Source organism: Glandiceps talaboti, chromosome 15, assembly GCF_964340395.1.
Source record: "Glandiceps talaboti chromosome 15, keGlaTala1.1, whole genome shotgun sequence".
In the NCBI taxonomy this organism is placed as follows: domain Eukaryota; kingdom Metazoa; phylum Hemichordata; class Enteropneusta; family Spengelidae; genus Glandiceps; species Glandiceps talaboti.
This window is the reverse complement of record NC_135563.1, coordinates 1,929,178-2,001,266: the sequence shown is the minus strand read 5'-3', so window position 1 is coordinate 2,001,266 and position 72,089 is coordinate 1,929,178. Positions and strand designations below refer to the sequence as shown.

At 37.7% G+C, this 72,089-nt stretch overlaps 3 protein-coding genes across 3 annotated transcripts in view; 1 reads left to right on the top strand and 2 right to left on the bottom strand.

The window, feature by feature from the left end:
- LOC144446823 (protein-glucosylgalactosylhydroxylysine glucosidase-like) overlaps positions 1-6,323 on the bottom strand; it is an 8,621-nt gene extending 2,298 nt beyond the window's left edge. The window contains exons 1-4 of the mRNA XM_078136664.1: positions 6,157-6,323; positions 5,384-5,508; positions 3,492-3,599; positions 919-1,141 (exon numbers count right to left, since the gene is read on the bottom strand). Of these exons, the coding sequence (XP_077992790.1) occupies positions 919-1,141; positions 3,492-3,599; positions 5,384-5,508; positions 6,157-6,281 (581 nt within the window). The 5' untranslated portion in view covers positions 6,282-6,323. The remainder of the gene's footprint in view (positions 1-918; positions 1,142-3,491; positions 3,600-5,383; positions 5,509-6,156) is intronic.
- A 14,971-nt stretch (positions 6,324-21,294) lies between these two features.
- LOC144446574 (CDK2-associated and cullin domain-containing protein 1-like) lies at positions 21,295-59,762 on the bottom strand. The gene is made up of 9 exons (XM_078136371.1): positions 59,561-59,762; positions 48,175-48,301; positions 39,507-39,609; positions 38,392-38,487; positions 37,448-37,550; positions 33,117-33,206; positions 31,227-31,365; positions 26,898-26,947; positions 21,295-22,060 (listed from the first exon to the last, which is right to left on the bottom strand). Exons 1-9 carry the CDS (start codon positions 59,670-59,672, stop codon positions 22,017-22,019), a joined length of 864 nt encoding a protein of 287 aa, XP_077992497.1. The 5' UTR covers positions 59,673-59,762; the 3' UTR covers positions 21,295-22,016.
- Positions 59,763-70,704: 10,942 nt separating this feature from the next.
- On the top strand, positions 70,705-72,036 carry LOC144446822 (uncharacterized). The gene is made up of 3 exons (XM_078136663.1): positions 70,705-70,900; positions 71,179-71,357; positions 71,608-72,036. Exons 1-3 carry the CDS (start codon positions 70,705-70,707, stop codon positions 72,034-72,036), a joined length of 804 nt encoding a protein of 267 aa, XP_077992789.1.
- Positions 72,037-72,089: the final 53 nt, after the last annotated feature.

The window sequence follows — 72,089 nt, the reverse complement described above, 5'->3', positions numbered from 1 at the left end:
CGACGTCACGGTGTCAATCAATCACTGTGGTAAACGACGTCACGGTGTCAATCAATCACTGTGGTAAACGACGTCACGGTGTCAATCAATCACTGTGGTAAACGACGTCACGGTGTCAATCAATCACTGTGGTAAACGACGTCACGGTGTCAATCAATCACTGTGGTAAACGACGTCACGGTGTCAATCAATCACTGTGGTAAACGACGTCACGGTGTCATATTGTTGGTAAACTACAAATAACATCATCTTGGTTATCCAGACCCTTACAGGAAGGCTATCCTTCCAATCACTACATATTAGGTATTACCACAACTACAAATAATCTAGCATTGGTTACCCAGACCCTCACAGGAAGGCTATCCTTCCAATCACCCCAGATTAGGTATTACCATAACTACAAATAATATAGTCTTGGTTACCCAGACCCTTGCAGGAGAGCTATCCTTCCAATCACCCCAGATTAGGTATTACCACAACTACAAATAATATAGCATTGGTTACCCAGACCCTTACAGGAGAGATATCCTTCCAATCACCCCAGATTAGGTATTACCACAACTACAAATAATCTAGTCTTGGTTACCCAGACCCTTACAGGAAGGCTATCCTTCCAATAACCCCAGATTAGATATTACAACAACTACAAATAATGTAGCCTTGGCTACCCAGACCCTTGAAGGAGTGCCATCTTTCCAATCACCCCAGATTGGGTATAGAATGATTTTTGATAGGTGGTACCGCTCGCTTTCATATTCAGATTCATTGGTTCAGTGGTCAAATATTTACATAAACATGACTAATTCAGTTTCATTCACACCCACTGGAATGTACCTGAGTCTACGACTATCAAGAATGACGCGTCCAGATTTCTATGGAATCTCTAATGACACGTGTTCATCAGTCTTGCGTACTTACGTCAGAGATCCTAATCCTATGGTGTAGTCTTCTTCAGTACCAAAGTTAATATCATCAGTCTCCGAGCCTTCGTTGTTGGTCAATGTTACTGTTATATCATCAGTATTACTTCCAAGTCTTTCGAATTGCACTTGGGTAACTAGTAATCTATTGTAGTAACGGTGTGCAAAGATACGAACAGTAACTTTGAAATTTAAGTGTGCAGATTCTTCATGCCAAACACCTGGTAAGAAACATGATTGAATAAGTAATTTTGAATACAATAATACCATTTAGGAAGACAGAAGTTACAAATTGTAATTTGCATTCTTATGACTGTATACGTAATAATTTATACCGGTATCATACTAGAATCATTGTAATTGAGAGTCGTATATATCTTGTCATGGATTCCTTAAGTAATCTTTAGATATACCTTTTTATGAATTTTCTTAAATCGACTCTTTTGAATGGCACATTGTAAAACAAAGGTATATATGTGCATGTGTATGTATGTATGTATGTATGTATGTATGTATGTATGTATGTATGTATGTATGTATGTATGTATGTATAGATGGATGGATGGATGGATGGATGGAGGTAGGTAGGTAGGTAGGTAGGGAGGGAGGGATGTATGTATGTATGTATGTATGTATGTATGTATGTATGTATGTATGTATGTATGTATGGATGGATGGATGGATGGATGGATGGAGGTAGGTAGGTAGGTAGGGATGGATGGATGTATGCCCACACCAATATTCGAACGCAACCAGTCATACACGTATCTTGGATATGATATAAACATTGAAAACTCCGTTAACAACAAATAAGTTAACACGCTCAACGATTTTAAAGATACTATCTACAAAAGATACGAATCAATGTATACCAACCTCTGCGAAACTATCTGCAGTGAATGTGATGTAAATGTCAAAACTGAACTTTTACTACCCGAATCTACATTTTACAGGAAAGGACACAATCATAGGCTATGCCAGGCATTGGTTTGAGCTGAACTCATCGTCAACAAGATCGTTCTTTTTCACACCAAAGTCATTAGGAGGACTGTGGTTAATTAATCCACATATAATGTTCTATGCAAAACATCTGTCATTCTATTTATCACTTCTCAACAATGCTGACCCAAACGTGCGGCAAGCAGCCCGTCAATCACTATTACATATTCAAATAAAAACGGAAAGCTACCCTAGCAACAGACAACGACACCAATAACTTTGCAGGATTTGCCCTTGACGACAGAGGCAACCTTGTAAAACACTCCGGGGTAAATTGGCCAAAATCACAATGGATCAATTTCCTTGAAATGTGTAAACGGAAAAACATATCTTTGCTAAAAGTGGATGACATATACATATTAGAGTTTCATTAACATTCAAAACAACTAGATCTTTCTACTCTACATACAAACAGCATAGTTTACAACAACAAGCAGCAGATCTCAAGGGCACAAGGCAATGTCGTCACATGGGTGTGTACTTTGGGATGCGGGAAAGATCAACCACTCCTTATCAGCAGCCTATCTGTAATCACAAGATCGACGACAAACTAAGATCCTTTATAGAGAGAGGTCGATATACAATTACTCCAGTGTGAAAGCCTCCTGTCACTGTACTACACAACTACATATACAAAATATGTCGACATCCATCTGAAACAGCATCCCATACTCAATGAGTGTACACAATTCCAGAAACTGTATCAACAAAGACATAACCGGATAGTTAATATAATCTCAAACCTCTATTTAGTGGTCTGAGATATAATCTATAAGAAAATCATATCCAAGATAGTAATGCTGATAATGAGACATACACAGACATTCTGTTAAAACCTACACTGTTTGACTCTTAACGATGAAACACCAACATACACGTCCCGACATTGTTGTCATTGACAAACAGAACAAAGCGACTTGATTGATAGAAATCGCCATTCCATTCGATGCACGTTATCATTGGAAATAAATAACTATGGATTTCGTACTGAGGTTATACGGTATTAATATTAGGAAGCCATGGCAATATTCGCTACAGATTTGTAAGTGGTTTGAATATGATTAATGCTAAATACATTGCAAAATATTACAACATTATATAGTTTAATAATTGGTTCTAGTAATATCTGGAGAAAGAGATTCAGGCATTATAACGACTAACACACAATATTTTGCCTTGGTGATGTGGATAACATGTATAATTTTAAATATTTCCTGCTAGATGCTGTGTGAACTCAGTAATACTGTACCTGTACATGCTAATTTCATGTATTTCGGAAATAAAATAATTTGATATGTATGTATGTATGTATGTATGTATGTATGTATGTATGTATGTATGTATGTATGTGCCCGTCCGTCCGTCCGTCCGTCCGTCTGTCTGTCTGTCTGTCTGTCTGTCTGTCTGTCTGTCTGTCTGTCTGTCTGTCTGTCTGTCTGTCTGTCTGTCTGTCTGTCTGTCTGTCTGTCTGTCGGTATGTCTGTCTGTCTGTCTGTCTGTCTGTCCGTCCGTGTTATTTTGGGAGAACACGTCGTCGGACATGCACGTCCACAATATCACAATCCGTCCTACCTTGTTCCACGTCCAAGAAGTATCTCCTTGTAACGTCTTCTTCTATATCAGTGTCAAACGACACACGTATTGCATTTTTCGATGGTATTCTAGCTCGATGACTCACACCTGAAAAGCCCCCAGATATAAATCAGAATTGTATTTTAACTTCTGAAAGATACACATGCAATTCAAACCCTTTCATTATGGAAAGAGATTCGTAAGACTTCTTTAACTCTGGAGATCAAGATCAAGATTGCTCTACTGAGGGCGCCCTCTAGTGACGAAGTATTCTAGTTTGGACGTTCTGATATCTGCGTATATTCCATATTTATACTATACATATTTTTATTCCAAAATAAAAACAAATACTAATGTTATGGAAATGAGCTTATTAGCCGACTTCTACACCACATCAGCTACTGATTAATAAAATGTTGGATATTGAAAGAGCTAGGATCTTTTAGCGTTAGTGACAGTTCTCATCATAGCTACAGATGTATTGTTTTTTATTCCACACTTTATAAGTTCACGACAAAATATACACATCATTACGATATAGGAGGTATTGGACCAATTAGGATAATCCTATATAGTGTTTACTTTCAAACTAAGATTAGGTGATTCGCCAATCCAAGAAAACGGTGATTTCATTCATCTTGGAGGAGAGGTAGGTGAAGGCTCACAATTGTTTTGTACTAGTATTGATGCTGATTTAATAGGATATTGGTAAGAGAATAAAATGTTTGCTCTATAGTCTTTCATTGTTCACTCCACGATATTACTAGCTACTCCTCAGAACATATTTTTACATGTAAGTAAGTTGGTAATATTATATATAATAGTACCACCACATGTGGTTATTATAACAACTCTATGTAGAAGTTAGCCTATGTTTTGGTTAGCCTATTCAGACACACACATGTACGCTGACGCTGCACCTGCGTAAACTGAATTCTATCAACCTACGTACGTACCAAGTTTGCCTATCTTCTTCTGCTTTGTTAAAAGTGTGCATATATAGGGTGTCACGGGCAAACTTAGTAGCTTTTAAGAATTCAGTTGGAACTTTATACCGGTGCAGCACCAACATAACCGTGCGTGTCCGAACAGAGTACCCACACCGAGGGGCCCCGGTGCATAATCGGTTCAGGACGAATGTAAATTTATACTATCACGAGATGTGTTATGTTTATCAAATAAGGGTCGAGAATGTTATCAGTCAACATTCCAATAACGCGTGGTTTCATACGTTGAACATGCAGCTAGGAGCGTGATTGAATTGTTCATTTCAATAGGCATAACGTGATAATAAAATATTGGTAGTTTTAAAATCAATAACAGCCCAATGAGCAAACTGTCAAAAGAATAAGATATGTAGATCGTAAAATTGATATGTCAAACATCTGTTGTAGCTGCCGTTCTCATATCAAATAAACAATGCTATCTATAATTTCATGCAGGCAATCTAAGGTCTTTAGTAAGTCTCGTAAAGCGTCTGAAAATTGTACTAATGTAAAAGTCATTGTAACTACGACTACTGTACGACTGCACATGGGGTTCCAAGTGTTACCGATACATACCCTTGATTGTAACGAGTTTGTGCGTAGAAATCCTTGCCGACACATAGCCTTGATTGTAACGAGTTTGTGCGTGACGTGAGAGCGTTACATTACAGAAATCCTTGCCGACACATACCATTGATTGTAACGAGTTTGTGCGTGACGTGATAGCGTTACATTACAGAAATCCATGAAATATAACAAAGTCATTTAAAGACTTATCACTTGGAATTATAATAGTTCTCCTATTCTATCACTTCATGTAGCAATGCCTCAAAACGAAGTTGACTGAAATAATGACAGTAAAATGATAGTAGCTGAAATCTGAAACGTCATGGCAATTGAACTCACCAAGTTTGTCGTTATATAGTCCATTAACATATACCGTGTCACTATAAATAGTGGTACATAGATGTCCATTGCCAACAGACGCCATATAGTTCAGGTCAATGTCATTATCATCATTCATTGGTAATCTGCAAAGAATATTAATTACCGTGCTAATTTTGTAAATTGCAAGAAACGATAAAGCTTGTGTCAAATAAATTTTACATCTCAGGTTTGTGTGAAGTAAGTTTTTAAACATAATTTCAAAATTATGATCACAGCGATTTTGCACCCTGTGCAACCTTATTCCTGCTGACTGGAATCTGGCAATGTTCAACATATCAAAGATTGCAGCTATGATACTTACGTATTAGAAATAGATAGAATCTGGTTATCGACAAGCACATCTGGACATTTAGAAATGTTAGTTCACGGCTTGAATAACTATTAGTGAAAACGTCACGGTACATTTAGTCATCAAGTGCCATTTGCCAACAACATGGTAATATATGTGCGTACATGTGTATGTGTATGTGTATGTGTATGTGTATGTGTATGTGTATGTGTATGTGTATGTGTATGTGTATGTGTGTGTATGTATGTATGTATGTATGTATGTATGTATGTATGTGTGTGTGTGTGTGTGTGTCGGTGTGTGTGTGTGTCTGTCTGTGTCTGTGTACGCTTGTTTGTTGTATATTGTTTTTACGTGGTTCCGTTGCAGTGTCTTGGCACTAAGAGCCCTCACCAGATAGCTCATACATGACAATCTGTACTGGAAATTCATTAAAACTTACTCCGTAGATTCGAATATCGTTGGAGAATTACTAACGTCTTGAACATCTTGCACAGACTGTCTCCGTTCTCTGATCTTCGCTTCATCAGCCACTCTTTGATATTTTAGCATGGAAAGTTCAGGCATTTCGTGAAGACGATGGTTTGACAATGCCAAAGAGATGCAAGATACATATACCAACCCCACAATAACGACGTCAAACAATCGTGCCATGTTGTCAATGTTCTAGTTATGTTGATTGTGTCAGCAATTCGAACCGGTCGTCAGTACAAAACGCAGTACAGGCCAGGTACAGACCAGGTCAGGTCAGGTCAGGTATCGACTGAATATATTTTTGGATTCACATTTAGATCCAAAGATGTGAATCAGTCATTGTATTTGGTGTAGATTTAGATCCAAAGATGTGAATCCGTCATTGTATTTGGTGTAGATTTAGATCCATAGATGTGAATCAGTCATTGTATTTGGTGTAGATTTAGATCCATAGATGTGAATCAGTCATTGTATTTGGTGTAGATTTAGATCCAAAGATGTGAATCAGTCATTGTATTTGGTGTAGATTTAGATCCATAGATGTGAATCAGTCATTGTATTTGGTGTAGATTTAGATCCAAAGATGTGAATCAGTCATTGTATTTGGTGTAGATTTAGATCCATAGATGTGAATCAGTCATTGTATTTGGTGTAGATTTAGATCCATAGATGTGAATCAGTCATTGTATTTGGTGTAGATTTAGATCCAAAGATGTGAATCAGTCATTGTATTTGGTGTAGATTTGTTATTAGTTGTCAGGCTATTTTTTCTCTGCAATTCACCATGTTATCTTTTTTTTTCCAAAATCATTGCGCAATTAGTGTCTTCTGTTCTAGGAATTACATTTTTCACATAGATTTCATACCTGTTCTTGTACGTACTGGGTTCATTCAAGAGTAAACACTTTTTGTCAACTTCAGGCACTTTCAGAATGTTGGACATGAAACACAAGGGCAAATAGTCACATTTCATGCAGATTCAGTGTTTATTGATGACACAGGACAATTCGCACAACTAAAATATACCATTGAATTATGTTCAGGACAGGAATCTACAAGATAGTTTGGCTATTTGAAGTGCCAATTGCTCGTTCAAGAACACAATATCTTGGGATAGTAGTACGTGCAAGTGCATCATCCCCAAAGAAAAATGAGATCTACCTGGCGACTCAGAGGGTAAACCTTTGGTAGTTTGCAAACATTTATAATAAAAACCGCACAAATTAATGCCCTCTAGGATCTGTACCTCCTAATGTTTTGTTGAGATGTCATGTTTATGTAAATGCGTGCCAGATGAAAAGGTCAAAGGTATTCAGTGAGCGATCTAACATGCATAGTAATTGTCATTAGAATTTAACAAGTGAAACATTGTGTGTAATAATAAGAATATTTCAATGTTAGCCTTATATTCAATGTTTTATACCAACATTCAAAATTATGCTTTGATATATATAGATACATATACATAGTCTTGGTTACCCAGACTCTTGACACTGAGGGCTCCACCAGCAGACTAACATATACACAATTGCATCAAAGGACATCAAAAGTTGGCGTGAAAAATCAGGTCACATCCCTTGTTGGCTATGCATCAATTGTGGTCATTTTGTATACAGGAAAACATGTAGTAATTCTTAATGTTGTAATTACTCTCTTGTTCATGAATGTCAGTATTTACTTATTTATTAATTTATTCATTTACTGTTTGTTTGTTTGTTTGTTTTCGTAAACATAACTAACTAAGCCTGAGTGCCCTGTGGTCTAAAATACAGGTGAGTAATTTCTACATCAATAACGACTGTATTTTCATGGTTTTAGAAGACAAACGTGACGATCTTTGACCTAAACAACTAAATACCCATTTCCGGTTATTGTGTCATAGCATGAGATAGTTACTAGTATCTCATTTGGTATAGTTTCGTGACTATTCCCGCTCAGTAAAGCAATGGCTACAGGTATTTTGGTCAAAACTCGACGTAAGGAAATTGCAAGGAGTGAAATTTTGCTCAGCTGATTGCTCTAGTGTGCGTCTGGCTTTACCCTAAAGAACACATGCACCAAATTTTGTTTGAATTGAGCCAGTCGATTTTTAGAAAATACTGATAGACAGACAGACAGACAGACAGACAGACAGACAGACAGACAGACAGACAGACAGATATACACAGACAGACAGACAGACACACACACACAGACAGACAGAGACAGACAGACATACACACAGACAGACAGACAGACACACACACAGACAGACAGACAGACACACACACACAGAGACACACAGACACACACACACACACACACATAGACCGACAGACAGACAGAGAGGCAGACAGACATACATACATACATACATGTACATACATACATACATACATACATACATACAGACAGACAGACAGACAGACAGACAGACAGACAGACAGACAGACAGACAGACAGACAGACAGACAGACAGACAGACAGACAGACAGACAGACAGACAGACAAACAGACAGACAGACAGACAGACAGACAAACAGACAGACAGACAGATTTTTCATTCCCAATATAAAACCTTCCTTCTGGAAAGTACAAACTATTCTTTCAACCTGTAATGGCTGTACATGGCTGATGAGAAGAAACCAATGTCACAGAGACGATATGGAAAACAACGGAAAACATAACTACCTAAACTAAACACTCGCATATGAAAAAAACACACACACAAACCTAGTGGTACCCCACCTATTCTAAATTTGAGCGTAATTTGAACCGCACAATCGTTTTGTTAGGTCTTAGTGAGAAACATGTTTGCACTCCCGTGTTTCTGTTTTGAGATAAGAAGATCATCGTTCATGGTCAAATTTGAACCAGGTCAGTTTCAATTTCCGAGTCAAATCAAACACTTTCTACCAAAAATTCTTCAATACCCAAAGGCCTTGTCAATTTATTTTTTACAGTATAATAATTTAAAGTACATAAGAATTCATCTTTTTGTGAACTTGGTAAACTTTCAGGTCCGTATTAAGGAAGCTATGAGCGAAAAACCGGACCGGGGATCAGGTATGCTTCATAAAATCGCCGTAAAATCCAGGTAAAATCAGTATTCCTACAAGTAATTCATAAATTCATTCACTGGCATGAAAGAAGGGATGTCAGTTGAAGGTTACGCATTTACACCATTTAAAATAGTAGATTCTAGTGAAAATTACGCCAAACTCAACGGTGTATGTGTGGTGGTGGTGGTGGTGGTGGTGGTGGTGGTGGTGGTGGTGGTGGTGACGTGGGGGGGGGGTGGTGGCAACCAAATAGTTTAACAAGATGTTGAATAGTGTGGAGGGAGAGGGAGGAGCCACTCTCAATTAAAATGATAAAACTTTAGAATTTTTGATAAGGTTATGAAATACGTAATACAGCAAATGGCTCCACATGCTTTAATAAATAAATAATAGTGTTATTAAACGATGATAAAATACAACTTTTTAATATTCGCTAAGTTTTAATGTCACGCGAGGTCACCGTGAACTCTCAGCTGTCATGAATTAATACTTAGAACAAATGTTTGCATATTGCGAATAGTATTCTTCTAAGATGACAACATAATTAAGTTATTATAAGATCAAGTGTCAAATAATGACTGATTACAGACAGTTGGAAGAACAATGACGTGATCACATTGTTTGGCTAGTTTTCATATTTGTCAATATTATTTGCATTGAATTAAGGCGACGGCAATACTTCCGTTTTATTCATTTATGGTGCTGATTATTTTATCACCCAATCATTTGAGTATTGTATATGTTATGTTTAAAAGAATTTAATGGAATAATAAAGTTTGGAATTCTTTGGAAGTGAGCGAGCTGAAGGCAACAGCTAGGCCTAGACTAGGAGCTTCGATCTGCTCCGTGCCTACTTCTAAATGATACAGGTTAACCATGAACACCGTGTGTAGTCCAAGTCGATCCCGTGCATGGAGTGGAGAAAGCGAGAGAGAGATTAACATTGGAGGAGGGTTACGTTAACATTAGAGGTTCCCCTCTCACATTGTTACAATAGAACATAGAGAAAGCAGTATAGTATGCTATGTTTATCGAGGCCAAGAATTTCACTAATATTAATTCACTGCATTACATCTTGTGAAGTGTTCCCGATTATAGTGATTTTCTTCTTCATTTAAAGGCCCACATTGCATATAAATAGGGGTCAAATTAAGATGACACTCATTACGTTATATGACTCGACCATCTCACACACTCACAGAGCTCATACAGTGCCTGCTATGAAACTGTCGTTTTTATAGAGTATTACATATTTGTTATCTCCTAATGTTGGACTAATCTTTATTCGTCCACACAAATTCGAAAATTTGTTGAATGGTCGCCACAAGAGCAGCGTCCTAGTGTTGAAGAAGAAGGAGAAAACCAGAGTACCCGGGGAAAACCTGCGTTGTTCGAAAGGGTCAAACTGAGCATCACCCTTCTTACATACATGTACAGACCTGGTTAAATTTGAAATCAAACCCAGTCGACACCTGACAGGTTAGAACCCAGGCTACAGAGGTAAGAGGCGTACAAGCTAACCGCTCGACAACCTACAGTATTATGAATATACAGGAAAGAAATCTGTCACTGCATTTTGATATCACTTGCATTTGGGGACCGTTTTCTTAAAAGTGTTGGCTCGATACACATCGGAAGTGTCGACACACTGACCTGGGATTGAAAATTAGCCTTGAAGTGGCTTTATAAATGTGTTCATTGGTAATGAAACCCATGTCAAATGTTATGTATCACTGTGATCTTCAAATTTTGTTTACCACCACATTTTACCTTATTATTTAGTGTTCTAAATAAGAGAGATGACAATTCATGCCCCCACCCGCCACCATCTTTTGCTATCTTAAATAGTATGTTGTGACAAATGACATTTCATGCCCCCCCCCGTGTAACCATCTCTCCCCCCCAGCCGCCACCATCTTTTGCTATCTTAAACATTATGTTGTGACAAATGACATTTCATGCCCCCCTGTAACCATCTCTCCCCCCCCACCCGCCACCATCTTTTGCTATCTTAAACATTATGTTGTGACAAATGACATTTCATGCCCCCCCCCCCCACTGTGTAACCATCTCTTGCTATCTTGAACAGACAAATGACGTCCCCCCCCCCCATTGCTACAAATACATGTTTCACTTTATAACTGTAACAAATCTTATACACACATCTGAAGGACACTAGACACCAACCTCCATTGTGTTAATAATTTCACACTGGCTAAAGTCTTTCACACCATTTTTTTCTTCTCAACTTTATCATGGAATCTAACATCCATAACCCTAATATCACTATCTCCTTCATTTTACCTGACTTCTGGTACAAAATATGATACACAATATATATATATATATTGTACCAGTATTAGGGCATGTGCATTCTCGCAAACCTGAGCTGTTATTTCTTCCGTTACACTTCCAGTGGGGGGCGGCACGTTAAGAACGGTGTCATAAAACAGGCCATGGGTAGCGACGATGAGCATGTGTTCTTCAATCTGTACCGTATTACCCTGGTAGGACCTGTGTTATTCAGTCTGTACCGTATTACCCTGGTAGGACCTGTGTTATTCAGTCTGTACTGTATTACCCTGGTAGGACCTGTGTTATTCAGTCTGTACCGTATTACCCTGGTAGGACCCGTGTTATTCAGTCTGTACCATATTACCCTGGTAGGACCTGTGTTATTCAGTCTGTACCGTATTACCCTGGTAGGACCCGTGTTATTCAGTCTGTACCGTATTACCCTGGTAGGACCCGTGTTATTCAGTCTGTACTGTATTACCCTGGTAGGACCTGTGTTATTCAGTCTGTACCGTATTACCCTGGTAGGACCCGTGTTATTCAGTCTGTACTGTATTACCCTGGTAGGACCTGTGTTATTCAGTCTGTACCGTATTACCCTGGTAGGACCCGTGTTATTCAGTCTGTACCATATTACCCTGGTAGGACCTGCGTTATTCAGTCTGTACCGTATTACCCTGGTAGGACCCATGTTATTCAGTCTGTACCGTATTACCCCGGTAGGACCCGTGTTATTCAGTCTGTACCGTATTACCTCGGTAGGACCTGTGTTATTCAGTCTGTACTGTATTACCCTGGTAGAACCCATGTTATTCAGTCTGTACCGTATTACCCTGGTAGAACCGTGTTATTCAGTCTGTACCGTATTACCCTGATAGGACCCATGTTATTCAGTCTGTACCGTATTACCCTGGTAGGACCTGTGTTATTCAGTCTGTACCGTATTACCCTGGTAGGACCCGTGTTATTCAGTCTGTACCGTATTACCCTGGTAGGACCCGTGTTATTCAGTCTGTACTGTATTACCCTGGTAGGACCTGTGTTATTCAGTCTGTACCGTATTACCCTGGTAGGACCCATGTTATTCAGTCTGTACCGTATTACCCTGGTAGAACCGTGTTATTCAGTCTGTACCGTATTACCCTGGTAGGACCCGTGTTATTCAGTCTGTACCGTATTACCCTGGTAGGACCCGTGTTATTCAGTCTGTACCGTATTACCCTGGTAGGACCTGTGTTATTCAATCTGTACCGTATTACCCTGGTAGGACCCATGTTATTCAGTCTGTACCGTATTACCCCGGTAGGACCCGTGTTATTCAGTCTGTACCGTATTACCCTGGTAGGACCTGTGTTCTTCAGTCTGTACTGTATTACCCTGGTAGGACCCATGTTATTCAGTCTGTACCGTATTACCCTGGTAGAACCGTGTTATTCAGTCTGTACCGTATTACCCTGGTAGGACCTGTGTTATTCAGTCTGTACTGTATTACCCTGGTAGGACCTGTGTTATTCAGTCTGTACTGTATTACCTCGGTAGGACCAGTGTTCTTCAATCTGTACCGTATTACCCTGGTAGGACCTGTGTTATTCAGTCTGTACCGTATTACCCTGGTAGGACCTGTGTTATTCAGTCTGTACTGTATTACCCTGGTAGGACCTGTGTTATTCAGTCTGTACTGTATTACCTCGGTAGGACCTGTGTTATTCAGTCTGTACCGTATTACCCTGGTAGGACCAGTGTTCTTCAGTCTGTACTGTATTACCCTGGTAGAACCGTGTTATTCAGTCTGTACCGTATTACCCTGGTAGAACCGTGTTATTCAGTCTGTACGGTATTACCCTGGTAGGACCTGTGTTATTCAGTCTGTACTGTATTACCCTGGTAGGACCCATGTTATTCAGTCTGTACCGTATTACCCTGGTAGGACCTGTGTTACTCAGTCTGTACCGTATTACCCTGGTAGGACCCATGTTATTCAGTCTGTACTGTATTACCCTGGTAGGACCTGTGTTACTCAGTCTGTACCGTATTACCCTGGTAGGACCCATGTTATTCAGTCTGTACCGTATTACCCTGGTAGGACCTGTGTTATTCAGTCTGTACTGTATTACCCTGGTAGGACCAGTGTTATTCAGTCTGTACCATATTACCCTGGGAGGACCTGTGTTCTTCAATCTGTACCGTATTACCCTGGTAGGACCTGTGTTATTCAGTCTGTACTGTATTACCCTGGTAGGACCAGTGTTATTCAGTCTGTACCGTATTACCCTGGTAGGACCTGTGTTATTCAATCTGTACCGTATTACCCTGGTAGGACCTGTGCTATTCAATCTGTACCGTATTACCCTGGTAGGACCTGTGTTATTCAGTCTGTACCGTATTACCCTGGTAGGACCTGTGTTATTCAGTCTGTACTGTATTACCCTGGTAGGACCAGTGTTATTCAGTCTGTACTGTATTACCCTGGTAGGACCCGTGTTATTCAGTCTGTACTGTATTACCCTGGTAGGACCTGTGTTATTCAGTCTGTACCGTATTACCCTGGTAGGACCCATGTTATTCAGTCTGTACCGTATTACCCTGGTAGAACCGTGTTATTCAGTCTGTACCGTATTACCCTGGTAGGACCCGTGTTATTCAGTCTGTACCGTATTACCCTGGTAGGACCCGTGTTATTCAGTCTGTACCGTATTACCCTGGTAGGACCTGTGTTATTCAGTCTGTACCGTATTACCCTGGTAGGACCCATGTTATTCAGTCTGTACCGTATTACCCCGGTAGGACCCGTGTTATTCAGTCTGTACCGTATTACCCCGGTAGGACCCGTGTTATTCAGTCTGTACCGTATTACCCTGGTAGGACCTGTGTTCTTCAGTCTGTACTGTATTACCCTGGTAGGACCCATGTTATTCAGTCTGTACCGTATTACCCTGGTAGAACCGTGTTATTCAGTCTGTACCGTATTACCCTGGTAGGACCTGTGTTATTCAGTCTGTACTGTATTACCCTGGTAGGACCTGTGTTATTCAGTCTGTACTGTATTACCTCGGTAGGACCAGTGTTCTTCAATCTGTACCGTATTACCCTGGTAGGACCTGTGTTATTCAGTCTGTACCGTATTACCCTGGTAGGACCTGTGTTATTCAGTCTGTACTGTATTACCCTGGTAGGACCTGTGTTATTCAGTCTGTACTGTATTACCTCGGTAGGACCTGTGTTATTCAGTCTGTACCGTATTACCCTGGTAGGACCAGTGTTCTTCAGTCTGTACTGTATTACCCTGGTAGAACCGTGTTATTCAGTCTGTACCGTATTACCCTGGTAGAACCGTGTTATTCAGTCTGTACGGTATTACCCTGGTAGGACCTGTGTTACTCAGTCTGTACCGTATTACCCTGGTAGGACCCATGTTATTCAGTCTGTACCGTATTACCCTGGTAGGACCTGTGTTATTCAGTCTGTACCGTATTACCCTGGTAGGACCTGTGTTATTCAGTCTGTACCGTATTACCCTGGTAGGACCAGTGTTATTCAGTCTGTACCGTATTACTCTGGTAGGACCCGTGTTATTCAGTCTGTACTGTATTACCCTGGTAGGACCAGTGTTATTCAGTCTGTACCATATTACCCTGGGAGGACCTGTGTTCTTCAATCTGTACCGTATTACCCTGGTAGGACCTGTGTTATTCAGTCTGTACTGTATTACCCTGGTAGGACCAGTGTTATTCAGTCTGTACCGTATTACCCTGGTAGGACCTGTGTTATTCAATCTGTACCGTATTACCCTGGTAGGACCTGTGTTATTCAATCTGTACCGTATTACCCTGGTAGGACCTGTGTTATTCAGTCTGTACCGTATTACCCTGGTAGGACCTGTGTTATTCAGTCTGTACTGTATTACCCTGGTAGGACCAGTGTTATTCAGTCTGTACCGTATTACCCTGGTAGGACCCGTGTTATTCAGTCTGTACTGTATTACCCTGGTAGGACCTGTGTTATTCAGTCTGTACCGTATTACCCTGGTAGGACCCATGTTATTCAGTCTGTACCGTATTACCCTGGTAGAACCGTGTTATTCAGTCTGTACCGTATTACCCTGGTAGGACCCGTGTTATTCAGTCTGTACCGTATTACCCTGGTAGGACCCGTGTTATTCAGTCTGTACCGTATTACCCTGGTAGGACCTGTGTTATTCAGTCTGTACCGTATTACCCTGGTAGGACCCATGTTATTCAGTCTGTACCGTATTACCCCGGTAGGACCCGTGTTATTCAGTCTGTACCGTATTACCCTGGTAGGACCCGTGTTATTCAGTCTGTACCGTATTACCCTGGTAGGACCTGTGTTATTCAGTCTGTACCGTATTACCCTGGTAGGACCCATGTTATTCAGTCTGTACCGTATTACCCTGGTAGGACCTGTGTTATTCAGTCTGTACTGTATTACCCTGGTAGGACCTGTGTTATTCAGTCTGTACTGTATTACCTCGGTAGGACCAGTGTTCTTCAATCTGTACCGTATTACCCTGGTAGGACCTGTGTTATTCAGTCTGTACCGTATTACCCTGGTAGGACCTGTGTTATTCAGTCTGTACTGTATTACTCTGGTAGGACCTGTGTTATTCAGTCTGTACTGTATTACCTCGGTAGGACCTGTGTTATTCAGTCTGTACCGTATTACCCTGGTAGGACCAGTGTTCTTCAGTCTGTACTGTATTACCCTGGTAGAACCGTGTTATTCAGTCTGTACCGTATTACCCTGGTAGAACCGTGTTATTCAGTCTGTACGGTATTACCCTGGTAGGACCTGTGTTATTCAGTCTGTACTGTATTACCCTGGTAGGACCCATGTTATTCAGTCTGTACCGTATTACCCTGGTAGGACCTGTGTTACTCAGTCTGTACCGTATTACCCTGGTAGGACCCATGTTATTCAGTCTGTACTGTATTACCCTGGTAGGACCTGTGTTACTCAGTCTGTACCGTATTACCCTGGTAGGACCCATGTTATTCAGTCTGTACCGTATTACCCTGGTAGGACCTGTGTTATTCAGTCTGTACCGTATTACCCTGGTAGGACCTGTGTTATTCAGTCTGTACCGTATTACCCTGGTAGGACCAGTGTTATTCAGTCTGTACCGTATTACTCTGGTAGGACCCGTGTTATTCAGTCTGTACTGTATTACCCTGGTAGGACCAGTGTTATTCAGTCTGTACCATATTACCCTGGGAGGACCTGTGTTCTTCAATCTGTACCGTATTACCCTGGTAGGACCTGTGTTATTCAGTCTGTACTGTATTACCCTGGTAGGACCAGTGTTATTCAGTCTGTACCGTATTACCCTGGTAGGACCTGTGTTATTGAATCTGTACCGTATTACCCTGGTAGGACCTGTGTTATTCAATCTGTACCGTATTACCCTGGTAGGACCTGTGTTATTCAGTCTGTACCGTATTACCCTGGTAGGACCTGTGTTATTCAGTCTGTACTGTATTACCCTGGTAGGACCAGTGTTATTCAGTCTGTACCGTATTACTCTGGTAGGACCTGTGTTATTCAGTCTGTACCGTATTACCCTGGTAGGACCCGTGTTATTCAGTCTGTACCGTATTACCCTGGTAGGACCAGTGTTATTCAGTCTGTACCGTATTACCCTGGTAGGACCCATGTTATTCAGTCTGTACCGTATTACCCTGGTAGGACCAGTGTTATTCAGTCTGTACCGTATTACCCTGGTAGGACCCGTGTTATTCAGTCTGTACCGTATTACCCTGGTAGGACCCGTGTTATTCAGTCTGTACCGTATTACCCTGGTAGGACCTGTGTTATTCAGTCTGTATCGTATTACCCTGGTAGGACCTGTGTTATTCAGTCTGTACTGTATTACCCTGGTAGGACCTGTGTTATTCAGTCTGTACTGTATTACCTCGGTAGGACCTGTGTTATTCAGTCTGTACCGTATTACCCTGGTAGGACCAGTGTTCTTCAGTCTGTACTGTATTACCCTGGTAGAACCGTGTTATTCAGTCTGTACCGTATTACCCTGGTAGAACCGTGTTATTCAGTCTGTACGGTATTACCCTGGTAGGACCTGTGTTATTCAGTCTGTACTGTATTACCCTGGTAGGACCCATGTTATTCAGTCTGTACCGTATTACCCTGGTAGGACCTGTGTTACTCAGTCTGTACCGTATTACCCTGGTAGGACCCATGTTATTCAGTCTGTACTGTATTACCCTGGTAGGACCTGTGTTACTCAGTCTGTACCGTATTACCCTGGTAGGACCCATGTTATTCAGTCTGTACCGTATTACCCTGGTAGGACCTGTGTTATTCAGTCTGTACCGTATTACCCTGGTAGGACCTGTGTTATTCAGTCTGTACCGTATTACCCTGGTAGGACCAGTGTTATTCAGTCTGTACCGTATTACTCTGGTAGGACCCGTGTTATTCAGTCTGTACTGTATTACCCTGGTAGGACCAGTGTTATTCAGTCTGTACCATATTACCCTGGGAGGACCTGTGTTCTTCAATCTGTACCGTATTACCCTGGTAGGACCTGTGTTATTCAGTCTGTACTGTATTACCCTGGTAGGACCAGTGTTATTCAGTCTGTACCGTATTACCCTGGTAGGACCTGTGTTATTCAATCTGTACCGTATTACCCTGGTAGGACCTGTGTTATTCAATCTGTACCGTATTACCCTGGTAGGACCTGTGTTATTCAGTCTGTACCGTATTACCCTGGTAGGACCTGTGTTATTCAGTCTGTACTGTATTACCCTGGTAGGACCAGTGTTATTCAGTCTGTACCGTATTACCCTGGTAGGACCCGTGTTATTCAGTCTGTACTGTATTACCCTGGTAGGACCTGTGTTATTCAGTCTGTACCGTATTACCCTGGTAGGACCCATGTTATTCAGTCTGTACCGTATTACCCTGGTAGAACCGTGTTATTCAGTCTGTACCGTATTACCCTGGTAGGACCCGTGTTATTCAGTCTGTACCGTATTACCCTGGTAGGACCCATGTTATTCAGTCTGTACCGTATTACCCTGGTAGGACCTGTGTTATTCAGTCTGTACCGTATTACCCTGGTAGGACCCATGTTATTCAGTCTGTACCGTATTACCCCGGTAGGACCCGTGTTATTCAGTCTGTACCGTATTACCCTGGTAGGACCTGTGTTCTTCAGTCTGTACTGTATTACCCTGGTAGGACCCATGTTATTCAGTCTGTACCGTATTACCCTGGTAGAACCGTGTTATTCAGTCTGTACCGTATTACCCTGGTAGGACCTGTGTTATTCAGTCTGTACTGTATTACCCTGGTAGGACCTGTGTTATTCAGTCTGTACTGTATTACCTCGGTAGGACCAGTGTTCTTCAATCTGTACCGTATTACCCTGGTAGGACCTGTGTTATTCAGTCTGTACCGTATTACCCTGGTAGGACCTGTGTTATTCAGTCTGTACTGTATTACCCTGGTAGGACCTGTGTTATTCAGTCTGTACTGTATTACCTCGGTAGGACCTGTGTTATTCAGTCTGTACCGTATTACCCTGGTAGGACCAGTGTTCTTCAGTCTGTACTGTATTACCCTGGTAGAACCGTGTTATTCAGTCTGTACCGTATTACCCTGGTAGAACCGTGTTATTCAGTCTGTACGGTATTACCCTGGTAGGACCTGTGTTATTCAGTCTGTACTGTATTACCCTGGTAGGACCCATGTTATTCAGTCTGTACCGTATTACCCTGGTAGGACCTGTGTTACTCAGTCTGTACCGTATTACCCTGGTAGGACCCATGTTATTCAGTCTGTACTGTATTACCCTGGTAGGACCTGTGTTACTCAGTCTGTACCGTATTACCCTGGTAGGACCCATGTTATTCAGTCTGTACCGTATTACCCTGGTAGGACCTGTGTTATTCAGTCTGTACCGTATTACCCTGGTAGGACCTGTGTTATTCAGTCTGTACCGTATTACCCTGGTAGGACCAGTGTTATTCAGTCTGTACCGTATTACTCTGGTAGGACCCGTGTTATTCAGTCTGTACTGTATTACCCTGGTAGGACCAGTGTTATTCAGTCTGTACCATATTACCCTGGGAGGACCTGTGTTCTTCAATCTGTACCGTATTACCCTGGTAGGACCTGTGTTATTCAGTCTGTACTGTATTACCCTGGTAGGACCAGTGTTATTCAGTCTGTACCGTATTACCCTGGTAGGACCTGTGTTATTGAATCTGTACCGTATTACCCTGGTAGGACCTGTGTTATTCAATCTGTACCGTATTACCCTGGTAGGACCTGTGTTATTCAGTCTGTACCGTATTACCCTGGTAGGACCTGTGTTATTCAGTCTGTACTGTATTACCCTGGTAGGACCAGTGTTATTCAGTCTGTACCGTATTACTCTGGTAGGACCCGTGTTATTCAGTCTGTACCGTATTACCCTGGTAGGACCAGTGTTATTCAGTCTGTACCGTATTACCCTGGTAGGACCCATGTTATTCAGTCTGTACCGTATTACCCTGGTAGGACCAGTGTTATTCAGTCTGTACCGTATTACCCTGGTAGGACCCGTGTTATTCAGTCTGTACCGTATTACCCTGGTAGGACCCGTGTTATTCAGTCTGTACCGTATTACCCTGGTAGGACCTGTGTTATTCAGTCTGTACCGTATTACCCTGGTAGGACCTGTGTTATTCAGTCTGTACCGTATTACCCTGGTAGGACCAGTGTTATTCAGTCTGTACCGTATTACCCTGGTAGGACCAGTGTTATTCAGTCTGTACCGTATTACCCTGGTAGGACCTGTGTTATTCAGTCTGTACTGTATTACCCTGGTAGGACCTGTGTTATTCAGTATGTACCGTATTACCCTGGTAGGACCCGTGTTATTCAGTCTGTACCGTATTACCCTGGTAGGACCTGTGTTATTCAGTCTGTACCGTATTACCCTGGTAGGACCTGTGTTATTCAGTCTGTACTGTATTACCCTGGTAGGACCTGTGTTATTCAGTCTGTACCGTATTACCCTGGGAGGACCAGTGTTATTCAGTCAGTACCGTATTACCCAGGTAGGACCTGTGTTATTCAGTCTGTACCGTATTACCCTGGTAGGACCTGTGTTCTTCAATTTGTACCGTATTACCCTGGTTGGGTAAGACCTGTGTTATTCAGTCTTGCCATTTTTTCTATGTCCCCAAATGAATCTCCTCTGGGAGGCTACCATAGCAATTTTACAGTTTGTAAGTTAAAGGGGAACACAAACAAGACAAGTTTCATCTTAGCTGCATTTCTTACAATTAGGAAACACAGGCAAGGTATTTGTAACTTCCGATCATCGTGAGTTATGCTAATTACTGTAACAAATCAGACTCAGAAGAGATTAGTTGTACATCAGGACAACATTGGTAATAAATAAAGTTACTGAGGTGCTTCACACCACTTGAACCTCTACCAGAACAATGCTGGTTTAAAACTTCTTATTTGCTTTCTTGCCATTGTTTCTCACCAATGTACAGTAGGCCACTTATAATACTATTTCAGAAAGTTTGTTTGGTGCAGGATAGGTAAAAATGCTTTTCTGGGTCCACTAAGTATTAGAAATGCAGCCAAGGTAAAAAATAGCCCCACCTTTGTTGCCCTTTCAGGACTTTTAAATAACATAACGCCATTTCAAATTTGAAAACTTCTATTTTTATAGATGGTATATGTGTATAGATGCTGATAGTAGAAGAATGTACATGTACATGTTGTTTATCATAAATCAGTTTTACTGTATATTAATGTACTACACATTACAACAACAGGTTACCTTTTATACAATACAATCTATAGTTATGGCCATAATAGTGTCATTTACTTTCTTTGCCTGTTTCTACACAAATTGACACTACTTGCGGATTTATAATCAACAGATATTTTACTAACAAAAGGCAAGTACACACATTAGCATACACTTGGGTAGAAAAGTTGTGTGTCAAGAATTGCTTAAAACGTTTGATTTCTCCTATCTAGATTTAGGAGTTGACAAAAACCACTCGGTGGTCATAACTGGTTCCACTATCATCACTTCAAGGAACAGATGAGATGACCTTTTAATTTCATCAAAGCATTTACAGCGTGAATAGAAGAATAATTCTTTCATATCAGTCAAATGTTGATTGACAAGTGAAGTTCTTCACCTCAATACTTGCTTGATGTATTCCAGGAGTAAACAAATGACCTCCAGTCATAATAGTTCGGCCTTCATCAATGCCAGGCAGAAGGATCTTTGCTTACATTTTGTAGGTTATCTCCTTGAGCATATACAATAGTGCAAGAATGAATGCTTTTAACTCAACTCAGATCTGACAAACCACCTCACAATACTGTGTGTTTGCCAATGTCTGCTTTTTTTACGGCGTTGAAATGTTTCAAAGTACAGTGTGCTTTGTTTATATCTTTTAAATGCAAAAGTTCTGCTAAATTGCACTGGTTTTCAGCTGCTGGTATTCTTCGGCATAAAGCTTAAAGGTAAATTTTCTGTTGAAGAAAGAAAAATAATCCTTAAGGAAGATTTATGAATTATGAAGAGTTTGGTATGGATACAAAACTAATTTGTAAAGAGAGGCAATAGTTTATGTGTACAAACATAGACATACATGTAGACACAGTGTAGACACACAGAGACAGAGATAGAGACACAGACACACAAATACACAGACACAGACACACAGAGACAGAGATAGAGACACAGACACACAAATACACAGACACAGACACAGACACACAAATACACAGACACAGGTAATAATCAAAAGTTTATGTGTTGCAGACACAGACAAACATAGGCAGAGACACACAGAGACAGGGATAGAGAGACAAAGACAGACAGACAGACACACAGATAATAATCACAAATGTGTATATATTGTAGACACAGACACCCAGAAACAGAGATAGAGACAGACACACAGATACAGAGACAGAGACACAGGTAATAATTACAAAAGTTTGTGTTTCAGACACAGACACCCAGAGATAGACAGACAGATACAGAGACAGAGACAGACACACAGATACAGAGACAGAGATAGACAGACAGATAGATACAGAGACAGAGTTAGACAGATAGATACAGAGACAGACAGACATATACAGAGACACAGGTAATAATCATAAAAGTTTGTTTTGCAGACACATACAGACATAGACAGAGATAGAGACAGAGGTAATAATCACAAATATTTGTGTTGCAAACACAAACAGACACACTGTCAAGTAATAACTATATATGCATAGCACACGATGTATATAACCACTATTAATAGTATGTGTACACACTATGTATATAACCACTATTAATAGTATGTGTACACACTATGTATATAACCACTATTAATAGTATGTGTACACACTATGCATATAACCACTATTAATAGTATGTGTACACACTGTGCATATAACCACTATTAATAGTATGTGTACACACTGTGCATATAACCACTATTAATAGTATGTGTACACACTATGCATATGACCACTATTAATAGTATGTGTACACACTGTGCATATAACCACTATTTAGTATGTGTACACACTGTGCATATAACCACTATTAATAGTATGTGTACACACTGTGCATATAACCACTATTAATAGTATGTGTACACACTATGCATATAACCACTATTTAGTATGTGTACACACTGTGCATATAACCACTATTAATAGTATGTGTACACACTATGCATATAACCACTATTAATAGTATGTGTACACACTGTGCATATAACCACTATTTAGTATGTGTACACACTATGCATATAACCACTATTAATAGTATGTGTACACACTGTGCATATAACCACTATTAATAGTATGTGTACACACTATGCATATAACCACTATTAATAGTATGTGTACACACTATGTATATAACCACTATTAATAGTATGTGTACACACTATGCATATAACCACTATTAATAGTATGTGTACACACTATGCATATAACCACTATTAATAGTATGTGTACACACTATGCATATAACCACTATTAATAGTATGTGTACACATGGTGCATATAACCACTATTAATAGTATGTGTACACATGGTGCATATAACCACTATTAATAGTATGTGTACACACTATGCATATAACCAGTATTAATAGTATGTGTACACACTATGCATATAACCACTATTAATAGTATGTGTACACACTATGTATATAACCACTATTAATAGTATGTGTACACACTGTGCATATAACCACTATTAATAGTATGTGTACACACTGTGCATATAACCACTATTTAGTATGTGTACACACTATGCATATAACCACTATTAATAGTATGTGTACACACTATGCATATAACCACTATTAATAGTATGTGTACACACTGTGCATATAACCACTATTAATAGTATGTGTACACACTGTGCATATAACCACTATTAATAGTATGTGTACACACTGTGCATATAACCACTATTAATAGTATGTGTACACACTATGCATATAACCACTATTAATAGTATGTGTACACACTATGCATATAACCACTATTAATAGTATGTGTACACACTGTGCATATAACCACTATTAATAGTATGTGTACACACTATGCATATAACCACTATTAATAGTATGTGTACACACTATGCATATAACCACTATTAATAGTATGTGTACACACTATGCATATAACCACTATTAATAGTATGTGTTCACACTATGCATATAACCACTATTAATAGTATGTGTACACACTATGCATATAACCAGTATTAATAGTATGTGTACACACTATGCATATAACCACTATTAATAGTATGTGTACACACTATGTATATAACCACTATTAATAGTATGTGTACACACTGTGCATATAACCACTATTTAGTATGTGTACACACTATGCATATAACCACTATTAACAGTATGTGTACACACTATGCATATAACCACTATTAATAGTATGTGTACACACTGTGCATATAACCACTATTAATAGTATGTGTACACACTGTGCATATAACCACTATTAATAGTATGTGTACACACTGTGCATATAACCACTATTAATAGTATGTGTACACACTATGCATATAACCACTATTAATAGTATGTGTACACACTGTGCATATAACCACTATTAATAGTATGTGTACACACTATGCATATAACCACTATTAATAGTATGTGTACACATGGTGCATATAACCACTATTAATAGTATGTGTACACACTATGCATATAACCACTATTAATAGTATGTGTACACACTATGCATATAACCACTATTAATAGTATGTGTACACACTATGTATATAACCAGTATTAATAGTGTGTGTACACACTATGCATATAACCACTGTTAATAGTATGTGTACACACTATGCATATAACCACTATTAATAGTATGTGTTCACACTGTGCATATAACCACTATTAATAGTATGTGTACACACTGTGCATATAACCACTATTAATAGTATGTGTTCACACTGTGCATATAACCACTATTAATAGTATGTGTACACACTATGCATATAACCACTATTAATAGTATGTGTACACACTATGCATATGACCACTATTAATAGTATGTGTACACACTATGCATATGACCACTATTAATAGTATGTGTACACACTATGCATATGACCACTATTAATAGTATGTGTACACACTATGCATATAACCACTATTAATAGTATGTGTACACACTGTGCATATAACCACTATTAATAGTATGTGTACACACTATGCATATAACCACTATTAATAGTATGTGTACACACTATGCATATGACCACTATTAATAGTATGTGTACACACTATGCATATGACCACTATTAATAGTATGTGTACACACTATGCATATAACCACTATTAATAGTATGTGTACACACTATGCATATGACCACTATTAATAGTATGTGTACACACTATGCATATAACCACTATTAATAGTATGTGTACACACTATGCATATAACCACTATTAATAGTATGTGTACACACTATGCATATGACCACTATTAATAGTATGTGTTCACACTGTGCATATAACCACTATTAATAGTATGTGTACACACTATGCATATAACCACTATTAATAGTATGTGTACACACTATGCATATAACCACTATTAATAGTATGTGTACACACTATGCATATGACCACTATTAATAGTATGTGTTCACACTGTGCATATAACCACTATTAATAGTATGTGTACACACTATGCATATAACCACTATTAATAGTATGTGTACACACTATGCATATAACCACTATTAATAGTATGTGTACACACTATGCATATGACCACTATTAATAGTATGTGTTCACACTGTGCATATAACCACTATTAATAGTATGTGTACACACTATGCATATAACCACTATTAATAGTATGTGTTCACACTATGCATATAACCACTATTAATAGTATGTGTACACACTGTGCATATAACCACTATTAATAGTATGTGTACACATGGTGCATATAACCACTATTAATAGTATGTGTACACACTGTGCATATAACCACTATTAATAGTATGTGTACACACTGTGCATATAACCACTATTAATAGTATGTGTACACACTATGCATATAACCACTATTAATAGTATGTGTACACACTATGCATATAACCACTATTAATAGTATGTGTACACACTGTGCATATAACCACTATTAATAGTATGTGTACACACTATGCATATAACCACTATTAATAGTATGTGTACACACTGTGCATATAACCACTATTAATAGTATGTGTACACACTATGCATATAACCACTATTAATAGTATGTGTACACACGATGCATATGACCACTATTAATAGTATGTGTACACACGATGCACATAACCATGTATGCAATGATATGCAAATGAGTACACAATTATTCCGTGAACATGAAATTGTGTGATCACACAACAGATTTCAGCAGAATTTGTTGTTTGCTATAAACATATGTAATAATAACAGAACACCATGACACATGAGTGCCAGTATAGGTACTTAGGGATATGTACACTCATGACTGCAGTGTTTTCTGCTGCACTTTCACAAGCATAGCGAGTACAGTACACTGCAAGTACTCATACAAATACCTCGGGTACACCACACTTCCACTCACATGTCATGGGGTTGTCATAGTATCAAATTAGCAGAGCTCTTACCACAAATTTGAATATGACATAAAAGTATCGATATTAAAAGATTATTTTGGGTACCAATAAAATGGTCTTTTATGACTACTGAGATTGAGAGAAAGTAATTAGAAAGCATGCACAATGATGAATCTTTCATTTGAAGTGTTTGATATAAATGAGACAACATTGTACATACTTGGTATGCTATCTTCTCCAGCTCTCTTCCGACTCTGTCCCCCACCTCCCCTGTTGATGACAAACATACGTTATAGATATTAGTGTTTATGCATACATAAGTTGAGCATTTGCTTGTATTTACTCAATTTCTATTGTCTCTGTTTTCATTATTGAAATGACATTCCTACAGAGATCAGGATAGCTATCAACACTAGATAGTACATCCCAAGATTAACAGAGAATGGGACATCAAACTACCAACATCTATAACTGGCTGACCATACCGCCACCTAGTGGTCAGTTGTAATTATGGAATTTGTCACTATGGTGAGGATCTTTAGTCATGACAGATAGAAATTCCGATGACTTAGTTGAACTACTTGAGTCTTGTAACCTCAGCACTTCAATTCTTTTGCTCTGTTGTTTCCTTTTTTCAGAGGAGAACACCACACACATTGCATCTTTGATGCATCTAGGCTTCCTATACTTCAACATTACCATGGTCCTCTTGAGCTTGGTAACATGCTGAACCATCTTGTGATAACAGTGTTTGGAGTCATGATGGGTGAATGGTTAGAGTGGTCAGCTTTGAATCTGCAGGTTGCAGGTTAGAGCCTTGTCACTGCCATTTGTTTCTGAATGGCTAAAGTCCTTGGGCAAGATTTGAACCACAATTGTGCCTCAGTCAACCTAGCTATATAATTGGGGACCTGGTAGGATGTAGGTTGTCATGCAAATGCTTTAATCCTATGCGCTTAAAGAGGCTGAAATGGATTGTATGCTCCCCGGGAGTTGAGGAAGTATATAGTAGGCTGTTGTGCTGATATAGATCTAAGCCAGGGGTATTAATTGTAAAGTAATTTGAGCACAGTGTGGGAAGTGCTATATAAAAATAGCACCAATGGTGCACAACTGTATTGGCTGTTGCTAGGGGTGTGGTCTTGTTGCTAGGCATATTTGTATACATTTTGGAATCTTTAATCACTTGCCTACGTTCCCAGTTTTCATCTTCGCAATATAAACCATTATCACTTCACTGTTGCTATGGGCGTGGCCATGGTTGCTAGGGCCAGTTGAGTACAAATGTTTTGAATAAAAACTGCAGATAACATCTCCAGAAATATCCCTACCAAGTATCAGTGCAATTCACCATGTAGTTTTCAAAGATTTCAAGACTGTTTATCTTATTAAAATCTTAATCTTAAATTAACATGGGTCTGTATTACTAAGTACATGTATATTATTACTAAGTACATGTATATTAATACTAAGTACATCTATATTATTACTAAGTACATGTATATTATTACTAAGTACATGTATATTATTACTAAGTACATCTATATTATTACTAAGTACATCTATATTATTACTAAGTACATCTATATTATTACTAAGTACATGTATATTATTACTAAGTACATCTATATTATTACTAAGTACATCTATATTATTACTAAGTACATCTATATTATTACTAAGTACATCTATATTATTACTAAGTACATCTATATTATTACTAAGTACATCTATATTATTACTAAGTACATGTATATTAATACTAAGTACATCTATATTATTACTAAGTACATCTATATTATTACTAAGTACATCTATATTATTACTAAGTACATGTATATTATTACTAAGTACATCTATATTATTACTAAGTACATCTATATTATTACTAAGTACATCTATATTATTACTAAGTACATGTATATTATTACTAAGTACATCTATATTATTACTAAGTACATCTATATTATTACTAAGTACATCTATATTATTACTAAGTACATCTATATTATTACTAAGTACATGTATATTATTACTAAGTACATGTATATTATTACTAAGTACATGTATATTATTACTAAGTACATCTATATTATTACTAAGTACATGTATATTATTACTAAGTATGTCTATATTATTACTAAGTACATGTATATTAATACTAAGTACATGTATATTATTACTAAGTACATGTATATTATTACTAAGTACATCTATATTATTACTAAGTACATCTATATTATTACTAAGTACATCTATATTATTACTAAGTACATCTATATTATTACTAAGTGTATGTATATTATTACTAAGTACATCTATATTATTACTAAGTGTATGTATATTATTACTAAGTACATGTATATTATTACTAAGTACATGTATATTAATACTAAGTACATGTATATTAATACTAAGTACATGTATATTATTACTAAGTACATGTATATTATTACTAAGTACATCTATATTATTACTAAGTACATCTATATTATTACTAAGTACATGTATATTATTACTAAGTACATGTATATTATTACTAAGTGTATGTATATTATTACTAAGTACATCTATATTATTACTAAGTACATCTATATTATTACTAAGTACATGTATATTATTACTAAGTACATGTATATTATTACTAAGTGTATGTATATTATTACTAAGTACATGTATATTATTACTAAGTACATCTATATTATTACTAAGTACATCTATATTATTACTAAGTACATGTATATTATTACTAAGTACATGTATATTATTACTAAGTACATGTATATTATTACTAAGTACATCTATATTATTACTAAGTACATCTATATTATTACTAAGTACATGTATATTATTACTAAGTACATGTATATTATTACTAAGTACATCTATATTATTACTAAGTACATCTATATTATTACTAAGTACATGTATATTATTACTAAGTACATCTATATTATTACTAAGTACATCTATATTATTACTAAGTACATCTATATTATTACTAAGTACATGTATATTATTACTAAGTACATGTATATTATTACTAAGTACATGTATATTATTACTAAGTACATCTATATTATTACTAAGTACATGTATATTATTACTAAGTACATGTATATTATTACTAAGTACATCTATATTATTACTAAGTACATCTATATTATTACTAAGTACATGTATATTAATACTAAGTACATCTATATTATTGCTAAGCACATCTATATTAACAACTACAACTACTGTGTCTACATTTCATAATTTGTCTCGGGAATATTCATTGACCTCACATACTCAAAGACTGAAAGTACTATAAATCCATCAAATAAATTGACTTTTATTCCATAACTTGCACTGGTTCCCACAACTTTTGTCGACAGATGTACATGACTTATTTATGATATTTTTTGATATTAGATGTTCATATCTTAAACCCTTTTCTCCTAGTTTTCTCATTTTCACAAACCAGACCTATTATTTGTTCCACAACACTGTGAAATAGTGACTCTGGTTTCTTTTGATGAACGGACCTGGTACTTCAGCTTTAATAGTAATAAATATTTATGTGTAATGATGTGATAATGATCCCATATGTTCTGTAGTGCAAGCATACTTGTTCACTGTACACATGTATCTAACGCTGACTGTCGACTAATTATATGATGTACTTATACTCTGACTTAACCTGATTTGTGAATGAATCTCAATGTTTAAAGGGCCATTGCCTTGAAGCAACAGTATTTTCTGACTGTGTCAAGCAAGTCCAATTGGCAGATATAAATTGAACAGAAAGCATTGACAGATGCATGCACTGAGTGAATGTAAATTGGCGATTGGAAAGATCCTTGTAAAAAATGACTAGTCTCATTTAAAACCAATAGGATAACCAACATTTGAAGGAGTTAAAGAGTATAAATTAAGAACGATGAAAGATTCGTTGGAAATTGTCAATTTTTAGTGCTGATATATGGGCACATCACTCAGTAGTACGAGGTGTCATGAACGCAGTCCTGGAGTTCCACAGTCCTGCACCCAGAGAACACTGAGCCAAAATGTCATACCATGAATATATCTCCCCATATATATCCATGGTTGTACTTATTAGCATTCATCCCAGGTTCAGTTCCTTGTAAAGGAACTGTGATATTGCAAGGTACACTACTACTAATAGTCTGTGAATTCACATTTTCCCCCATTTTTTCAAAAGTTTATCATATTAAATAGGGTTTGATGAGCCCCCTCAGGTTTTTGCTGGTAGAAATATACATGGAAGGTGAAAATGGCTTCTATGCTGCAAATAATGACTGTGCTCACACTAATTTATAATCGTAGCATATATGCCTTGTGAATCTTATCAAATCCCATATTACATACCTTGCAAACCCCATATTACATACCTTGCAAACCCCACATTACATACCTTGCAGACCCCATATTACATACCTTGCAGACCCCATATTACATACCTTGCAGACCCCATATTACATACCCCATATTACATACCTTGCAGACCCCATATTACATACCTTGCAGACCCCATATTACATACCTTGCAAAACCTCCCTTTTCTAAATCTCTCTGCATCTGTATAGTTTCTTCAATGTATTGATCAAGCAGCTCCTCTTTGGCAGGGGGTAGTATGTTGGGTATAAACCTTGCAAATAACTGTGGTTTCAAGGCTGCGTATTCTGTCAAGAAAGCACAAAGAAAGACATCACTTAAAGTTAAAGTAGAAATATTTGATCAGTCGCTCACATAAAATAACGTAGAAAACACCAACCCTACAACCTTTTACATTTTATTCCATTTGAGATTTTTGAGTTCCACAACACTTCGATCCCCAGGGAGATTCCCATGAGAGAAAATAGTGCCAATGGCACTGTAGCACAACTGTATTTGGCTGTTGCTATGGTCAAGGTCTTGTTGCTAAACATATTTGCTTACATTTTTGGAATCTTTATTCACGTGCCTATCTATGTCTTTGTTATCTTTGAAATATACACCACCATTTGGCTGTTGCTATGGCCTATGGGCATGGTGTCTTGTTGCCAGGTATATTTGCATACATTTTTGAATGTTTATTTGCTTGACTATTATTCCCTGTGATTATTTTTATGATATACACCATTATTTGGCTGTTGCTATGGATATGATCTTATTGCTAGGCATGTTTGCATACATTTTGGAATCTATATTCAATTGGCTACCATGTTCATCTTTGCAATATACACCATTTGGCAGTTGCTATGACCGTGGTCTAGTTGCTAGGCATATCTACATACATTTTTTAAATTCTTTATTCACTTGCCTACCCATCCCTGTTGTTATCTTTGTAATATGCATCATTACTTAACTGTTGCTAAATGTGTCACCATGGTTGCTAGGGCATTTTGTCACAAACGTTTTGAACAATAACTGTAGAATAACACCTTCAAAAGATCCCCACCAAGTTTCAGTCCCATTCATCATGCAGTTTTCAAGATACAAGTTTTTGACCAAAATTGAGATTTTTAGACCTAATTTGCATATCACTGATTGGATGATCATGGTGTGAATATACCTTCATCTACAAATCTACAAAGGCATCCCATTAAAATTCATCCAAATCTACTCAGTAGTTTTAGAATTGTAGATTTTTGACCAAAAAGACACATCTTCAGACGTAATTTGCATATCACTGATAGAATCAACATCTCATGAATACTTCTTAATATAAACACTCCAAAGAATGTTCCCCCAAATCTCAGTCCTATCTGCTCAGTAATTTTGGAATTATAGACTTTTGACCAAAAAGACACATTTTACACCTAATTTGCATATAACTGATGGGATCATCATAGCACTGATACCATGAATGATTCTTAATCTAATCTAAACACCCTTAAGAACATTCTCACCAAAAATCAGTAGTAGTTTTGAGTTTTAAGTCTTTTGACGAAAAATCACACATTTACTGACCCAAAACACACATCTCTGATGCAATCATTTCAATTGAACAATTTTCCATCTACACACCCTAAGTTATATTCCCACCAAATACCAATATTTTCCTCAATTTCTAGTTCATACAATATATGGTGCCTCTATTCCATATTTGTACTGATTCTAGCTTTTGTAACAAATTCAGTAAGACAACGGTTTACCATCCAATAATTGTAAGTTCTGTCAAAAGTATATTCTACTTCTACAAGATGATTGTATTTTGATTTTAGGAAAGTTATCAAAATATATCTTGCATGCAAAGACACACCTGAGGCTATAGATTTGAAATTCATCAAACTTTTCTGTATGTGTATATGAACTACTGTATAGCTGGAATTGTTCTCCAATTTTATTTCAGTACACATATTTAATTTTAGTTACTGTAAACTGACAGCATCACAATAAAGTTACTTCAATAATTCATATTGTAAGTAAAAAGTCTTCTGCAACAGCTTACCTGGTTTTAATTGATACAAGCCTTTGACAATATTTGCCATTATTGGTGGTGAGACAGCAAATGGTTTTGTTTGTGCTTCTTCCAGAAAACCTAGTTACAGAACCAAGACGTTTCATACCATTATTCTTTTACACACATTATTTTTTTATAGTTTTCTGGGTACTCCCCATATGTTACTTTTGCATATGATTGTCTGTGTTAATATATGGAGTATGTTGGTATGAAATGTGGTCAGGGTGTATATATTTCAGGTAAAAGAGATTCACTATACTACATATTGTCAATATTTTTTGACTGCATCTCGTTTAAAAAGAATTTCCTTGGGCTGTTAACTGAGAAGTACTATCATCTTGGATTTCACTCAGTCATGCATTACAGTATAGACTGCACTTCACCACTTACATACTTATGTTCAACTTGACAAAATTAGATGTATGTATATAATTTGGGTAATTTGTGATTAAAATGTAGCGTGGGAATTATGGTACGGGAAACACACTACTAATACTATAATAGCAAGTCTAAAGGTGACAAGGGACAGCACACCCCTAGCAAGTCTACAGATGACAAGGGACAGCACACCCCTAGCAAGTCTACAGATGACAAGGGACAGCACACCCCTAGCAAGTCTAAAGATGACAAGGGACAGCACACCCCTAGCAAGTCTACAGATGACATGGGACAGCACACCCCTAGCAAGTCTACACATGACAAGGGACAGCACACCCCTAGCAAGTCTACAGATAACAAGGGGTAGCACACCCCTAGCAAGTCTACAGATGACAAGGGACGGCACACCCCTAGCAAGTCTACAGATGACAAGGGACACCACACCCCTAGCAAGTCTACAGATGACTAGGGACAGCACACCCCTAGCAAGTCTACAGATGACAAGGGGTACCACACCCTAGCAAGTCTACAGAAGACATGGGACAGCACACCCCTAGCAAGTCTACAGATAACAAGGGGTACCACACCCCTAGCAAGTCTACAGATAACAAGGGGTACCACACCCTAGCAAGTCTACAGAAGACATGGGACAGCACACCCCTAGCAAGTCTACAGATGACAAGGGACACCACACCCCTAGCAAGTCTACAGATGACAAGGGACAGCACACCCCTAGCAAGTCTACAGATGACAAGGGACAGCACACCCCTAGCAAGTCTACAAATAACAAGGGACAGCACACCCCTAGCAAGTCTACAGATGACAAGGGACACCACACCCCTAGCAAGTCTACAGATGACAAGGGACAGCACACCCCTAGCAAGTCTACAGATAACAAGGGACAGCACACCCCTAGCAAGTCTACAGATGACAAGGGACAGCACACCCCTAGCAAGTCTACAGATAACAAGGGATAGCACACTCCTAGCATGTCTACAGATGACAAGGGACAGCACACCCCTAGCAAGTCTAAAGATGACAAGGGACAGCACACCCCTAGCAAGTCTACAGATAACAAGGGGTAGCACACCCCTAGCAAGTCTACAGATGACATGGGACAGCACACCCCTAGCAAGTCTACAGATGACAAGGGACACCACACCCCTAGCAAGTCTACAGATGACAAGGGACAGCACACCCCTAGCAAGTCTACAGATGACAAGGGACAGCACACCCCTAGCAAGTCTACAGATAACAAGGGACAGCACACCCCTAGCAAGTCTACAGATGACAAGGGACAGCACACCCCTAGCAAGTCTACAGATGACAAGGGACAGCACACCCCTAGCAAGTCTACAGATGACAAGGGACAGCACACCCCTAGCAAGTCTACAGATAACAAGGGACAGCACACCCCTAGCAAGTCTACAGATGACATGGGACAGCACACCCCTAGCAAGTCTACAGATGACAAGGGACAGCACACCCCTAGCAAGTCTACACATGACAAGGGACAGCACACCCCTAGCAAGTCTACAGATGACAAGGGACAGCACACCCCTAGCAAGTCTACAGATGACAAGGGGCAGCACACCCCTAGCAAGTCTACAGATGACAAGGGACAGCACACCCCTAGCAAGTCTACAGATAACAAGGGGCAGCACACCCCTAGCAAGTCTACAGATAACAAGGGGCAGCACACCCCTAGCAAGTCTACAGATGACAAGGGACAGCACACCCCTAGCAAGTCTACAGATGACAAGGGACAGCACACCCCTAGCAAGTCTACAGATGACAAGGGGTAGCACACCCCTAGCAAGTCTACAGATGACATGGGACAGCACACCCCTAGCAAGTCTACAGATGACAAGGGACAGCACACCCCTAGCAAGTCTACACATGACAAGGGACAGCACACCCCTAGCAAGTCTACAGATGACAAGGGACAGCACACCCCTAGCAAGTCTACAGATGACATGGGACAGCACACCCCTAGCAAGTCTACACATGACAAGGGACAGCACACCCCTAGCAAGTCTACAGATGACAAGGGACAGCACACCCCTAGCAAGTCTACAGATGACAAGGGACAGCACACCCCTAGCAAGTCTACACATGACAAGGGACAGCACACCCCTAGCAAGTCTACAGATGACATGGGACAGCACACCCCTAGCAAGTCTACACATGACAAGGGACAGCACACCCCTAGCAAGTCTACAGATGACAAGGGACAGCACACCCCTAGCAAGTCTACACATGACAAGGGACAGCACACCCCTAGCAAGTCTAAAGATGACAAGGGGCAGCACACCCCTAGCAAGTCTACAGATGACATGGGACAGCACACCCCTAGCAAGTCTACAGATAACAAGGGGTAGCACACCCCTAGCAAGTCTACAGATGACATGGGACAGCACACCCCTAGCAAGTCTACAGATAACAAGGGGTAGCACACCCCTAGCAAGTCTACAGATGACAAGGGACAGCACACCCCTAGCAAGTCTACAGATGACAAGGGGCAGCACATCCCTAGCAAGTCTACAGATGACAAGGGACAGCACACCCCTAGCAAGTCTACAGATAACAAGGGGTAGCACACCCCTAGCAAGTCTACAGATGACATGGGACAGCACACCCCTAGCAAGTCTACAGATGACAAGGGACAGCACACCCCTAGCAAGTCTACAGATGACAAGGGACAGCACACCCCTAGCAAGTCTACAGATAACAAGGGGTAGCACACCCCTAGCAAGTCTACAGATGACATGGGACAGCACACCCCTAGCAAGTCTACAGATGATATGGGACAGCACACCCCTAGCAAGTCTACAGATGACAAGGGGCAGCACACCCCTAGCAAGTCTACAGATGATAAGGGACAGCACACCCCTAGCAAGTCTACAGATGATATGGGACAGCACACCCCTAGCAAGTCTACAGATGATATGGGACAGCACACCCCTAGCAAGTCTACAGATGATAAGGGACAGCACACCCCTAGCAAGTCTACAGATGACATGGGACAGCACACCCCTAGCAAGTCTACAGATGATAAGGGACAGCACACCCCTAGCAAGTCTACAGATAACAAGGGACAGCACACCCCTAGCAAGTCTACAGATGACAAGGGACAGCACACCCCTAGCAAGTCTACAGATGACAAGGGACAGCACACCCATAGCAAGTCTAAAGGTGACAAGGGACAGCACACCCCTAGCAAGTCTACAGATGACAAGGGGTAGCACACCCCTAGCAAGTCTACAGATGACAAGGGGTACCACACCCTAGCAAGTCTACAGAAGACATGGGACAGCACACCCCTAGCAAGTCTACAGAAGACATGGGACACCACACCCCTAGCAAGTCTACAGATGACAAGGGACAGCACACCCCTAGCAAGTCTACAGATGACATGGGACAGCACACCCCTAGCAAGTCTACAGATAACAAGGGGTAGCACACCCCTAGCAAGTCTAAAGGTGACAAGGGACAACACACCCCTAGCAAGTCTAAAGATGACAAGGGACAGCACACCCCTAGCAAGTCTACAGATGACAAGGGACAGCACACCCCTAGCAAGTCTACAGATGACATGGGACAGCACACCCCTAGCAAGTCTACAGATAACAAGGGATAGCACACTCCTAGCATGTCTACAGATGACAAGGGACAGCACACCCCTAGCAAGTCTAAAGATGACAAGGGACAGCACACCCCTACCAAGTCTACAGATAACAAGGGGTAGCACACCACTAGCAAGTCTACAGATGACAAGGGACAGCACACCCCTAGCAAGTCTACAGATGACAAGGGACAGCACACCCCTAGCAAGTCTACAGATGACAAGGGGCAGCACATCCCTAGCAAGTCTACACATGACTATAATCTACAATACCAAGTGCTAATCACACTTGATTACAAGAATTATTTATACTTACTGAATAATAATGTTACATGTTTTTCTGCTACGTAAATTGTGAATAACTTGGATAATTCATCTTTTAAATCTGTATTGAGTTTTGTGGCTACATAAAATCGATTCTGTAGAGGGCAGAGTAGAAAGAAAAAAGAAAAGGCATGACATACAAAGAATGGATGACAAATTCTCTAGATCTAAATAAGTAGGATATCAAAACCTTGATAAAACTATCAAATCTGCTCTGAATATCAACATATAGATTAAAGTCACATTCACACTGTTATGTTTGGTGAACTGTGGTGATTCTATCATTATGAATATGATCAACATTTCATAACACATGCATGGCAAATTAAACATACATACATGCATGGCAAATAAAACATACACATGCATGCACATATTCTAGCACTCTCACAGACACACATGCATACAAGCAGACAGACAGGCAGACAGGCAGACAGACAGACACACCGACACTCAGATACAGACACGTGTATGCGTACGTACGTACGTACGTACGTACGTACGTACGTACATACATACATACATACATACAGACAGACAGACACATGCATGCATTCATTCATTCATTCATTCACTCACTCACTCACTCACAGACAGTGACACAAGCATACATGCACTCACTCTGAGACACACATACATACATACATACATACATACATACATACATACATACATACATACATACATACATACATACATACATACATACATACATGTACATGTATGCATACATGTGCAAACTCAACTCATAGACAAGTGTATGACTCACACACATGTACGTACACATACACATATAAATGCATGCAGTCACTAACTGTACTATACATGTATCAATAGCACTCCAAAACCTTGACTTCATTTGTGCATACGGTAAAATAACTTTGTCATCCGTGCTGTCTTGTAAATTTATCAACGAAACAATTAAACAGTACTTACCATGTAATTAAAAATGGGTACAATACCTCCTAACGCTTGTGTGTATTGAGTCAGAGCAAAGTTAAAACATTCTACATAGGTATCAGGCTGACTTGACTGCAAATAAAAACACAGATATCACAATACAAATACAAGTCTGATAATAAAAAAAAAAAAACATTTTTAAAAATCCTATAAAACTTCTTCCTTGGGTAAACCCATTTATAAGTCTCTTTCAAATATGACTTCATAAAAAACTACATAATTATGTAGTAAGATTTATCATATCACTGTTAAAAAGTGTTATCAATACATTAGAATACAATTTCAAGACAAGGCAAGTATTAAGTGTGTGCACCCCCCCCCCCCCCATGTTTATTGTTGATATTTCCTCTAAGTTTAGTGTAACTTCAAAAAATATCTATTGCTGTAGTAAATATTAAAAACAAACTTGGAAACCAATATGACTTATCTATCAGCACCTATGCAAACATTTCAAAATCATTCTTTAATCTCTAAAAAGAACTATAATGGAAAACTTTTCTATTTCCTTGTCATTTCAGGGTTTTTTAAAAGTGCTCCACTGCGTAGATACATCAAAGATTTCATCCAAATTAGGAATTCAATTGAAGTTGACAGTACACTTTCTTACCTGTAACTCTACTGAGTCTATCTAGATGTTAGAATTGACAGTACACTTTCTTACCTGTAACTCTACTGAGTCTATCTAGATGTTAGATTGACAGTACACTTTCTTACCTGTAACTCTACTGAGTCTATCTAGATGTTAGAATTGACAGTACACTTTCTTACCTGTAACTCTACTGAGTCTATCTAGATGTTAGATTGACAGTACACTTTCTTACCTGTAACTCTACTGAATCTATCTAGATATTAGAATTGACAGTACACTTTCTTACCTGTAACTCTACTGAGTCTATCTAGATGTTAGAATTGACAGTACACTTTCTTACCTGTAACTCTACTGAGTCTATCTAGATGTTAGAATTGACAGTACACTTTCTTACCTGTAACTCTACTGAGTCTATCTAGATGTTAGAATTGACAGTACACTTTCTTACCTGTAACTCTACTGAGTCTATCTAGATGTTAGAATTGACAGCACACTTTCTTACCTGTAACTCTACTGAGAGTCTATTCAGATGTTGAGTTATAACCATAAGTAAGTCGTTATACATTTGCTCTGAATGTTGTTGACAAACACACTTGTACACACAGCTGTGAATAAAACACATAATTGTAGTCAACACTTTATCATAGAGAACTGTAACAGATTTTAACTCAGAAGTCAAGGATGGGAAACAGAATGGTAGGTAGTAAGGTATACATTATCAAAACACTTATACAATCAGTTTGATGACTATTCCTTTTTGATGCCATGTAACTGGCATTGGTAATGGAGTAGTTAGTCCTCATCTTGTCTACACAGGGGTGACATTGGTAATGGAGTAGTTAGTCCTCATCTTGTCTACACAGGGGTGACATTGGTAATGGAGTAGTTAGTCCTCATCTTGTCTACACAGGGGTGACATTGGTAATGAAGTAGTTAGTCCTCATCTTGTCTACACAGGGGTGACATTGGTAATGGAGTAGTTAGTCCTCATCTTGTCTACACAGGGGTGACATTGGTAATGAAGTAGTTAGTCCTCATCTTGTCTACACAGGGGTGACATTGGTAATGGAGTAGTTAGTCCTCATCTTGTCTATACAGGGGTGACATTGGTAATGGAGTAGTTAGTCCTCATCTTGTCTATACAGGGGTGACATTGGTAATGAAGTAGTTAGTCCTCATCTTGTCTATACAGGGGTGACATTGGTAATGGAGTAGTTAGTCCTCATCTTGTCTACACAGGGGTGACATTGGTAATGGAGTAGTTAGTCCTCATCTTGTCTATACAGGGGTGACATTGGTAATGGAGTAGTTAGTCCTCATCTTGTCTACACAGGGGTGACATTGGTAATGGAGTAGTTAGTCCTCATCTTGTCTACACAGGGGTGACATTGGTAATGAAGTAGTTAGTCCTCATCTTGTCTACACAGGGGTGACATTGGTAATGGAGTAGTTAGTCCTCATCTTGTCTATACAGGGGTGACATTGGTAATGGAGTAGTTAGTCCTCATCTTGTCTACACAGGGGTGACATTGGTAATGGAGTAGTTAGTCCTCATCTTGTCTACACAGGGGTGACATTGGTAATGGAGTAGTTAGTCCTCATCTTGTCTACACAGGGGTGACATTGGTAATGGAGTAGTTAGTCCTCATCTTGTCTACACAGGGGTGACATTGGTAATGGAGTAGTTAGTCCTCATCTTGTCTATACAGGGGTGACATTGGTAATGGAGTAGTTAGTCCTCATCTTGTCTACACAGGGGTGACATTGGTAATGGAGTAGTTAGTCCTCATCTTGTCTATACAGGGGTGACATTGGTAATGGAGTAGTTAGTCCTCATCTTGTCTACACAGGGGTGACATTGGTAATGGAGTAGTTAGTCCTCATCTTGTCTATACAGGGGTGACATTGGTAATGGAGTAGTTAGTCCTCATCTTGTCTATACAGGGGTGACATTGGTAATGAAGTAGTTAGTCCTCATCTTGTCTACACAGGGGTGACATTGGTAATGGAGTAGTTAGTCCTCATCTTGTCTACACAGGGGTGACATTGGTAATGGAGTAGTTAGTCCTCATCTTGTCTACACAGGGGTGGCATTGGTAATGAAGTAGTTAGTCCTCATCTTGTCTACACAGGGGTGACATTGGTAATGGAGTAGTTAGTCCTCATCTTGTCTACACAGGGGTGGCATTGGTAATGAAGTAGTTAGTCCTCATCTTGTCTACACAGGGGTGACATTGGTAATGAAGTAGTTAGTCCTCATCTTGTCTACACAGGGGTGACATTGGTAATGGAGTAGTTAGTCCTCATCTTGTCTACACAGGGGTGACATTGGTAATGGAGTAGTTAGTCCTCATCTTGTCTACACAGGGGTGACATTGGTAATGAAGTAGTTAGTCCTCATCTTGTCTACACAGGGGTGACATTGGTAATGAAGTAGTTAGTCCTCATCTTGTCTATACAGGGGTGACATTGGTAATGAAGTAGTTAGTCCTCATCTTGTCTATACAGGGGTGACATTGGTAATGGAGTAGTTAGTCCTCATCTTGTCTACACAGGGGTGACATTGGTAATGGAGTAGTTAGTCCTCATCTTGTCTATACAGGGGTGACATTGGTAATGAAGTAGTTAGTCCTCATCTTGTCTATACAGGGGTGACATTGGTAATGGAGTAGTTAGTCCTCATCTTGTCTACACAGGGGTGACATTGGTAATGAAGTAGTTAGTCCTCATCTTGTCTATACAGGGGTGACATTGGTAATGGAGTAGTTAGTCCTCATCTTGTCTATACAGGGGTGGCATTGGTAATGAAGTAGTTAGTCCTCATCTTGTCTACACAGGGGTGACATTGGTAATGGAGTAGTTAGTCCTCATCTTGTCTACACAGGGGTGACATTGGTAATGAAGTAGTTAGTCCTCATCTTGTCTACACAGGGGTGACATTGGTAATGGAGTAGTTAGTCCTCATCTTGTCTACACAGGGGTGACATTGGTAATGAAGTAGTTAGTCCTCATCTTGTCTATACAGGGGTGACATTGTTCAGTACTGTTCAAGATATGCCAGTGGCACTGTAGCACATCTGATTATACATGTACAGTACAGTACCTACATGTACATGTATAGTGAAATTCAATTTGCAGTTTTAGACAGTCTGACCATAATCATATTTTTCACTTCTACATAACTGCAAAGCCAAATTGACATGGCAATGATGGACAGCAATTTCTTATGACCTACAAATGATATCCCCAAATTCCTTACTATGTGGTGACTTACAAGTTACAAGTTGACTCAAACAAAAGACAGTCTTTTATTAGTGGATGCATCATCACACAGAACACAGTGAACTAAGGCACAATGTGTTTGATTTTATTGTTAATCATCATAATCCTCACTTTCAATTCTAGTTTCATCAGGTTAGGATTACATAGGTCATAGTGAGGTTATAGACAATTGTATAATAACTTGAGTGTTGATGAAGTGACATGTATTCTGATATTATACGCATGTGGATTACAATCTAGCTAAAATATCATATTAAAATCTAGCTAAAATATCATATTACAATCTAGCTAAAATATCATATTACAATCTAGCTAAAATATCATATTACAATCCAGCTAAAATATCATACTACAATCTAGCTAAAATATCATATAACAATGTGGATTACAATCTAGCTAAAATATCATATTACAATCTAGCTAAAATATCATATTACAATCTAGCTAAAATATCATATTACAATCTAGCTAAAATATCATATAACAATGTGGATTACAATCTAGCTAAAATATCATATTACAATCTAGCTAAAATATCATACTACAATCTAGCTAAAATATCATATAACAATGTGGATTACAATCTAGCTAAAATATCATATTACAATCTAGCTAAAATATCATGTAACAATGTGGATTACAATCTAGCTAAAATATCATATTACAATCTAGCTAAAATATCATACTACAATCTAGTTAAAATATCATGTAACAATGTGGATTACAATCTAGCTAAAATATCATATAGCAATGTGGATTACAATCTAGCTAAAATATCATATTACAATCTAGCTAAAATATCATACTACAATCTAGCTAAAATATCATGTAACAATGTGGATTACAATCTAGCTAAAATATCATATAACAATGTGGATTACAATCTAGCTAAAATATCATATAACAATGTGGATTACAATCTAGCTAAAATATCATGTAACAATGTGGATTACAATCTAGCTAAAATATCATGTAACAATGTGGATTACAATCTAGCTAAAATATCATACTACAATCTAGCTAAAATATATAACAATGTGGATTACAATCTAGCTAAAATATCATGTAACAATGTGGATTACAATCTAGCTAAAATATCATGTAACAATGTGGATTACAATCTAGCTAAAATATCATATAACAATGTGGATTACAATCTAGCTCAAATATCATATTACAATCTAGCTAAAATATCATACTACAATCTAGCTAAAATATCATATTACAATCTAGCTAAAATATCATATTACAATCTAGCTAAAATATCATATTACAATCTAGCTAAAATATCATATAACAATGTGGATTACAATCTAGCTAAAATATCATATTACAATCTAGCTAAAATATCATACTACAATCTAGCTAAAATATCATATAACAATGTGGATTACAATCTAGCTAAAATATCATATTACAATCTAGCTAAAATATCATGTAACAATGTGGATTACAATCTAGCTAAAATATCATATTACAATCTAGCTAAAATATCATACTACAATCTAGCTAAAATATCATGTAACAATGTGGATTACAATCTAGCTAAAATATCATATTACAATCTAGCTAAAATATCATGTAACAATGTGGATTACAATCTAGCTAAAATATCATATAACAATGTGGATTACAATCTAGCTAAAATATCATATTACAATCTAGCTAAAATATCATACTACAATCTAGCTAAAATATCATGTAACAATGTGGATTACAATCTAGCTAAAATATCATATAACAATGTGGATTACAATCTAGCTAAAATATCATATTACAATCTAGCTAAAATATCATACTACAATCTAGCTAAAATATCATGTAACAATGTGGATTACAATCTAGCTAAAATATCATATAACAATGTGGATTACAATCTAGCTAAAATATCATATAACAATGTGTATTACAATCTAGCTAAAATATCATATAACAATGTGGATTACAATCTAGCTAAAATATCATGTAACAATGTGGATTACAATCTAGCTAAAATATCATACTACAATCTAGCTAAAATATATAACAATGTGGATTACAATCTAGATAAAATATCATACTACAATCTAGCTAAAATATCATGTAACAATGTGGATTACAATCTAGCTAAAATATCATGTAACAATGTGGATTACAATCTAGCTAAAATATCATATAACAATGTGGATTACAATCTAGCTAAAATATCATGTAACAATGTGGATTACAATCTAGCTAAAATATCATATTACAATGTGGATTACAATCTAGCTAAAATATCATATTACAATGTGGATTACAATCTAGCTCAAATATCATATTACAATGTGGATTACAATCTAGCTAAAATATCATACTACAATCTAGCTAAAATATCATGTAACAATGTGGATTACAATCTAGCTAAAATATCATGTAACAATGTGGATTACAATCTAGCTAAAATATCATGTAACAATGTGGATTACAATCTAGCTAAAATATCATATTACAATGTGGATTACAATCTAGCTAAAATATCATATTACAATGTGGATTACAATCTAGCTCAAATATCATATAACAATGTGGATTACAATCTAGCTAAAATATCATATTACAATGTGGATTACAATCTAGCTCAAATATCATATAACAATGTGGATTACAATCTAGCTAAAATATCATATAACAATCTAGCTAAAATATCATACTACAATCTAGCTAAAATATCATGTAACAATGTGGATTACAATCTAGCTAAAATATCATATAACAATGTGGATTACAATCTAGCTAAAATATCATATAACAATCTAGCTAAAATATCATACTACAATCTAGCTAAAATATCATATAACAATGTGGATTACAATCTAGCTAAAATATCATGTTACAATGTTGATTACAATCTAGCTAAAATATCATGTAACAATGTGGATTACAATCTAGCTAAAATATCATGTAACAATGTGGATTACAATCTAGCTCAAATATCATATTACAATGTGGATTACAATCTAGCTAAAATATCATACTACAATCTAGCTAAAATATCATATAACAATGTGGATTACAATCTAGATAAAATATCATATAACAATGTTGATTACAATCTAGCTAAAATATCATATTACAATGTTGATGTTCAGGACACTGACATTTGAACTGAACTGCTGCATTCAAGTTGTCACATGGATGAAGACTGGGTATTATTTTGGATTTTTTCCTCCCTTAATGTTATGCTTCTGTCTGTGTGTCTGTGTCTGTCCCTCTGTCTGTGTGTCTGTGTCTGTCCCTCTGTCTGTGGTCACAATATCGCAAAACCGGCTAATGAAACTTGCTGCACATCATATGGTAATGACAATTAGATTTTGATAAACATGGCATTAGTTAGTCATTTGCAAATATATAATTAATGGTAATTACACAGTGTAATTAGTAATTAGACTATATCTTTGATAGTAACTACACTATATCTTTGATAGTAATTACACCATATCTTTGAAATGCTTCAAATTCAATATAATTTGGTACATATGTTAACAAGCCATAGAGAATGACACAGTACCCGCTATGATTGGGTTTTAAGGAATTATCACTACTCTGATCACGCAACAACACTTGTGAACCTAAATCAAACAGACTTAGATATGTTGTGTCTGCTTGTTGGACATGGAACATGCCTACAACAATAAAGGATGGGTCGGGTATGGGGAATCGTATCACGACGAAAATGGCCAGGATATGCACATGTATGTCACAGAACACTGTCCTAATACCAACTTTGAATGAGATCTGTTCAAGCATGTCTCAGTTATGGCTTTGGACATGGAAAATTCGCAAACAAAATAGCTGCCAGGCAGCCATATTGGATCGTATCACAATGAAAATGGATATGCACATGTATGTCATAGAACACTGTCCTAATACCAACTTTGAATGAGATCTGTTCAAGCATGTCTGAGTTGTGGCTTTAGACAGGGAAAATTTGCAAACAAAATGGCTGCTAGGCAGCCATATTGGATCGTATCATGAAACAAATTGACGTGCATATGTATGCCATTGTATGTTGCCCCTGTATCAAGTTTGAAAAAAATTTGGGTCCAGGCATCTCAAAGAAACAGCTGCGGACGGACGGACAGACGGAACCCAATCCATAAGTCCCCGTCCCGGACTTCGTCCGGCGGGGACTAACTATGACAAAACACATATATCCTATAGAGGGTATTCATTTAGCTTAAAAGTTTAATGAATAATTTGCATAATTAATAATTGTCGGTAATTAGGCTATATCTTAAGAATTCATACTTCAATTTCAATATGATTTACATGTTACCCCTAACAAAGCGCATGTCCTATATATAAAGTTTGTTGACGTAGCTTGCAGTTTTCACAAATAATTTGCATAATTAAAGATTTTTGGTAATTAGGCCTATCTTAAGAATGTAATCTTCAAATTTCATACAATTTGGTACATATATCAACCATAACAAAGTCCTATCAAGTTTGTTGACACAGATTTAACTTTTGATGATTAATTTGAATAACTAATGATCTTCAGTAATTAAGCTATATCTTTGGAATGCACTCTTCAAATTCCATACAATTTGGTACATCAATCATGAGAAAACACACATATCATCTAAAGCCTCTTGGTATTGTTTTTAATTTTAATGAGTAATTACATATTAATTAATGATTTATGGTAATTAGGCTCTATCTTAATACACTGTAATACAAACTTCAAATTTCACTTAACTTGGTACATCCATCAACCATAGCAAATCATACCTGTTTGATGTAGTTTTTTATGTAGTTTTTAATTGTGATGTGTAATTTGCATAGATTTGCATAAATAATCACTTTGATAGTTAAAGGGACACAAGCTGAATTTATAAGTGTTTAGGTGTAGCTTTTACTGCATATTGAAAAGGTTCTCACATTATTGTACTTACTCATACACACTTAACCATCACTTGCAATTAACTGAACTCAAACCTAGTATTATTATATAACTTATAAATGATCCGATGACGTAATTTATGATACGTATAAAAAAATATTCAGGAAACTCCTACTATGAGATCAACTGTTCTAACAATGCCAAAACGCAATTGTAATGTCATAGAAGACATACATTGACATTACATGTATACTGGAATGTGGTTTTATGTAAGTATTTTCACTTGAGTAAAAAGCTAACAAACCTTAGCTTGTGCTACTTTAAGCAATATCTTTAGTATGCAAGCTTTAAATTGCAGATAATTAGTACATACATGTATATTGATGGTAAAAATGTACATGAGTCATTTAAAGCTTGATCATGCAACTTATAAGCTAAATTGTTCATTTGCATAATTGATAAGTTTGATGATTAGGCAATATTTTAATATGCAAGCTTCAAATTTCATGTAGTTTCATATAATTAATTTTCCAATCAAGTGGTACATCCTGCCTGTATAATAGCTATACTTCAGAATTTTGCATTCTAACAATGTGTGTAGGCCCAAAAATCTGTGGTTTTGTTCTTACAGGAGGTATTGTTTAAATCTGGTTACTTTAAAAAAAAAAACAATTTTACCATGGCTTCCTACTTGAAAAATCAATATGAAACAACATAGGCCAAGTCTGTGTTTGTAACTCAGAACATTGCAAAAAGCTAATAGTATCTCCTAACTATACACATTTGTAGCAAATCTGTGGCTAAATTACATAAATGGAATTGATTTACTACTAATTAACTCACAATCATACTGACAATACTTGTTTTAAATGGAAACCTTCAGTATACATGTATACTACTTACTGTCATCACAGTCATCATGAAGGTATACAAAAAATGTATAATAAAGTTCTATAATATCCCCCAAAAAGTCAAACATTACAAATATATTACTGAATATTAATTATTTTGCAATTCAGCTTACCTGTACATCTGTTCATAAGATATAGGGATGTAATCACCTGGTGTCTGTGTTAGTAATTGGATAATAGCATTTTCTAATTTAGGCCAATACTGTGTCTGATATTCTTCCTTTGTTATAGCACCCATCACTGCAATAAGAATAAAACATTATACATCAAGTCAAGTTTTGAAAAATTGAATACAACTGAGATTGGGGTTTCCGGGTAGGAGAATGGTTTTATAATAAGAAAAGATAAGATAAGATAAGATAAGATAAGATAAGATAAGATAATACTTAATTAAATCCCTAAAGGGTAATTATAACACCTGCTGTAAACAAACACACAATAACAGTGATAAAAACGAAGACACAACTTGCAGACTGATACTCCGTTCACACTAGGACCTATCCTCCGGAGAATCAGTGACTTAAATTAACTCCGGAGGTAATTTGCGTGTGTGAATGGTCGACTCCGGAGAATCTGTGGATTATTTTACTGCGGAGGTTTTGGTTGATTCAGCTCCGGAGATCCTCCGGAGGAAAGGATTAGCTTGTACTCAGTTGTAGGTGTGAACGCTTTACGCCGGTGTAAGCGCCCTCAATCGGTGTATTGCAGTCATCGCACTAATTTCCCCGGTCAGCAAATTACCATGTTGCCAGCTAATTAGTGCGCAATATTGAGAGTTCGATCGACAATTACCGAGCCACATGTTCATACATGTATTGTAAACTGATGTCGCCGCGTACTTAGGCCTTTCTTGTTTATTAGGATAGTGGTGTGTAGCACCATGGGTGAAGTCATAAAACTTTGTCCGGAAGAAACCATTTCATGTACTGGTTATAAGTTGGCATAAACACGTTTGTATTTATATACTCATCTTTACTATCACACTTTGGTAAGCTTGCTAATCTTTATTCAGAACCACCAATGTATTTAAAAAAACATTGAAGTCGGCAACGAATCATAAATATTGTTATTATTATTGATGTACCACACCACATCATCCCTTCAATGAATCATCCTCCCATGTAACGTTTATGTGGTTCACTCAAACTATGTCTTATACTAACTGCAATAACTGTAGCGTGTACTGTGATTTTGGGGTTCTTTCCTCTGTTTTTGTACCTTTTTCCGTTCCGATGTTTGACTGGAAGCAATCGCTACAATTTCTCCAACGGTAACGCAAATGGCCGAGGTCACAGTGAAAACGCCGTTTTAGGTTTTCCTGTCGAATTGCAGAGCCAAACTTATGCGAAATATTATTAGGAGAACAAGACTCGTTAATTTGCTATTCAACCACCACATATTGCCCAAAATTTAACACGTGTGAGATACGTTTTCGTTACGATCTGAAAAGATACCTTATGTTTAGCACACGATGTCTTCGCCACCGTATTTACGGAAACTGCTATCAAAGAAGTTGTTGCCGAGATAGCACAGTAATTTGCGTAAATATTCTCTTCAGATTTTGTGGATTTCCTTTGTATTAACTCCCGATTATAAGTTTTAACGGTACATTTTGGCCGACATATGAGCATCACTGCAGCCATATAAGTTCAAACGCTGTGAGCATTGGAGGTACATGTATCTGTGAATATATGGTTTGTGTAAAAGTTGCTATTGATGTCTACGTTTTAGGTACTTGTCCTCTGGTTTTAATTTTACGATATTTCCATCTTGAAGTTTTTTACTGAGACTGAATGTGAATGTACTCGGAAAAGTAATGGGGTGACTGGGGGAACCCGTCCCGTTTTACATGTGCAAGTCAGATGGTGTCACGTAATTAATCTGCAAATAAATGCAGCTAGTTCTCAACATCACGTAATTACGTACAATTAGTGTTCGGTAGGATTTTTTTTTCATTTGGTTTACTGAAATATTTCATAGCAGACGACTGATGTGCGATGTGAAATTGATAACATATATTGGGTCATTTCACCACTGAGTGCCGTAAGTGTTCGGAAGTTGACTATTGCGTGAATCATTTTTGACTTTTTTACCAGTGAATGTCTACGCCACACTTATTCCTCTGAAGATTGTTCAGTTCAAATAAATTAAAGTAAAGACGATACGAGATTTGATAAATACTGATATTGTTACATGTACAGTACTACAGACATGCACACAGTGCACAGATCACATACGGAAGTGCAAATTTGCCGCCATAACAACGAAAGGCCTTGCGTGGAAAGTATTTCGGAAGGCAGAATTTGCCTGCGGTCTCGTTGCGATATTATTTTTTTCATTAGCGGGTTGTTCACCATTTCCATCACTCCTACCTGGCTTACTAGCCGGAGAAAAGAAATTAGTTATTTGCCGTTTACTCATACTGACACCGGCGGTGGTTCTCCGCCGTGTAGGCTATTTGCTGTACCATGGAAGTAGAACCATGGCTGTACTATGTCGACAAACTACCATTATTTGAGAAGAGACGTTTAATGTCAGGGGCAAACGGGAGTAGAGAAAAACCATACAACATGTCCCTCGCTAATAGTAATACACCCATGGTCCACAACAGCGAAAGAGGTAACAACTGGTGTGACTGAATTCAGAATTTGTACGAATAGAAAACACATGAATTCACGTTGGTCGACATGTCAACGTCGAGCGTGTTGCGTGGCTTGTCGAAATAAAAGTTAAACTGGGCATCACGACGCGACGACGAGTGAAATTGTTAACATGCATGAGATCTGAGAAGACATCTTCGCTTATTTCTCGAACGCATGAACGTACACAGCAATAAACAGCAATAAAAAACACAAGGCAGTCTCTACAACTCATGTTGTTTACAATGATCGCACTATGCACTTATCGTTGAACTTATCGTTTACGCCGGCGGATAATGGTGTCACATTGTGTGTGTGAACACATACAGCTGATCCCCTCTGTTTACTAATCGTTCTCACCTATTTACGCCGGAGAAAAAAAACCACGAAAAAAGCAATATGAACATGCCTTAAAAATGAAAATATACAATAACAGTGATAAAAAATGAAGATACAACTTGCAGACTAATAAGGTAATAAACAAGTCATTGAGAATGACATAGTCCCCGCTATAATTGGGTTTTAAGGAATTATCACTACTCTGATCACGCAACAACATTTGTGAACCTAAAACAAACAGACTTAGATATGTTGTGTGTGCTTGTTGGACATGGAATATGCCTCCAACAATAAAGGATTGGTTGGGTATGGGGGATCATATCATGATGAAAATGGAGTCTGAGTTATGGCTTTGGACATGGAAAATTCACAAACATTGTATCACGACGAAAATGGATAGGCACATGTATGTCATAGAACACTGTCCTAATACCAACTTTAAATGAGATCTGTTCAAGCATGTCTGAGTTATGGCTTTGGACATGAAAATTCGCAAACAAAATGGCTGCCAGGCAGCCATATTGGATCGTATCACAACGAAAATGGATATGCACATGTATATCATAGAACACTGTCCTAATACCAACTTTGAATGAGATCTGTTTAAGCATGTCTGAGTTATGGCTTTGGACATGGAAAATTCACAAACAAAATGGCTGGCAGGCAGCCATATTGAATGGTATCACAATGAAAATGGATATGCACATGTATGTCATAGAACACTGTCCTAATACCAACTTTGAATGAGATCTGTTTAAGCATGTCTGAGTTATGGCTTTGGACATGGAAAATTCACAAACAAAATGGCTGGCAGGCAGCCATATTGGATCGTATCACGACGAAAATGGATATAAACATGTATGTCATAGAACACTGTCCTAATACCAACTTTGAATAAGATCTGTTCAAGCATGTCTGAGTTATGGCTTTGGACATGAAAATTCACAAACAAAATGGCTACCAGGCAGCCATATTGGATCGTATCACAATGAAAATGGATATGCACATGTATGTCACAGAACACTGTCCTAATACCAACTTTGAATGAGATCTGTTCAAGCATGTCTGAGTTATGGCTTTTGACATGAAAATTCACAAACAAAATGGCTGCTAGGCGGCCATATTGGATCGTATCATGACAACAATGAATATGCACATGTATGTCATAGAACACTGTCCTAATACCAACTTTGAATGAGATCTGTTAAAACATGTCTGAGTTATGGCTCTAGACAGGGAAAATTCGCAAACAAAATGGTTGCTAGGCGGCCATATTGGATCGTATCATAAAACAAATTGACGTGCATATGTATGCCATAGTATGTACCAAGTTTGAAAAAAATCGGTCCAGGCATCTCCAAGAAACAGCTGCGGACAGACGGACGCACGGACGGAACCCAATCCATAAGTCCCCGTTCCGGACTTCGTCCGCGGGGACTAAAAATAACGCAATAAATATTTACAGTCCTACGGATATATTGCACACAGCAGATAAAAGCTCGGTCTGATACAAAGTTGAATACGATAAAACCAGTGGAAATGGTACAAGTAGCACACATTTAAAATTGGCACTAAACAGTCTGATTGCTTCTGGTATGAAAGATTTTGTATAACGACACATGACAGCGGCCGGTAGCCTCAGTCTACCACTTCTGTTGATTTGTCTATCATCAAATTCTTGTCATAGTGGATGTGTAGTTAAGATGAGTGCCGGTCCGTCCTTGTAGAGAAAGTTCAATGGCCACTGACACACACCGATTTGAATGCCCCTGCCTTCTTTATGATTTTACCCAGTCTAAGTCATTCTTTTTTTGGGATACTTCCTCCCAAGCAGACAATACAATAACTTAAAATGCTCTCTATAACAGAACACTAAAACAGAGCGAGAATCTCCTGCTTAACAATAATATTAACATTAAACAACCTTAGTTTTCTCAGGTAATACATATAGGAGTTGACTGGTACGTAATTGCACAACAAACATCTTCACCTTTGACCTTAACAGGATCAGGCTCAGTTGTCTGTCTGCGGAAGCTGAGTAACATTTCTTTACTTTTAGCAATGTTCAACATTAATACTACTATAGTACTAATAGCATTTTATACATGTCCAAAACAAGCTACAATATTGGGACAGGTATGAGGACAAGTACAATTAAATAAAAGCTCATATATTGAGGATGGTAGTGGTAGTGGTGAGTAACAAGTTTACACATGGCATGCCATGATCAGTGATTTGTAAAATAAAGTAACCATCAATTAGTATAATTTTCTGACAATCAGTTGTACGTACATTGTAGATTTCTATACATAACAGTTCTAGCCAGGTAAACAAGTGACCCAATGTACACCCCAGGATAGATTGCAAGGATGCTGGCTAATTTGCATATCAATTTATATATAAATAACATGGTAATTTGCATATTGGTTTACATAGTGTTCTGCATATAATATACATACTCTGATATGTTTATATGTAACACATACACACATGTACTACTGACTAGACACCACAATTTCCAACTACTAACTAGACACCACAATTTCCTAACTACTACCTAGACACCACAATTTCCTAACTACTACCTAGACACCATAATTTCCTAACTACTACCTAGACACCACAATTTCCAACTACTAACTAGACACCACAATTTCCAAACTACTACCTAGACACCACAATTTCCCAACTACTACCTAGACACCACAATTTCCAACTACTACCTAGACACCACAATTTCCCAACTACTACCTAGACACCACAATTTCCCAACTACTACCTAGACACCACAATTTCCCAACTACTACCTAGACACCACAATTTCCCAACTACTACCTAGACACCACAATTTCCCAACTACTACCTAGACACCACAATTTCCAACTACTAACTAGACACCACAATTTCCAACTACTACCTAGACACCACAATTTCCCAACTACTACCTAGACACCACAATTTCCTAACTACTAACTAGACACCACAATTTCCAAACTACTACCTAGACACCACAATTTCCCAACTACTACCTAGACACCACAATTTCCCAACTACTACCTAGACACCACAATTTCCCAACTACTACCTAGACACCACAATTTCCCAACTACTACCTAGACACCACAATTTCCCAACTACTACCTAGACACCACAATTTCCAACTACTAACTAGACACCACAATTTCCAACTACTACCTAGACACCACAATTTCCCAACTACTACCTAGACACCACAATTTCCTAACTACTAACTAGACACCACAATTTCCAAACTACTACCTAGACACCACAATTTCCAAACTACTAACTAGACACCACAATTTCCAAACTACTAACTAGACACCACAATTTCCAACTACTAACTAGACACCACAATTTCCAACTACTACCTAGACACCACAATTTCCCAACCACTAACTAGACACCACAATTTCCCAACTACTAACTAGACACCACAATTTCCAAACTACTAACTAGACACCACAATTTCCAACTACTAACTAGACACCACAATTTCCCAACTACTAACTAGACACCACAATTTCCCAACTACTAACTAGACACCACAATTTCCCAACTACTAACTAGACACCACAATTTCCAAACTACTACCTAGACACCACAATTTCCAACTACTAACTAGACACCACAATTTCCAACTACTAACTAGACACCACAATTTCCCAACTACCACCTAGACACCACAATTTCCAACTACTAACTAGACACCACAATTTCCCAACTACTACCTAGACACCACAATTTCCTAACTACTAACTAGACACCATAATTTCCAAACTACTAACTAGACACCACAATTTCCCAACTGCTAACTAGACACCACAATTTCCAAACTACTAACTAGACACCACAATTTCCCAACTACTAACTAGACACCACAATTTCCAAACTACTACCTAGACACCACAATTTCCTAACTACTAACTAGACACCACAATTTCCAAACTACTACCTAGACACCACAATTTCCTAACTACTAACTAGACACCACAATTTCCCAACTACTAACTAGACACCACAATTTCCCAACTACTAACTAGACACCACAATTTCCAAACTACTACCTAGACACCACAATTTCCTAACTACTAACTAGACACCACAATTTCCTAACTACTACCTAGACACCACAATTTCCCAACTACTAACTAGACACCACAATTTCCAAACTACTAACTAGACACCACAATTTCCAACTACTAACTATACACCACAATTTCCAAACTACTAACTAGACACCACAATTTCCAAACTACTACCTAGACACCACAATTTCCAACTACTACCTAGACACCACAATTTCCAAACTACGACCTAGACACCACAATTTCCAAACTACGACCTAGACACCACAATTTCCTAACTACTAACTAGACACCACAATTTCCAAACTACTACCTAGACACCACAATTTCCTAACTACTACCTAGACACCACAATTTCCAAACTACTACCTAGACACCACAATTTCCAACTACTAACTAGACACCACAATTTCCAAACTACGACCTAGACACCACAATTTCCCAACTACTAACTAGACACCACAATTTCCAAACTACTAACTAGACACCACAATTTCCCAACTACTAACTAGACACCACAATTTCCAAACTACTAACTAGACACCACAATTTCCAAACTACTAACTAGACACCACAATTTCCAAACTACTAACTATACACCATAATTTCCCAACTACTACCTAGACACCACAATTTCCCAACTACTAACTAGACACCACAATTTCCAAACTACTAACTAGACACCACAATTTCCTAACTACTAACTAGACACCACAATTTCCAAACTACTAACTAGACACCACAATTTCCCAACTACTACCTAGACACCACAATTTCCTAACTACTAACTAGACACCACAATTTCCCAACTACTAACTAGACACCACAATTTCCCAACTACGAACTAGACACCACAATTTCCAAACTACTACCTAGACACCACAATTTCCTAACTACTAACTAGACACCACAATTTCCCAACTACTAACTAGACACCACAATTTCCCAACTACTACCTAGACACCACAATTTCCTAACTACTAACTAGACACCACAATTTCCCAACTACTACCTAGACACCACAATTTCCCAACTACTAACTAGACACCACAATTTCCAAACTACTAACTAGACACCATAATTTCCTAACTACTACCTATACACCACAATTTCCTAACTACTAACTATACACCACAATTTCCAAACTACTAACTAGACACCACAATTTCCAACTACTAACTATACACCACAATTTCCAAACTACTACCTAGACACCATAATTTCCTAACTACTACCTAGACACCACAATTTCCTAACTACTAACTAGACACCACAATTTCCAACTACTAACTAGACACCACAATTTCCAAACTACTACCTAGACACCACAATTTCCCAACTACTACCTAGACACCACAATTTCCTAACTACTAACTAGACACCATAATTTCCCAACTACTACCTAGACACCACAATTTCCTAACTACTAACTAGACACCACAATTTCCCAACTACTACCTAGACACCACAATTTCCTAACTACTAACTATACACCACAATTTCCAAACTACTACCTAGACACCACAATTTCCCAACTACTAACTAGACACCACAATTTCCTAACTACTAACTAGACACCACAATTTCCAACTACTAACTAGACACCACAATTTCCAACTACTAACTAGACACCACAATTTCCCAACTACTACCTAGACACCACAATTTCCAAACTACTACCTAGACACCACAATTTCCCAACTACTACCTAGACACCACAATTTCCCAACTACTAACTATACACCATAATTTCCCAACTACTAACTAGACACCACAATTTCCCAACTACTAACTAGACACCACAATTTCCAAACTACTAACTAGACACCACAATTTCCCAACTACTAACTAGACACCACAATTTCCCAACTACTAACTAGACACCACAATTTCCTAACTACTACCTAGACACCACAATTTCCCAACCACTAACTAGACACCACAATTTCCCAACTACTAACTAGACACCACAATTTCCAAACTACTACCTAGACACCACAATTTCCCAACTACTAACTAGACACCACAATTTCCCAACTACTAACTAGACACCACAATTTCCCAACTACTACCTAGACACCACAATTTCCAACTACTACCTAGACACCACAATTTCCTAACTACTAACTAGACACCACAATTTCCAAACTACTAACTAGACACCACAATTTCCCAACCACTAACTAGACACCACAATTTCCTAACTACTAACTAGACACCACAATTTCCTAACTACTAACTAGACACCACAATTTCCTAACTACTACCTAGACACCACAATTTCCCAACTACTACCTAGACACCACAATTTCCCAACTACTACCTAGACACCACAATTTCCTAACTACTACCTAGACACCACAATTTCCAACTACTACCTAGACACCACAATTTCCTAACTACTAACTAGACACCACAATTTCCAAACTACTAACTAGACACCACAATTTCCTAACTACTACCTAGACACCACAATTTCCAAACTACTAACTAGACACCACAATTTCCTAACTACTAACTAGACACCACAATTTCCCAACTACTACCTAGACACCACAATTTCCTAACTACTAACTAGACACCACAATTTCCCAACTACTACCTAGACACCACAATTTCCTAACTACTACCTAGACACCACAATTTCCCAACTACTACCTAGACACCACAATTTCCTAACTACTAACTAGACACCACAATTTCCAAACTACTACCTAGACACCACAATTTCCTAACTACTAACTAGACACCACAATTTCCCAACTACTACCTAGACACCACAATTTCCAAACTACTACCTAGACACCACAATTTCCTAACTACTACCTAGACACCACAATTTCCAAACTACTAACTAGACACCACAATTTCCTAACTACTACCTAGACACCACAATTTCCAAACTACTACCTAGACACCACAATTTCCTAACTACTACCTAGACACCACAATTTCCAAACTACTAACTAGACACCACAATTTCCTAACTACTACCTAGACACCACAATTTCCAAACTACTACCTAGACACCACAATTTCCAACTACTAACTAGACACCACAATTTCCTAACTACTACCTAGACACCACAATTTCCAAACTACTACCTAGACACCACAATTTCCAACTACTAACTAGACACCACAATTTCCTAACTACTACCTAGACACCACAATTTCCAACTACACTATGTATCACCTGCCACAAAAGTACTGTTATTTGCCCAGCCACTGGGTGAATAATGGCAAAAGTGTTGTTACATTGTATTTGCCCAGCCACTGGGTGAATAATGGCAAAAGTGCTATTATTTGCCCAGCCACTGGGGGAATAATGGCAAAAGTGCTGTTATTTGCCCAGTCACTGGGTGAATAATGGCAAAAGTGCTGTTATTTGCCCAGCCACCGAGTGAATAATGGCAAAAATGCTGTTATTTGCCCAGTGCTGTTATTTGCCCAGTCACCGAGTGAATAATGGCAAAAGTGCTGTTATTTGCCCAGTCACCAAGTGAATAATGGCAAAAGTGCTGTTATTTGCCCAGTCACCGAGTGAATAATGGCAAAAGTGCTGTTATTTGCCCAGTCACCGAGTGAATAATGGCAAAAGTGTTGTTATTTGCCCAGTCACTGGGTGAATAATGGCAAAAGTGTTGTTATTTGCCCAGTCACTGGGTGAATAGCCTTTGCCATCTAAAATTCCTGAAACTTAGCTACATGTACAGCAGTGTCTATCCACTGAAGGTGATACATAGAGAGCAGTGTCCAACCACTGAAGGTGATACACAGAGAGCAGTGTCCAACCACTGAAGGTGATACATAGAGAGCAGTGTCCAACCACTAAAAGTGATACATAGAGAGCAGTGTCCAACCACTAAAGGTGATACATAGAGAGCAGTGTCCAACCACTGAAGGTGATAGACATCAGTGTCCAACCACTGAAGGTGATGAAAACCAGGTTTACTATCCCTAACCCTGACTCCCTAGCTTGACTAAAAATGTTTAATTATCTACATATAGTATTTTGCAATCGGCCCACAGTTATTCATCCTTGCCCTCAAAACTCAACTATCACTATTTTTTATTACTTCCTTTCATATCGCTTGCAACAATCACTACCAGTTATTCCACTTTATTCCACTAAAAATATCAGCGAAAGATCCCCCCTTGTTTGGTTGTCTCGTTTCGTAGTACATCACAACAACAAAAACATAATAATAATTAATATTAATATTTCCATGTGTCGATTTCAAAGGAGCGGGTAGCCACTGTAGAACAATCAGCATTTAAATATCTGACTACAATATGTGGATTTTAAATATCGGACGTCAAGAGCAATATTTATAAAGTGCCACTTAAAACCAAATGCCGTCTCTCTCTATGTATATGTACTTGTATTTACATTTTTATAATTTTGTACGTACCGACTGGCCTCAGAAGGGAGGGTAATTTTTTCCGTTCAACTTCAGCGGTAGATTGGTTCGGTTGTTCTTGTGGGTGATATTCACCACACTGGTCTTCCATGGGTTCATCCATCTTCAACAAATGGATGAAATTTCCTCCTGGAGGTGAAAATATCACGAATTACAAGCCCTCTCCGAAGACCTCATCAGTACTCAGGTTTTCAATATGGCGATTCTGCCAGTTTGTTTGTCATTTCTCTGCGCCAAAAAATCGACAAAAGCGGGCGCTATTGGTGAGGAACGCTAGGGTAAGGAAGCCATCATTATTTACGATCGGGGGGGAGGGTCGGAGGAATTACTTTGAAAATCCTCAAATTTGAGTGACACCCCCCCCCCACCACCACCTGGCTTGAAATATTTTCGTAACCCCCTCCTTGACACAAATTGTTTTCATAACCCCCCTCCCCCACCATTTTACAATCATAATTCATTAACTGTTAATGGCTACAAACATTACAAACATTTTACAAATTGAGGTTGAGTGTTCCATTGAAACACCACATACATGTATACATATGCATACATACATACATACATACATACATACATACATACATACATACATACATACATACATACATACATACATACATACATACATACATACATACATACATACATACATACATACATACATACATACATACATACATACATACATACATACATACATACATACATACATACATACATACATACATACATACATACATACATACATACATACATACATACATACATACACACATACATACATACATACATACATACATACATACATTATAAATACATACATACATACATACATACATACATACATACATACATACATACAATATCAAACTTTTTATTTTAAATTTGAATTTCCTTATAACATGATTAGATAAATCAAAGGTTGAGGGAGTCAAAGGGTTGGGTGGGTACGGGAGGGGGTTTTGTTTTCCTCTCCCATTCCCGAAGATTTTTGAAATTCAAGGACTAAAAGACTGCCTTCTGGTGCTTTTTTAACATGCCAAATTTTGAGTAGCTCCCCCCCCCCCACCTTTCACTCCCCAGTTTTTGGGTACCCCCTTCACTCCCCAGTTTTTGAATGACCCCCCCCCCTACATTCCTCCGACCCCCAGGTCGTAAATGATGATGGCTCCCTAAGGGAGGGGGCGAGATGAATAAGGGGGCGAGATCTATAGTTCAATGTAGGATTTTTTTTTTTAAACTTAATTTTTTTACGGGGTTGAGCTATTTTAGTTCTCATCTGACTAAATCGATTTCACTCTTAATGGGCCTAACTCTGTGTAGGTTAAGCTGTGTAGTATTAGCCATTTCTTGTGAAGTTTCAACTTTTCAATTTCCAACACTACCAACTATTGGAAAGGTGTGCCTGAACCTCTCCCGTTTCCCCTATATAGTCCTGATAACACTGACTATCACTACAACCCTCACATTTAATATAGTAGAAGGGTCCACTGATATCCTTCTTGTCCGTTTTGTCTTTTGGTATTACCAACATTTCTTCATGGTTTTATACGGTTTGAAACACACGTTGATATTAATAATATAAAGGCATTGAAATTTAATGGGCTTGTTTGTACCCCATTATACAAATATTTCTCTCTTTTTTTTTAAATTTAAAAAAAATTCAATGATCAAATTGAGAAATGGAAGAATTTTTGATGTAGAAAATAATAAGGTAACAGTGTCAACAAAAGAACGATTTTTCTTAACTACAGTCTTTGTATTCATAGCACTACATACTACTACATACTGGCTTATATTCATAGCACTACATACTACTACATACTGGCTTATATTCATAGCACTACATACTACTACATACTGGCTTATATTCATAGCACTACATACTACTATATACTGGCTTATATTCATAGCACTACATACTACCACATACTGGCTTATATTCATAGCACTACATACTACTACATACTGGCTTATATTCATAGCACTACATACTACTATATACTGGCTTATATTCATAGCACTACATACTACTACATACTGGCTTTGTATTCATAGTACTACATATTACTATATACTGGCTTTGTATTCATAGCACTACATACTACTACATACTGACTTTATTGTATTCATAGCACTACATACTGACTTTGTATTCATAGCACTACATACTACAACATACTGGCTTTGTATTCATAGTACTACATACTACTACATAAACTGATTTGAAATTGATTGTGCTATCGGAAACATTTCCAATTTTGTTAGAAGGGGTGGGGATGGGAGTCTGAGGCCTAACTAAAAGAATTTAGGCTTTTTATATCCTACATTGACCTGTTCTAAGTTGGAGCATTTGTACCATAAATTGTTATTTTTTATTGTTGAGTATAAATATACCATAGTAATATAAGGTTAAAGTTTTTGATATCAAAATATAAGTGATTTAATGAACTTCTGGATCCTTCCAGAAATGACTTGTGGGATTAATATGTAGAACATTTAGGTCGTACACAGGAGCCGATCATTTTTAATTGACCGTATGGGGGCTGGTGTTTTTGGAGTTGAATATGTTTTTTTTAAACTGACAAGTTCCGATGACCGAAGCCAAAGTGACAACGACAGTAATGACCACATTTTCCAAAATGACCCCCCACCCCTTGCATATTTTAGCATATCATCACTTTATACCCCACCCCATCCCTTGTATATTTTAGCATATCATCACTTTATACCCCCACCCCCACCCCATGCATATTTTAGCATATCATCACATTATACCCCCACCCCCACTCCGTGCATGTTTTAGCATATCATCACATTATACCCCCACCCCCACCCCGTGCATATTTTAGCATATCATCACATTATACCCCCACCCCCACCACGTGCATATTTTAGCATATCATCACTTTATACCCCCACCCCCACCACGTGTATATTTTAGCATATCATCACTTTATACCCCCACCCCCACCACGTCATATTTTAGCATATCATCACATTATACCCCCACCCCGTGCATATTTTAGCATATCATCACATTATACCCCCACCCCCACCCATGCATATTTTAGCATATCATCACTTTATACCCCCACCCCCACCCCATGCATATTTTAGCATATCATCACATTATACCCCCACCCCCACTCCGTGCATATTTTAGCATATCATCACATTATACCCCCACCCCCACCACGTGCATATTTTAGCATATCATCACATTATACCCCCACCCCCACCCCGTGCATATTTTAGCATATCATCACATTATACCCCCACCCCCACCCCGTGTATATTTTAGCATATCATCACATTATACCCCCACCCCCACCACGTGCATATTTTAGCATATCATCACATTATACCCCCACCCCCACCCCGTCCATATTTTAGCATATCATCACATTATACCCCCACCCCCACCCCGTGCATATTTTAGCATATCATCACATTATACCCCCACCCCCACCCCATGCATATTTTAGCATATCATCACATTATACCCCCACCCCCACCCCATGCATATTTTAGCATATCATCACTTTATACCCCCACTCCCACCCCATGCATATTTTAGCATATCATCACTTTATACCCCCACCCCCACCCCGTGCATATTTTAGCATATCATCACTTTATACCCCCACCCCACCTCATGCATATTTTAGCATATCATCTCTTTATACCCCCACCCCACCCCATGCATATTTTAGCATATCATCACATTATACCCCCACCCCCACCCCATGCATATTTTAGCATATCATCACATTATACTTAAAATATATAGGGTCTTACTGTAATGATGTTACTATAACACATCATAAATATTGTTATTTAAGAGAACAGATTACTTTTGGTACAATTAATCTTTTTCTTTGCACACGTAATACAACTCTTTCTATCAAAATTGGTATTTACAAATGTAGCAACATAAACCACAGGGACGGGGAAAGGTCATTTGCATTTCTTTACAAATATTTATTGTTTTCTTTATTAATTACTTTTTACTAAATAAAACAATATTTTTATTGCCTACAAGGTGTCATGTAATAAAGTAACTAAGTGGATTTGTATGTACCATTGCTGTTTGTCACAACAATCCTCTACATTCGCAGTTGTTTGTACAATACTGATTTCTGTACGTTAGGCCGGTGGACACGGTACTAAGTAACTAAGTTAGCTTACTTCTACATAGCGCCCTCAAGTGGCAACCCTAAGAACATGTCGGCGACCCCTGCACTCCCGCTTATTGGGTAGACGTGTACGTGCCGACCTTTGGGTGGAGTTTTTCTCCCTTTGATCTAAAATGATAATCCATGTACATATAAAGACGTCATAAGACTATCCTGTAATGTCAAACCATACATGTCTCTATAGTTCCAACATTATCTGCCAAATTTTATTTTTTTGACTTTCCCTCTCTATAACAAATTGACCATCCAAACTTATTGTAATAGCTGCTAATCAAATAGCAAAACCGTTACCTTACATTTATAACCTATCTTTTTTACAATGTAAGTTTCTCAGTGCATTAAAAGTAGCAAGGGTAGTACCTATTTATAAAAAAGATTCAAAAAATTCACCTGGGAACTACCGCCCAATTTCAGTTTTGCCTGTTCTTAGCAAAATAATTGAAAAGAATGTGAATAAGCTTACTAGACTTATGGGTTTTCTCAACAAGTTTCGTCTACTTTATAAACATCAATATGGTTTCCGTGGGAAACATAGTTCAAAGTTGTCACTCGTTAATCTGGTCAGCAATTTACTTCATCAAATCTATATTAACGATCTCCCGAATTCTTCCAGCTACTTTGATTTCCGTTTATTTGCAGATGACTCCAACTTATTTCACAGATTTCCAGACAAGATAAGCTGTATAGATTTCTCTCTTGTGAACCATCACTTCAAGAAAGTTTTACATTGGTATGATGCAAATAAGTTGACCATTAACACAGGGGAGACAAACTACATAATATTTCATAGCAAACGTAAAATGGTTACCAAACATGGTGCACTTATTATCGTCAATGATCAACTTCTAAATGAGGTCGACAAAGCTTCTTTTGTCGGTTTTATCATTGACAGACATTTATTATGGAAAGATCACACTGAATATGTAACAAATTGTGTTATGAAGAAATCAGGAATGTTATTTAAATTTAGAAATGTTGTTCCCCAACATATTATACTGTTACTTTACAAAGCCTTTCTCCAGCACAATATATGGAAGGTCAATTTTCCATCAGGTTTTCAGGTACAAAATTGTGGAACAGTTTGCCAACAGAAATGAAATGTCTCACATCAAAACTTCTATTCAGGAAAGCTTTTAAAGAGTACCTACTTGACGAAATTTAAACTAGTGAATATAATATATAATTATTCTTGCATTGTTAGCTCGTTTTTTTTATATTTTCTCCCATTATGATTTTTCTTCTAGTTCTGTGTAGCCCTTATTGTTGTTGATGCATATGAACTCTGAGGTGGAGCCAAACTTGATTAGCGAAAAGCTATTTTTTGACTCCAAATTGCCAATTTGTTTATTTATTTCCTGTCTTTATGTAATCGTAACTTACTTTAAATTGGCAATAAAATGAATGAATGAATGTATGAATAAGAAAGTATGTTTGTAATGATTGTCTGTCACTGGTTGTATATGGTTATGCTATAAGAACTGTAATATTTTAGAAAAATATGTGGACGTGTTTAACTCATATTGATATGATCAAAGATAGGCTAGGCTAGTTTGTATGCAAAGATGATTTGAGTTCCAATCATACAGTAGTCACTATTGGCTATCAGTAACAATGTATCTAACACCTGTTTTCATCATTATTGTCACGATCCTACCTAAACCATGGATCTATTATTGAGATCCATACTATAACCATAGACGTGGGTGGGGGGTCTATGCTATAACCTAGCATAGTCAATCTTTCGTCTCTAACCATGTTATTGTTGTTTTGTTCTTTGCAATAATGGTCAATATTGAGACAAAGTGTAAGACACATTCAGAAAGACAATGCCAACCACTTGCTTATTACAAAGATTGACAAGCGGTTTTTATTGCTTGACGCCAAGAGTTATAAATTAAAAGAAAGAATGAAATACGCGTATCTAAAGATGTGTGAACAGTTTTTACACCCTAAGTCTGTAATGTACGCTGTGACGGGGCGCCCTCACACATCGAACAGCTCCTCTGAGAAAGGAGGCCAGGGAGGGTGGGGCGACACAGCGTATCTTACAGTCTGTACCTACCAGAGAAGTTAGTTGACGGTATTGACAATTGATTGGACTATTTGCATGATCTTTGACATCTAAGATTCACTGACATCGTTATTTGTTTTAGAGTCTGTCTCCCCTCCACTGTCTATGGTCCTTCCCAGCTAATTAATAATGAATCGACTTGTTCCCTATTATAGGTGTATAGGAGAATAAGATGAACTACAAGTAAAACCAGTAAACATGGAACAGATAGAAGGCCTCCATTTCTATCACTGCTTCATTCCATCGTCTTACTCGACACTAAGCTTACTATACTCCATAACATCATAGTGGGTGGAGGGTCTATGATAACATATATCATAGAAGGAATATATATGTACGTGCATAATAACTACAGTAATAGTGAACTTGGATTAATTTGCATAATAACTACAGTAAAAGTGAACTTGGATTAATTTGGATAAAACAAAAATTTTACGTATCAGAAACGGTGGCATTATTATCAAAAGTACAGAAAAAAGTGTTATATAACGACTGTTGGCGATACTTCCATGTTATGTCTAATAAGGACAAGCCTGATTGAAGTACTAACCACAACATGTATAATATATGGTATGTATATATTCTCGCAAGTGGTGGGAATATTTAATTTTCACTGTCACGTGCGTGATAGAAGATGTGTGTCTTGACAAAGTGGGTTTTACGTCCAGGATCTTAAAACTGTCTATTGCAGAAAGAGACCTAGTGGTGTAAATGTGTAGGTCTATTCTCGATATACGCATGGTTGTATATGGGGAGATCGTCTAAAAGATCCACGATATACGTCACAACTAAACTAAAGTTGTTTACCATAATCCAAATGTGAAATAAACACAGATTCGTCTCCAAATCCTGTTTTTGCTTGTCTTTTGTTATGTGACACTAATTGTTGATAATGTGTAAAGACAATTTAGACAATACCGGCATTTTGTCGTTTTCTATTGGCTACGAAATTTGTTTTTATTGCAAGGCGCCAGAGGTGGTAAGATAATAGATCGGGACAGGTACCCCACTTCAAAATCAGTAAAGAGTTTTAACACCTATCGCTCTCTCAGAAAGGGTGTTATTCACCATGTGTGGAACAATCAATATTGATCCTCCAGTGCGTTGTGATTGGCTGAAACCAATTACACTTACTTGGCACACCCAGTCATATCTCCTCGACTCAATGCACTTTACCCATTCAATCAAGTATGATTTTTCCCAATATAAAACATTGAATCTCTTTTCAGACTTAAGTGACTGATTTATGTCAACGATTTCTTTTCAAAGCGAAAAATCGTTACAAAATATCGAATGTCTATCAACAAACGACATCGGTGAATATATGAAAAAATCAAATCCTACGTATGTACAACATATCGTTCAGCATATACAGCTGGTCGACATAATCAGTTTTAGTCTCCTAGCACCTGAAATGTTCAACATATACAGCTGGTCGACATAATCAGTTTTCGTCTCCTAGCACCTGAAATGTTCAACATATACAACAAAGTGAACAGACTGGTACTTTGTAAAAGTTTTATTTTCTAACGGTTAATTAGTGTAATGTATAACATATATCATCTAATAATCCTTCATAAATAGTATGTCATGATAGATAAATACACATTGGACGAATTATGTGAGTAACAAAACTTATTAGAAATATTTGTGAATTCGATCTTATTTCTTATTGTAAATCTAAATTGAATCGTGTGCAAGACCGTTTGGATAATCATTAACAGTAACTTTTTGTCTGGTTTCATTATGCAACAACGTAACATTGGTAACATAACATGATTTCAAATTTTGAATTTTTCCACGATAGATTATTTGTCAAAATATATTCTGGTTAATGTTCGCTACAGAACTAAGGTTATATACTATCTACCCTTGTTCATTTTTATATGTATTTACAAAAAAACTGATAGTGTTATGTGACTTAAAAAATACCTTGAAAACTTACAATATTTACATATATGAAATTTGTACGTTTGTTTTTTCTCTGTATCCTGAAATTAGGGGATATGTATAAATGGACATCTACAGTGAGTAATTTGTTAAATTCTTAAACTAGTTTGTGGTCAATGGTTTTGGACCTTGCAATGACATATACTTATTCACACAGTAGCTTGATACATTGATTTGACAAATACAGCGTAAATCAACAAATAAGACATCATTTTGTGAGATTGGTTACACTTTTCCTGGTCTCTCTGTGACATGCCGCTGGCGCCAGTCAGGTGAGAAAATCGTCTGCTGACTCTTTTGCCATGACAATACTACATTGACTCCTCCTATACAATTCAATGACTGTATGGACAGACACAATAGAGGGCGTTATGGTGTAATAAAAGCATTTAACACTTCGACTTGTCGATACCCATTCTAAAATAACAACTATATTGTATGAAGTGTGGATAGATACAATGATTTGCATTTTAGATTATTTCATTTACCCCATCTCCTTAAATAATGTGTCCGGTACCAGATACCACAGGGTACCGAGAACCCCCCACCCCCCCAACATATAAAAAAGAAACGTGAACGGATAACCCTTTTTATTTTCGATCGTACTTCTTGTAATTGTTCGTTATAGACATAGATGCAACGTTTTACCAGGCGGTCATATTCGCTCTCTTCATGTATAATATTTTCATAGCTAGCCTCACGTCTATAGAAAGTGGGGTGGGATGTTTTGAGGGTATTTTTTTTCCTTTCTCACGTTATTCAGATGACTCTTGATATAAACTTGTTTCAGTCACAGTGTTTTATCACGTGATAAATGGTCTAACCACGTAGTTCCACATATTTATCCAGTATATCTGAAATTAAACGAAGTGACATGTTGGCTATCGTATAAAGGTATCCCGTGAAATATAGAACTTTTTGTAAACCATATATTTACATGTATATACTGAAAAATGAGACAGAAATATTTATCAGTTCTAGTCAACAATTGCACTGCAAATACATGCAGGTCACTGCTTATCATGGATTTCGATTCTTTGTGGAGTCTAGTCTTTGTCATGTAGTTTGTATAATAATAGTCAATATTGTGAGAAAGTGTAAGACACAGTTAGACAGACAATAATGATCTATTGTTGTTTTTCAATAGTTAGGAAGCTTGTTTTTATTGCATGGCGCCAGCGGCACTTCTCTGAGGAATTAGCGATGAGATAACACTTGTCAGGTATGTGTTAAACAATTTTGAACAGTTTATATGACATTTGTACAAGCTACTGTATAATCCCGGCCTTTACGTCTTTGGTTACTCTCACGATCTGTATGTATATATGTATATACCACTGAAATTTAGAACGTTTCGTTAAAAATAACCTTATGTATTTTTGTAGCAAAGGCAAGTATCTGATGATGTGTATATGGTTAAGTTGACAGCAAACGACAATAAACGGTGTGTGTGTGTGTGTGTGTGTGTGTGTGTGTGTGTGTGTGTGTGTGTGTGTGTATGTATGTATGTGTGTGTGTGTATGTGTGTGTGTGTGTGTGTGTGTGTGTGTGTGTGTGTGTGTAGTGGGGGGGGGTTAGTTGTACTATATACCATATTGTCGATATGTACGTTCAGCCTTCAGCACTAGTTCAGAAAAAGGAGAAAGGTTGGATGTTGTACTGCACGCATTTGTTGATTGCATGAGGGTGTCATTTTGCTATATTTAACAACCATGTTGTGTTTTACGTAATGAATCATACTTGCTCTTAGTAGAACCTCAAACCTGGTTTTAGTCATAATACATAAACAATTCTTTAACATAATAATGTTCTTTGTTATGCCATCAACCATGTACAGTAGTCTGTTTACTACCCTGTTGTGTTACATCGTTACCTGCCGTACTTGTACAACGAATTACCTATTGCAATAATGAGTTGTACAAGTCTTAGAGCTTTTAAGCAAGCTTGTTATAAATTTTATCTACAAAGCTTTACACATAATTCTTAGTTTCGTTCTTTATGTAACTTTGTGACGTATCTCCTGTGTTGTAGTTATCCTTGTATATAAATATTTTCGTCTTTTTATGTCCAACCCTTGTGAAAAGAGGCGTATACCTATCAAGGCTATAGAGTTAAAATAAAGTTTATTATTATTATCATTATTATTATTATTATTATTATTACCTCCTGGTCCTCATATCGTATTGGATACGATGGCTAGGAGTATGGCAGATATAAACGGTGTAACATACCATAACAGACTATCCACCATGCTAACAACACGAGAAGGTATATATAAAATAGATGGAGGTGTGCATCAACATTAGCATTATACTACTATTGGAGTGTAAACAACATATTTATAAACCTCATTTAGTGGTCTGAATATAAACTCAGCTTTTGACAATTTAACGTTATTAAAGATAGACGTCAGATATTTTTACTCTTAAAACGATTTAATTGTTGTAAAACGTTTGAACGTAATTCGCTGTGGCTGCTACGTTTTGAATCGTTGCAGACAAAATGTCAAATGCTGGCGCCATACTATATAAACATATTGTCTCCGTAATTATTTCTTAGACATTGTTCTATTGTTTCTACGAATTACAACGCAGATTTTCAAACACTTCTCAAATTTGTCAACTATAGAGGAATATTTGGGTACAATTAAATCATTGACACTTACAAACGAGGAAAGGTGACAAACTACGTTATCTTTGAAATAATCTTCCTGATTGTATTCACCCCTTAGATACAACGTTTTCACACTTTCTTGTTTTACGATCTCATTAGAATAACTAACTTTATGCAAATTATATGCATCTTCGTATATTATAAAGACAACACATATTAATCAGTACTTCAGATAGCTCTCAGCACTAGAAGAGAAATCACCATTCAAGTATCTACCTCAAAGTTATATAGACTACATCATGGCAAACGACAACTCCACAACTACTTCCAAAGATCACTCCGAGACTAGGTCTAAATCTGGCGATTACGAAGTTGCCGTCATTCTCGCTGAAACTTCATCCACGTACGATGGAAAATTCATTTCTAATCCTTTGGATGAAGAAGTTTCTGAATCGGGTAGTTCCGATATTGGTTATAGTAGCAGTTCTCCAACACGTAAGTAGTCATGCGATATTCTGTATATTACATTCGTTTTCATCAAGTTTTTAGTTTCATTTTCGTATATCCATAGCAGGTAGAAGGTCATTTTCCTAAATGTCTTGTCCAGATAGTATAGATGGTATACTAGTATGTGCATATCGACCACTTAAACACAAGATTGAGACCCTCTCCAAGTTTGGCTAATACAGCACTGTAAACATAGTATGTAACGACATAGTTGTTTGATTGTTATATGGTGACTAATTGAATAATATAATCTTACTCTACTTTAGCATCTGAAGACGGTTCTGACTGCACCAATGATGGACGTCGAACTAGACGTAAACGAGCTCGCACGGCCTTCAGCAATGACCAAGTACTAAAACTAGAGAAGATGTTTAGAGAACAGAAGTACCTTTCCACTACAGAAAGAGAAGAATTTGCTGAGAAGATTGGACTGTCAGATATACAGGTAAATTTAGTAATGTTCATCGCTAATATATGTTTATATATTCATTCATCCATGGTCGTATTTCATATCGAACGCTATCCTTACAAAGCAGACATGCTGGTCCTAAGCTTATTTGTTCCTCAGACCACTATAGTGGTATTCTGAATTCTGGTGCCAGGTCTGTAGTGTCCTGTACAGAAGATCTCGAATCGGTTATATTTTACTGTGTTACATTGCCCCTCACCGATATTTTTATTTGATCACATTGCAGATCAAAACCTGGTTTCAGAACCGTAGAATGAAATGGAAAAGACAACGCAAAGATGATTCACATTCAGAAGCTGACCCTGACACCCAGGTTTCACCACTGAGTTACTTCAATTCAATGCATACATCTCCATTGAGGACTTCCCATTCAACAGTTTACCCACCGCGAGTGATGACAACGTCTTCTCAGCCCCAACCAATGACCACCGTCAGATTACAACCTACTCCGTCTTACACAATGATGCCGATGTCTTATCCAACGACAGCTGTTCCCTTACCGTATCATTCAATTTCACCAATGAATGCCACCTACATTCCGAAATTACCAACCTACCGTCCAGTGACTTACAATTATGGAGGTTACCCAGTCTCTGCTTCACCGTACGGACAAGTTCACGGACATTATAATTTCACACATTGTTATTACAGATGAATACTTCAGCTAAGGTGAACGTTTTATTTGAACACATGTGTTGTTTAGCATAT

Bases quoted from the DNA above. Each gene is read 5' to 3' on its own strand.
- LOC144446574 (XM_078136371.1), bottom strand. From the start codon at position 59,672: ATGGATGAACCCATGGAAGACCAGTGTGGTGAATATCACCCACAAGAA. The intron at 31,366-33,116 runs GTAAGCTGTTGC...CTTTCTTGACAG, and splicing joins CTTGTATCAATTAAAACCAG to AATACGCAGCCTTGAAACCA. The intron at 26,948-31,226 runs GTATGTAATATG...TGTCATCAACAG, and splicing joins GAAAAGGGAGGTTTTGCAAG to GGGAGGTGGGGGACAGAGTC.
- LOC144446822 (XM_078136663.1), top strand. From the start codon at position 70,705: ATGGCAAACGACAACTCCACAACTACTTCCAAAGATCACTCCGAGACT. The intron at 70,901-71,178 runs GTAAGTAGTCAT...ACTCTACTTTAG, and splicing joins TAGTAGCAGTTCTCCAACAC to CATCTGAAGACGGTTCTGAC. The intron at 71,358-71,607 runs GTAAATTTAGTA...ATCACATTGCAG, and splicing joins TTGGACTGTCAGATATACAG to ATCAAAACCTGGTTTCAGAA.